General features: G+C 37.0%; 1 protein-coding gene and 1 long non-coding RNA gene across 6 annotated transcripts in view; both read left to right on the top strand.

The window, feature by feature from the left end:
• LOC106015158 (uncharacterized) overlaps positions 1-3,920 on the top strand; it is an 8,047-nt gene extending 4,127 nt beyond the window's left edge. The window contains exon 3 of one of the 2 annotated variants that reach the window (XR_005267292.2): positions 1,279-3,920. This is a non-coding gene — a long non-coding RNA (uncharacterized lncRNA). The remainder of the gene's footprint in view (positions 1-1,278) is intronic. The other variant, XR_002399327.4, reaches the window with a different exon arrangement.
• Positions 3,921-28,100: 24,180 nt separating this feature from the next.
• LNPK (lunapark, ER junction formation factor) lies at positions 28,101-66,954 on the top strand. 4 transcript variants are annotated; one of them, XM_027461234.3, is made up of 13 exons: positions 28,101-28,250; positions 32,020-32,098; positions 33,279-33,320; positions 34,506-34,693; positions 37,945-38,003; positions 41,133-41,173; positions 47,616-47,696; positions 47,778-47,829; positions 53,372-53,596; positions 57,971-58,076; positions 58,762-58,832; positions 60,128-60,298; positions 65,996-66,954. In XM_027461234.3, the coding sequence occupies exons 2-13, from the start codon at positions 32,072-32,074 to the stop codon at positions 66,190-66,192; spliced, it is 1,260 nt and encodes a 419-aa protein (XP_027317035.1). In that variant the 5' UTR covers positions 28,101-28,250; positions 32,020-32,071; the 3' UTR covers positions 66,193-66,954. The 4 variants fall into 4 exon arrangements, with proteins under 4 accessions (XP_027317035.1, XP_027317032.1, XP_027317036.1 ...); XM_027461231.3 differs by having other exon boundaries at positions 33,276-33,320; XM_027461235.3 differs by lacking the exon at positions 28,101-28,250 and adding an exon at positions 28,534-28,667.
• Positions 66,955-72,089: the final 5,135 nt, after the last annotated feature.

The following is a 72,089-nucleotide window of genomic DNA, read 5'->3' as shown; positions in this document are numbered from 1 at the left end:
AATGAAAGCTGGGAGAATTTTCAAGCTGTGTACTGCAAAAGGAAGGAGAAGGTTGCAAAAAAAAAAAAAAAAAAAAGAAAAAGAAAAAAGGCAGAAAATTATGAATCACCCACGCTGATGTTTGCATCATGAGCCGGTGACATTTGCTGTAGGCCTGTCTCACCCAGGCACAGGGGAGCTGGTGCTCACCCACTGGTCGGCTGTGTGAGGCTGTGTTGTGCTTGCCAGGGCAGAGCCACCAGCTGTATTTCTCATGCAGGATTTCAGCCCTCAGTTAACACAGATTTGTTATTTTTTTTGCTGGACTGTCTGTGATTCTCCTCATTCACATCGTAGTGTACCCCTCAAACATAAACAAATCAACTTTCAGAATGACTATAAAGTGAGGATTTAGCTCCATTGTATAACTGAGGCCCTAAAGTTCAGAGAGAAGTGAAATCTGCACTCATTTTGTTTGTCCCATGGATAATATTGAGCTGATAATTCTAGTATATTTAGCAACCTTATATTCTCATTGCTTTGCAAAACAAGATGTCGAAAGCGATTTGGAATCCTTAACATGGGAAATACAGTTTGTAGCCAATTATGACAAGCTGGATTTAAGTGATGTGCCTAGCATTTCATGGACGTTCTGTAGCAGGGCAGAGCTTGAATTATGCTATTGAAGGCAGTGTGCATCTATCCCATTAAACCATTCCTTCTCTTGTTTCACAAAGCATTTCCAGCGTAGTTTAACTTCTCCAGCAAATGGCTGGCTTTTATCAATATCAGATTTTCACTATGCAGTCCTGAGTCACTTTCAGATGAACTTGTATCAGCCTTTCACGCAGCAACAAAGATTAGGATTTTATCCTCCATGTCTGCATCACAGTACAACCATACCCGACAGAGGAAGGTGAGATAAAGTTGCGTAAAGTCACTCTGAAACTCCCAGTTCCCAAATTCTGAATGCTTGACTTTTCAAGCAGCTTTGGAAATAGCTATTTGCATCCAGTTTTCTAGATTAAATAATTAGTAAATGACTTCCCACGGAAACCTCAGGATCCGTCAGTACCTGGAACTATGCTGGGTGGACCTGTGAGGGATGCGCTGCAGCAGAAGGCTGCTTTTGTTTCCACACTTCTGCAAGCAGAAGGAAGTGGCTTATGTACTGCCATCAGCTTCGACTGCTATTTGCTAACAGGAGAAGAACTTGTTAGATCAAGAAGTGAGTCTGTTGAAAAGGAAAGTCTCAATGTTTCTGCCAACTTTGACCCCTTCTTTTCCTGTTTCCCCCAGTGCTATCACAGACTGCTGCTCTTCCCCAGGATTGTCAGAGCTTAGACCTTTCAGTTGTCCCAGGCAGTCACCGTGGGCTTGATCTTAAATTCAGTGAAGTCTCTGGAATTTGAATCAGACCTACAATGGGATTACATGATTTGATTGAAGAAGAAAGTCAAGTTGCTTTTTTGCTAGTTACTGCATGCCATTTACCAGAAATCTGGTTGTGCCTCAGAGAAGGTTAAAGAGAAGAAAGGACTTGGGGATGAGGGACCCGGGAGTGGGGAAAGAAGGGAAGACTGGGAGCAATACAACCCCTTCAAAAGCATGCAAGATACAGAGTTCATACTTTTGAGAGATCTGAGTGGTCTTGTTAATACAAATAAATAAGCAAAGCACAGACTAATATTTCACTTTGCCGTAGGCTTTCTTGTTGTCAGTATGGGTTTTTCACTAGGAACCTGGCAGCAGCAAGTCCTAACAAGTAACAAATTTACAAATACTTCATTTTGTACAAAATTAAGGCCATGCTGTTCATGACACAAGCTATTCAACTTGGGGAGCCCTCTTTGAAGATCTATTCTTCCATATGTGGAGCTCTGATAAAGGTGTTCAGGGAAGATGTAGGTTGTCACAACTCACATGGTATCAAAAGGCATGCTGAGACACTCAGCTCTTGCATGACATTGAGCAGTCCCATTTCTGATGACTTTGTTCATCTCTTTTCCCTATGTCGGGATACAGTGAATGTATAGTGGATTGATTTTTTCTGGGTTTTGGTCAGATGGGTTGCTTTTTATGTTCCACGAGTTTCATTTCACTGCCCAAACCAGGGAAACGTAAGCACCAGAAGAAAGCATGATTATCATTTGGGAAGAAACAAGACATTTTTAGAAGGAAGCATGAAGGCCCCAAAGCTCATGTGTGTATGAGAAGGGAATATGGTCAAAAGACTAACTGAAATCTGCGGCATAGCCTACACACAGATCAACAGGCACATTGCATTAGCTTCAGTGTCTCCCAGATTTACTTTTGGCTACACTGCAATGTTGATCAGTCCCCAGCCACACCACACAACTATTCCAAACATAACCCAGAGATCATTTCATCCGTTCAGATTTAAGATTTGGAAAGCAGAAATTGGTATGCATCAGAGGTGTCATTTCAACTCTTGGGGTTTGTCCAGCTCTTGGGGTTTGGGCAATTGCCATTAGAAAGACTGTAACACTTTCATTACTCTTATGAGTTTGCTGGTTAAAAAAATTCTGTCAAAGATGTGAAATTCACATTTCTGCCAGTTTGTCATTTCCTATACATGTATAGAAAATGCTTGAGAGAGGTAAATATTACCACTGAGTGAATTTTCAGCTTCAGGTAAAGCAAAGAAGGCAAGAGAATGGAGTCTTGTATTTTAGTACCTGATCTGACTACACTTCTCTGTGCTTATTTATATTAACTTTACAGAGTGGCCTATGACCCATTATCTAAACAGATGTATGGAATTATAAATATCTTAGGAATTCATACGAGATAATTTTAAGAAAAAGCAGAGAAAGGGTGGGAATGGAGAAGACTGTTTGGTTTGAAGGGCTTTGATGTTTTTGAGAAAAAAAAAAAATCTTTAATAGAAAGAGAGTCTTATTTTTTATCATCCTTCCTGTCCTTGTTGATCTTCATGGTCTGTTTCTCATGGCAGAGTCCTATACAATTTTGAATGGACTAATCCATTCAGAAACGTGAATGAGAAGGAAAAAGTAGGAGAAAGGATTCCTGAATCACATTTGCAGATACTGAACTTCACAGAGAGAATAGTAAAATTTCAGTAAGCTAGAAGTGAATAAAAGTTGTGTTTCTGACATGCACTGAATCATTTCTAGAGCTTTATAAAGCATTATTTGGTTGACAATGCCTCTTAAAATATCTGTTTACGAAATGCAGTGTTACTTCCTGAAATTTACCATATTTGCTCCATGAAAAATAGCTCTTTTTCTGTGGGGAAAAAAAAAAAAAGAAAAAAAAGAAAAAAAAAGAGGAAAAAGACAGAGTTAGCAGCAGAATCTTTAATGTCAAGAAATGGGCAAGATGTCAGTTTTATGCCACATCAGAAAGACAGATATATATATTTCACCATTTCTCCTATCCTATTTATGATTGTTGCAATCACAAATAATGTAGCCGAGATCTACTATCTACTTGACCTGTATGTATTGCTACATCTTGCTCCTAGGGTAACAGCACTTTGTCATGTCTATTTCTCTTCCTCGGGTGTATATCTAGTATTTAACTCTGTCTGTTCTTCAGCAGCACAGGAACATGACTCTGCAGTATCTAGTGCTTCACTTTCAGTAGGGTGAGTGCTGTGCAAAGGCCATATACAAAAAACACCTGAGGTTAACATACACGACACGCTTCTTATTAAAAAGATGGAAATCATACCTTTTTGTCTGTGCATGTTACAACTTGGATAGTACAATCTGGATGATAAAGCCAGAGTGTAATGGTTTTTATTCTGGTGATTGGCCGGCCATAAGCTACCATGTGTCGCAGTGCTTTCTCTTATTCTGTATAAGCACCTCCTGTATCAGGTCTTGAAACTGAACATGAGTTTAACTGAAATAAAGATCATTTTTAGTTAAAATTGCATTTAGATTTCACTATCTTAATCTCAGTTCACATACCAATTGATGGACTGCTATTTACATTTATGAAGAAAAAATACATCGTTGTGCAGATATATCTATGTAATTGGTCTGTAAATGAATAATTTCATTTAAGTTTTCATAAATCTTTGGTGAATCCATGAATGCTGGATGTCTTGCATGAATAGCTGAATACACATACAGGTTCCACAGCCCAGCTTTGGTCAGGTTATGACTTTTTGGGAGCCAGGTTTGGGTGAAAGCTTATCTCTATCTACATCTCTATTTGTCTCTATCTTTCCTTCTATATCATTTCCGAGTAGATTTCTCCTGATAGACCTTTGGATGATGTCCTCATAGACTTATCCTGGGCTGCTACAAGCAGTTACATTGATTCTGTTGTTTAACATTAGCTCCATGCATGATCATAGTTGAAATGAGATCAGAATTCTTTAATTAACCTCAGAAATAAGCTTCACAGATGCTGAGGAAGAAAGATGATGGTTTGTAGGAAAGGTTTAGCTTCAAAAGCCTGCAAATATTTATTGTGATCTTTATCCACTCCTACTAAAGAATGCTTGCAGACTTTTCATGCAACAGGAAATCCAGGTGATTACTAGGTGAAAAAAATTACTTCAATATCTTGGAAGATTCTTCTGTTTAATTGCAGATGGTTGTCACACATTGTCTTTGGTCAGGGATCTGACTTAAAACAGTGGTCAAAGCATGCTTCTTCCACATAGGCAAATGTGTTGGCAGATCCTAAACACACTCATAAGGTCAGTGGAGGAGCACCTTTTTATGTATTCTGCAATTAAATCTGTACTGTTCTCTACATCTACCTTGTAGTCCAACAGAGCTAAAAAGGGTAGAGGCTCCTGTGGCAGGGATTCAGGTCATGCACATATTCCACACCATTACACTGCATTCCCAGGAGAGCATGCTGTGTCTTTTCCATCTTGGCACTTCCTGGGGGCTGCCTGCTACTCCATTCAGGTATGTTATGTCTTTCCCTTTCTTCTGAAATTGTTGCTCCCTAACTACTTTGGAGAGCAGTGTTGACCTTCTCTCCTGCTCTCACCACTCTCAGCAGTGCCAATGTCCCTCAGCACTCAGGTAAAAGCCCTTCCTGCCCTATAGGAAATAAGGCATGCAAATACCCTTTTCATCAGCCTGTTCTCAACCTACCAAAGAATAAATTGTTCTTTTCTCTTGCAAAGCAGTGTGCAAATCTCAGCAGGATGCTTTTCCAAATTATGATCCTTATATTTCACCTGAATGCTGAATGCATTCAAGTGGTTACTTATAACAATCCATTTTAGGTAATAAAATGTTCAATGTATTCCCCCCCTATCTTTGAGAAATATCACAACATTTGTGTAGTCGTTTTGCTCTCACACAAATGTTATTGCACGTGTTTTCAGGAAGTTTCCCTATGGATTTGGAATGTCACTTCTCTTTTCTAAAAGACCTTCTATAACAGTTATCTCCTGTTTGGATTTTGGAAGGCAGGAACTAGACACAACTAGTAAAAGAGCCTCTGGAAAATTTCTATTCCATTACTGTACCCACCAGGAGAAGTGCCTTCGACCACAAGTTGAAAATACTTCTCAATTAGAGGAAAAGAATATAAATTGTTACTTTAGTTTGGTTTGATAGATGTTCTCCAGCTATCTGTGAACAGCTACTTTCAAAACTAGCCAGATATGATATTGCAGAAGAATGAATTTAGCAAGTGTGGCCATATGTTGGAGAAATAATGCAGGTGGGGTTTGCCACAGACTCCTTGTACAGCATTAAATGGGATGAAATTTTGCTCTGCTGGTTGTCCCACCACCTCTACCTCAGACCTGGGATCAAAATCAAGTGTGTTGTCAGCAAGTGCAATTTCTGAGATGCTGGAGAGGTTTTATGAAATTTATGACCCACTGCCTGACTGAGATGCTAAGTGCAGCACCTGGAGCAGTGGTGACAGCAGTAGTGAAGGAAACTGTGGAAGAAATGAATTACTCAGAATACTATGTACCTTTGTACAAAGCTTTGTTTAGACCATGTTCTGTGTTTGGGCCTGAACTCTGTTCCTTTCTTGCACCCCTTGTAACATTTTAATGCTCTCAGTGGTCAGACTAACAAGCTGAATAAAATTATTATTATTTACTTCTCAGTCTATTACAGCTGCCCTTCCACATATAAAGAAAAAAGGATTCACTGGAAAAACAGGTGACAGTTGCAGCCAACTTTTCATTATAGAAAAAATATTTAGATCTGTGCTTGACTTGCCAACAGCATCAGCACTTGACCTACAGAAAAATCTGCTGGAAAAAAATCACCCAGGTCCATTAGCAATCCTCTGATTATAGCCTTTTAAAGTCTCATTATAACTAGCCCTGTAATGAGCTGAGACAACATGTTGCAATGTGTCTCTCACTCTGGACAATCAGAGTGACTCATTAGAGCTGTATGGCATGAATACAAACACAAACAGCATCCTCCCACTCTTCACCCTCCTTGGAGCCAAGGCCCATAGCACTGCCCTGTCTGCAGCTCATACAGTCACACTCTAATGACCTTTAAATAAACTGGGGGTGTAGCTGGAACAGTGTGGTGCTGGGTGTGGATTACAGGAGCCATCCAAAAAACTTCAGTAAATATGCCATGGAGTGATGTTATGCCACACTCAGCACCCTGCTGCCCTGTTTATGCTGCCAACAACATCCAAGCCCAAGGATTTTAAAGCTAGCTCAAGAGTGCCTCCATTTGTTTGCATTTTAGACATTTCCCTGAAATTGATGGTAGTTTTAGGTCTTTGTTTTTCTCTGCCAGATGAAGTACTCTGCAGTGGTCCTCATTGTCTCCCTTGGACTTAGTTTACATAATATAATCAAGTTGCCATCTTGTCTGACATATTAGACAGGTCAATTCATTCTGTTTCCCAAGGTATGGTGTTTCTATTAGTTTTTGATTAATTTTTGGTCATCCCTGGTCTATGTTTTCCACACAGATTTTAGTGTGGATGCAGAGCACATCTGTTGGGAGTTGGCTGTATGAGTGCCAACCTCACTGATGCATTGAGCAGATGTAATAGCAAGTCCCTGAGTTGTCTCATTACACCTGAGAGAATAGGTAGAAGTGCCTCAGTATTACCTAAATATTGGATGAAACACACAAGCTGCTGCTGTGGATGGATAACCAAAAGTTTGGACACCAGCTGGCTCCAGAGTTCCTCTAGTGGCAGCCTGGGTACCTGACTACGGAGGTGAAGAATCTCCTTTGGGTGGCCAGCAGGCTACAGCTCAACAGTCATTATAGACCAGGTGGTGGACATGCATTGAGATTTGATGGAGGATAAAATTAGTTTGATTAATTATATGGGTGTGTCTGCTGTAGGGTTTTAGCTTAGCATGGTTCTGCAGAGAATATTCCAATTGCCTCCCTCTTTGTGCTTGGCTTCCTGTTGCAGACTAACATCAGAACACACCTGGATTCCTTCCAGATGAACTAACCTGGACAATACCTTCCTGCACACCACCTACAAACATGTTTTCAACCCATGGGACTGAACTAGAGCTAGCAGAAGCAGGAAGCTCCTATAACATATAAGGGGCAGCTGACAGATACTGGTACCACCTGTTTGTGATGCTTGCTGATGGAGGTGGCAGCTGATGGCATATGGGTGGGCAGGCAGGAGGAAAAGCTTTTAGGGATCCTTCAGAGCTGCAGTGACTTTTCTCTCCAGAAACTTTTTTTTTTTTTTCTCTTTTTATCAAAGTGAAATATTTTCTTAGAGAAATGAAGAGACTATATTATAGAGACGTCAGTACAGCATACTGTTCCCTGGGTGAGCATTCATCTTCTTGGAGAAGGAACTTTGATGTTCTGCTAGTCAAGTTGTTCAACTCAAAGTAAGTGAGGGATGGCCTCAAAATCAACACAGCTAAACCAATATTTAAATAATTCAGTGAAAAATAAATATTTTGTCAGTGGTACGTGCTATTGCTTGTTGTGGGGTTCAATCATGTGTTTTTCACTGCAGTTGATATTTTTCAGCCAAGTGCTAATGGTTGCCATCTTGCTGAAAAGTAAAGTCATCTGTGACACTGGCAGGTGGCAGGCCAATGCAGGAGTGTGAAAACATTTCTCAGTCATCTTTCATATGGCTTTAACAATCAGAAAAAATGTTTTATTATTTAAACAGAGCTTTAATATAAACTTTACATTAAACTTTGCCTAAATAATAAAGCTTTTTCTTCTGACTGTTAAACCAATATTATAGCAGGTTAGAAACTAGTTTACAGTTTCTTCCACCAGGTTCTCACCCTGCTAGTATACATTCATAACCGCTCCCCTACCTGTCCCTTTTGTGTTTTATAAACTTCTCTTATTTACTGTTTGGGTGATGCTGAGTACCCCATCTGAGAGTTCATGGGATTGCCTGTACAGTAAATGTGAGAAATTTATGATACTCAGAAGAGATATGCAGAGAAACCATTATAACTGTGTTTTAAGACTCCAGTGCATTTCCTGCTGGTGCTGTGTAGCTTGGTCACTCTTGCAAACATCGCATTCTCAAGATTTCCAGTCAGTGTAAAGAAAGCTGTGTTCCCAGTCCTGGGGCAAGCAGAAGAGAAGGGTTTCATCAGAACTGGTTTTGAAGAGAGCGATGTTGAAGAGAACAGGGAAAAACCTCAACTGCTTGACATGATAAGACTTTAAAAAAAATAGGTGCAACCTGACTGGTGTGTGTGCATGCAGGTGCTGTGGGATATTACAAATGCATTGCTTCCCTATGAGATGTTGTTTGTACCCTTAGATATAGAGACCTCAGGTATAGTTGAAAAATGTGGTAATAAAAAGTATTTTGTAGACTGAAATAGTACCCTCTCCTCGCTGAGGGGTGTCAAACGCATATTTGGCTCATGGCTAGCAGATGGTGCAAAACAATCTGGTTTATAGTTGCTGCAAGAGCCTTCACTTGCAAAATTTCTTTTGTGGAAAGATGTCTTAATAAGTAATATTTTATGTGTCTAGTAGTATAGGTCTTCTTTTGAGAATGAAATTATTTTGTATTTATTGTGATCTACGTATTGGCTTGTTTGTCTCAAATTTTATTGTTTAAGTCTGTCATTCTCTTGTTATTTAAAGCTTACACTGACCTTGTTTCAGTATCAAACTTTGTATTGTCGTAAAGACTGTTTTATTTTGACACCTTTTGATAAGGTATCTCTAGTTACTCTACTATCATATGTTTATGTTTTTCTGCCATTTCATTATTTCATCTCTCTAAAATCTGGCTGTTAAATTAAGTCCAAATGATACATTAGCATTCTGACTAGAATTTGCATTTCCTAAAATTTGTATTAAAATGCAACCTGTCGTTAAAAGGGTGGCCAATTTACACATTTTCAGCAGCCCTTGTTACTCAATCTGGAATCTGGAGATGTAGACAGAGCAGTGCTGCACTGCAAGGGACTGTGTAACCTTGTTTGCCTCTGCCCCCTTGCCCCTGAGGGCAGACTGGACTTCTCATTAGCTGCTATTTCTAGAGGCTAGATAAAACTGTCTTGCTGGCTGAATCAAGACCATTGGCTGCTATGCTTTGCCTTGACATGGTCTCAAAAAATGTAAAGGATACAGCCTAGTACTTTGAACTCCGCTTATTAGAATGATTTTACCTTAGCATCAAACAAGTAACTTTCCAAATTTCTGTATCAAAACCCCCTTTTCCATTAGTAGCCCCCAAAGACATATTTCTATACTGCCCCATTGAGCAGTATGGAAATAACAGATGCCAGTTGCCCTGACACGAGTTTGTGACTCCTAGATCAAGAAGCAAAGAGCCAGGTGTGTTGCTGAAGGTCTGACTGGGCTGCCTGTGGGGTTCAGGGCACTTCTGGCTTTCGGGGGACTGCTTCTTCTGTCAGTGGGACAGAACTACTCACTGGGGATTCACCGTTCTGAGGACACATTGCGCACCTACAGCACAAAGAATAATCACGCAGAATGGAAAAATCAAAACAGAGTAGAGTCCTTAAAGAATAGGAAACATTACTGTGAAATTCAGAACTTGGTTAGCCTGTGAGGCTGGCTAGGAGAATCATAATTCTTTTTGCTACACAGAATGTCAGCCCTTCCATGCAAATTAGTTGCTATGTCTATAACATGCTTCAGGATTTTTTTTTTCTTTTATTATACTTACTACTAAAGTAACTACTTCAGTTTACTATTATTATTGTATAAAAATGTGGTCTCTCCATTTCTTCCCATTTCTCTTCCCTCAGCTGAAATTATGCAATACATTACTTCATACAGTTTAATTGCAGTATCACACTTCTGAAGCTCCCTAAATTTCCTGTGATTACAGTGAAATAAGCAGGAAAAAAAAAAAATTTGAACAGAATCTATTCTTTCTTTATGCAACGCTTCAGCTGAAGATATATAACTAACTCTGGAAAATTATAAATTCTCAGAGTACCGTTGTGAAACAGATAAGTTGCATTACCCTTATCTGAAAAATGGGAATCTAGAGACAGGCATTGAGTGAATAGCCAAGGACATGGGTATTCCACAACCAAAACAGAAACCAAGCCCTAATCTTTTGAATCCCAAGGAGTCTGTACTTTTTCTTGTAAAATGTCCTAAACATTCTTTTTTCCAAATAATGGAAAAAATACAGTAAAAAGTAGGTGATAGGTTGTGTATATTGGTCAGAAAATAAACTTTTTTTTTTTTGTGCAAAATCTCCTTGAAGATTTTATTTGTTGATCCTACTATTTTGATAAGTCCTTTCAGCTCAAGGAAAAAAGAACTCTTAGTGTTTCCTAAAAAGCTGCATTCATACATTGGTTGCAAATATGATGAAATTGGAAATAAAATTATTTTCTAGCAAAATTGGCATTTTTTTTTTCTGTTCTTCTTTATTTTCTTCCCAGTGTACTTTACTGAAAGCAGCATTCACTGGGTTTTTATCTTTTAAAGGCTGGTATTTACAAGTGAATCTGCTGGCTGTCTAATTGCAACTTACAAAAACATCATACAATGTCATCTAATCTCCCTCGGTAGCTGTTATATTTAGTTTTCTGTGGCATAATTTACATTTACCTGAACTGAATTCTAACTCAGGCTGGAGGGGAAAAAAGAGAAGAAAAAGGCTGAAAAAATCACTCATGATTTATGTGTGATAATTCTCTACAAGAAAAGGTTAAACACCACCCTGTTCTGTGCAGATACAGAAACATCTATCCCTACAACACACAGAAGTCCGTCAAATCAGAGCCCCCAGTGTGAGCCACCTTGTGCCTTTGCTGTACCAGGACCTGGCTTCTCTCTGGTGCTGGCCGCATCCATGGATGCACACCACATTGGTGCAACAGCACATAGCTGCAGATGAAATTCTGCCTTGAATTTTTAACTGGGGAACAGTGGAATATTTAGTAACACACCTGTCTATCAGCAGTGCTGACAGGTGAGGGAGATATGGCGTGTTGGAGAAAGGGAGGGTGGTTTAATAAGTGTAGGGGGAGTCAGCACAAAGCCCAAACTCTGGTTATCCAGTGTGGAGAACCAAAGCTGGAAAAGAAAACTAACTGCTGGCAACAGCTGTATGCAAAGCAAGAAACAGTCCTCAGTGGGTAAATGGGGAACCAGTTCACCCCCTCTTGGGCACCAAGGAATTACTGTTCTTGAGCAAGGTTCCATCTTCATCTCCATCAATGAAAAAAGCCTTCTGAATGCGGATTTTTTTTTTTTTTTTTTTTTGTATGAATGGAAGAAGATGACTGTCCCTGACTGAAAAGTTTGCTCCTCCTTATAGTTCCTGTTAATTACCCTGGAAGTCTGGGGAAAGGCATACAGTGGGAGACGAGGGAAATGGAATAGGGGGGACAAGGAAGATGGTGGCATGTAAAGGGAATACAAGCCCTATGGCATTTTCCTGGGGGACAAATATTCCACCCCAGTAGGACACGCCTGTGTGTGGGAAAACTGTTGGAGAAGAGAATTTCAGCATCAAATTCCCCTGAGCAATTATAAGACATGAACAGAAATAGCAAGTGAAAACCAAGAATCTGACTTTCACCCAGTTTTGCAATAAAAGATTTTATAGTGGAATCAACTGAGATGTATGTCAGAATTAAGAATTGGGCTTTGAATATGTTTTGCTCTTAAAGAATCAAATGCAGATCATTAGTATTAATAATATTTTAAAACTGATTTTACTGGCTATCTCTTTTATGGAAGACGAACTCTTGGTTTCATTTGCGGAGTCAACATTTGCCAGCCATACATGTGGAATGGGTGTTTGAAGAAGTATTTTACAAAACAGCAGCAACGTGTGATTGCCTTTGCTTTTTGAATGTATGTTATCAGTTTGCTTCCTGGATTTGTGAGCAGTATTTTTAGATTTTCTAACTCTCCATTAAAATCTAGACAACCACTGGGTCCTTTTGTGTTTCAGCTGCTTATTGCTTCATTGTAATCTTCATTTGAGTGTTATTTATTCACTGTTATCCCTTTAACTGTAAATTCTGGTTTATAGGAGTCTACTTGCTAACTGAAATTAAGTGATGTACAGCTATGTGTGCTTTGGTACATAGCCACAATGGGATGGAAGATTAAATGTGCCACATCAAGAATTATCTCAGCATCCCTATTTCCTGTAAGTTTATCTTTGACCATTAGTGTGACTGTAATTCAAATTGCTAAAGATTCTGGCTTATCAATATTCTGTGCTGCCATAAGTCAGCATAAAAAAGTGAGCTTTGTATTATCTTCTCTAACAGTTGTGAGGCATTGATGACTCATTATGACAGTTATGAAAATTAATATTCTGCATGTCATCAACATTCTACTTCCCAGCACTTTAACATCTACCCATCTTCATTTTGTTGTCCTGCTCTTTCCCAGTAAGATGTCTCCCAGACTTCCAGCAGAAATTTCTGACCCTCTGAGTACTTTAACTTTCTTTTTCCCATAAACACCCAAAATCAACTCTTAGAACATTTTGTAGTGTCACACACTTTTCGTATGACAATACTCAAAACGGAAGCGGGAATGCAAAGAATGGAGACTCTTCCCAAAGTACTTCCCTGAGATAATAGTTCCCTTAGAGAACATTTTGTTTAATAACTGCATATAGAAATGATTTGGTATACTTTTTCAGGAAATGCAGAAGTCCTAGTGCAGCTTTATTGCATAGGAGTTCAGTCTGTTGACCATAATAGGAGTTCCAATTTATGAGCAAAAATGCTCTTAATGACACATATGATTTCAACGTACACATTTGCTTTTGATTAAACTCTGTAACACATTGGTACACCCATGTAGAACTGACATTTGTCTTTATGAATCTCATGTAAAATGACACTTTGAGTCATGCTTAAGGAATTTACAAGAAGAACATGACAAAACAATGTCCTTTTTGTGAATAGAGACCATATTGTAAGCTTTTATTGCTTTACCAGTAATACATAATTAAATATGTCTACAAGGTCTGGCTTTGATCCTGGGGCTTTCTTCCCTGGGTTTAAGCTAGATACAGTTCCTGTATCCATGATACAACTGCATAGTAGGTAAAGTTTATGTCCAGCCTGTACTTTTAAAATCCAATCTCTTGTGAATTCACTGTACTCCTAACATAATCGCAGAGAACAGTTTAAAGCTGCTATAACACTAAGATGTAAAGTCAAAAGGTCTAAGAAGAGATTAAGAGTGGAACGTGACCGTGGATGGACAGCAGCAGATGGGACACATCACTGAGAGCATTCCCAGTTGCTGGAAGGCAGTACGTCCTGTGAAGCACGTTCCTCCTGAGGCCAGGCGGAGCTCCCCATTCAGGACAAGAAAAGCAGCTTCACTCTGCAGGCTCCTCCACTGACACCGGAGATGAAGCTCATCCCAAATCCCTGCACAACAAGGTTATGGAGAAGCTGGAAAGGGGAGAGATAATCTGGAATTCTGTAGGAATAGAAGGGAGGATTCATTTAAAAAATCATTTGCTCATGAAATCCTTTCCACATCATTAGTTGGCCAAATCTTTCTTATACTGAAAAATTATTAACAGCTGACAGTTATTTTCTTTAGAGCTTGTCCTGGGCAATCTCTTTGCTGAGAAATGCTATGGGGTGAATCAGAAAAAAATGTGATTGAAGGCAACTAGCTCCATCTTTCCACAGTGAAAAGAGGTTTGGTTTTCAGAAGTATTCAGCATCTGGAGTTCCTTCATAAAACCTCTGAAGGTAATAAATATACATTTATTTTCTTGACAAAATGTAGTCTCCAGTGCCTCTATTATATCTTGCTTCATGATATTTACTTTCCAAGGCTGTTTTGTTATAACTTTTTGATTCAGAATTCTTCCACAATTTAAGTCCCTTAGAAAATTTTCAGGTGTCTACTTATGTGACCCTCACACAGACAGATTGCAGGCATTTTGCAATGTTTACTTCTAATTCCCTGTTTTGCAAACTTTCCTAGAAGGACAGTCAAGAGAGCAAACAGAAAGGAGGATATGACTGCTGCCAGGGAGAATTTGCCTAAGCACTGTAGCATCTGCAGAACTCCCCTCCTGCTCCATATTTTCAAGGCTGCAGTGTGTTACTGATGACTTGAGAGACAGCCAGGCTGTACATGGCAAGGTGGGGATCAGGAAAGATAGTGGCAGCATAACTGAGTAAGGAAGACATCTGTGCCATGTGTATGGACACAGATATTCCTGTATCATTATAGAGCTTGTTTTTCAAGTTTGGACACTGGGTGAGAAGAACCAGAGGCCAGGGAATTCAGTACTAGTGGCACTGAACATCCTGAGGGCTCACAGCCTGCTTTTCCTTCTGGGAAGATCTCTTAAGCAGGATCTCAGCCTCATCACAGCAGCAGCCTTCTTGCAAAGAGCCAGTACCAGTGCTGGCTCTTTGTACAGCAGGAAGTGCAGTGGTGTTTGGTGAAGTCAGTAAAACTTTCATTTGTTTTTACATTCAGGGTTCAATGTTCAGTTATATTCCATGTTCAGGGCTGGTTTCTAATTTCTTCTGGATAGACAGCCTACCGCATCAGAACTATTGGTCTAAGGTATAAACTGGAGCCTAAAATGGATCCGAAGGCTAAGCTTGCCAAGAACACAATGGCAGAAGAGCAAACACAAATGAACGGCTGAAAATTAATTCATGACTTGAGGAAAGCACCTGAATTTGCATAGTTACAACTATCAAGCAATCTGCACATCAGTTTCAATCTTCATTTTAAGTAGTGCAATAGTTCTCCTTACAGCTAAGGTTTCTCACACCTCCTAGGAGACCTGATTGTCCATTGTCTCTGATGCTCAGGCTTGCACTGTTCACATGCAATGACTGTGTATCTGCCTCTGACCAATGCCTGAAAATTTCAGCATCAAGCATTAAGCTATTAAATGAAATTACATTAATGAAAAATGGATTGTTTTTCCCAAAGTAAAAAAAATAAAAAATAAAAATCTTAAATCTTAAATCTTCTGGTTTCTGTGGACAAACAACTTTAACAGAGGATTTAGGGATTTCTTTTCTTTTTTTAATGGATTTTTCTTTCCATCTACATCAGATCTTCTAGATACAGCCAGAAGAACCTACTATTGCACATACTGCTTCCCCCTCACTGCTCTTCTAAGGCCTCTTTGTTGTATGCCCACCTTCTTATTTGTGCTTTATTTTATTGGTTTCACTGTGCTTTTAACTTTGTTAAATCCTCCAAACAGGGATCTCCTATTTATCATTGTTTTACTTACTGAACAAAGTCCTTTATGTTGCTGAAATAATGGGCAAACAGCAACAATTTACAAGCTTTTGACATTATAAGGGAAGAAGAACAAGCCATGTGATCATTCTATTTTTAATAAATCTCCTTTACATGGTTTCTTAATTCTATAGGAAGCTGCTCTTGGGGTGATTCCCTTTAATCTGCCGAGCAATCTGATTATTTGTGTGCTGCAATAACATTCTTTTTTTCAACATGTAGCTTTCTTTTTCAATGTTTTGCTTCAGTTTTAGTTGTCCTGGATGCAGAATGATCTTTGCTCATCTCCTTAAACCTTTCAGTCCCTATTACATCAACATTTCCAATTTACATAACTCCAGCAGGCTTCAAATGTGATACTTCTTTTGCTAGGTGAATACTTTCCAGGGTCCAAGCGATGCCCTGGAAACTTGCTCCTCTCCTTCACTTCATGCAGAGAGCTGTTTGCCCAGTGCTCACATCTCTCCTCTGTGGCTTAGTTGCCATTGACAGAAGGATTTTTTCTTTATGTTCTTCTGTACCAGAGCTATTGCAGCATTTTTCTCACTTTGTAGATTTCAGAGTTCCTCATAACTCGTGATTCTCAAGTTTTGTGGGAGGGAGGCTGGGTGCTGGAAACTATTGGTGAATTTAGGGCTGGCTTCTCATGTGTTTATATGTAGGTCATTTATTCCTATGACTTTTAATTAAAGATATGTTTCCTCTTCTTAATACCTTACCGTATCATGTACATACAGCAGCCATGAAAAATAAAGTGCAATAGACCTAAGTTTGCCTGGGAACAGGAAAAGCAATAAACTATTCAACTAAGACATATATTGTGTAGAGAAAAGTACAGGATTTAATACTAGCCGTGTAAAAGAAGCTGCATATGAAGTTGTCTCCTTCCTCATAGAAATATGTCTACAAAGCAGCCTGTGTGATATCTTAACATAAGCATCTGAAGTACACATACAAAGCATGAAGGCTAAATATGCTTCCAGAAAGATGAGTGCTTTCTTATAGGGCAGGACAATTTCATCGCATTAATAGCTGGCATTCAAAAATAAAGGGAATTTATGAAATATGAAGCAAAAATTGAACAATATATTTCTGTGGGAATATTTATTTTGAAAACTTATCCTAGAAAGCTCACATTGGAACTTACAGTTAAGTCTTGATCTGGTATTTTTTGTCAGGAGAAAAAAAAAAGAAAAAAAGAACACTTCAGCTTAATTTGAGTTTGGGCATTTCAAAGCAGATATTTGCTAACTCAGAAAAAAAGACCTTTTCATTAATCCATCATTTTGGAAACAGTCGCACTAACCCACAACCACATACAAATACAAAAATCCTAATGGGACTATTTTCTTACTAAGCCTGTAATAGTTTACATTCACCTAATGGCCTGGGGTTATAAGCAAACTACTCAATTAGAGAATTTAGGCTGGTTGCCCACATATTTTAGAGCAAATTATCCCTTCACAAATGCAGAACCCCCTATATAAAACGCCTAAACAGTATTTCCTGTTTAAAAAAAAAAAAAATATCTATTCCCTAAATTCCCACCTTAAGCCTACTAAGTATTTCTCTTTATGCTAGCCATTTAATGGAGAAATATTTGTTTTTACCTTGCATACCTCAATCTAGACCCTTTTGCTGGAATGTTTTTTAACCTTCCAAGCAGCTAAAAAATGCTAATGCAACTTTTTGCTTTCTTTTTGAGTAAGTTTTTTAGAAGTAGCTTCCCACTCTCGTTATTAGTGATACTGAAACACGGAGGTCTCCTGAAGGTCTGGCGTTCTGAAGCTTCGAGGATAACAGATCTTGCTCTTCAAAGGGCACTCTGAATTCTGAGTCATCTTTTAGCACTTACTATTTCTTCTACTGTTTCTTTTATTTAAAAGAGAAGCTGATGATTTCAACCTATAAACACCTATTAAAAGTTCCTCACCCTGTTATGCTGAGCTGCTGCTCTTAATTATGTGCAGCTGGGTGGGTCACTGAGTTCTCATTTCAAAGACAACGATTTTAATAATACAACAAACTAGTTATCAGCTCCTCATAACACACCCACCTCTGAAATCAAGACAAGTGTGACTTTACATACAGAGAATGCGCATCTCCCTCGTGGTATTTGGTCACAACAGGCAAGTCCAGCTCAGGCCCCACGTGGGCGATGGGTGCTGAGGGTATTGGTGTGGTTTTGGTGCTGTGCGTGGGGGGATTCCCACCTCTGATCCCCCTGTTGTGCGGTCTGCTGTTGTGGTTGCTTGGAGTAATGTTCCAGGAGCTGTGATAGGAGCTGAAGGAACTGCTGCTTGGAGGAGTTGCAACTAGACAAGATGCAGACTTTTTCACAAATTAAAATACTTGGAAATTGTGAGTGCTGTGACTGTCGTAAGCACCAGTGACGTGCCCTTTCTCCTGTCTGAGATCTGGCGTAAAGGATCAGGGTGCTGCTAGCTTTTGCCTTGCTGCTCTTTCTTGGAGCTTATGGAGCCTTTTTCCATGATGTCTAGACAGCAACTTTGTCCTCTAGCACAGAGCATGTAGATGTCCTTGCACAAAAGGCTGCTGAAGTCAGATCTGGTTGCATTCATCTGAAGACAGAATTTACCTCAAAATGTAAAACTGTATGTAATATGTTTTAAATAAATAACTGAAAAGCCTTTCAGTGTAGCAATGGGATAGTGAGGAAACATTTGAACACCCAAGCATGCCTTTAGAGCAGATGAGCCTACCTATTTAATGTGCTTTACATTTTCAGTTCTAACTGCCTCTCTTCAATCTTTATATAGTCTTACATAAAAGTCAGAATGTGTGGGATTTCTCCAGTGTGGCACCCAACACAAGCTGTCACATTTGAAGGCATAGGTGCTAAAAAATTAGATAAACAGAACAATCTCCTGGACCAATGCACAGCTCAGATAATACAGAAGAAATGACAAATAAATACATAAAAACCATATACTTTCTTGCAACCTGCTTGTCTGCAAAAATTGTGAAGAGCAAGAGCAGAAAGAAGAGATTAAAATTGCCAAGTAATCCATGAGATCTGTGTCACAGCAGCATGAGATAGAGTAGGCACAGAAAATATGTGGTTTGTGCTGTTGTATTTCCCCTTGAGAGACAGCTGCCAGGAGCAGGAGCACCCTGCAGATGGACTCTGAGCACCCTGAGGGACTGGGCCCACCGTTGGGGCTGCCGTGTCTCCAGCACTGTACCTCACTAAACATGGGAGTGAAGGTGAGTGGGGCTACTGAAGGCAGCAGAAATGTAGCCCCTGCACAGCACTGGAGAAACCAAATGGAAAGGCACAGTGAGGCCTATCCATCACCTTTTAATTGGCAGGATTAACTGGATGTTTCTGTCTTGATGGCACCCAGGATGTGCTTTACAACTGCTCTGGTAGGTAGAAGACGTATTACTGATGAAGGCATTTTACAGCCTCAGGTCTCAGCCCTGCATTATGCCTGGACACCCACAACCATGCAGAACCCCAATAATGTTTTGGGAAAGCACACAGACATCCCATTTAGTCTCTGATGAAGGATTAGGGTCTAATTCCACGCAGCAATCAAAGAATAGAGAAGCTGTAAATTCAAAATTAAGGGAAATACCTGTTGAAGAAAGAAAGATGATTGCAGTGTAATACAAGTAGTTGAGCACAGCATGAAAAAGCAAATAATTATTTTATATAGAAAATAATGAGTCAATATATGTCAATGTACATACTTTTGTAGGTAATGCTAAAGAAGTGTTTTCAGGAGAAACTTAAAGTCAGCAGACTGTAGATGGATATTCCACGTGAAAGATGGTCATGGTCTTAGGGGAATGGGTGGCAGTTCCTTCAGTGGGGAAAGGATAACACTCACAACTCTTAACTTCACCACAAAAACAAAAGGCAAACATTCATTGGTGTCCTTATATGTGCCCATTAAGCAGGGCTTCTTCTAGTGATATGGAATTTCCTTATTAAAAAAATACAGTAGATTACTTGAAAAGCTAAGAAAAATATCAAAGGAATATGCGAGCATTATAGGACTCACGATCAGACCAGAAATTGTGAAGCAAACTGGGTAAAAACAAAATGCCTAATCTCTCTGTGTGATAGAATTTGATTAAGGTTTATTGGCTTTTTACTACAATTTCCAATTTGACAGGCCCTACTAAAGCTAAAATTGAATTTCATATACAAAGCTTATGTGGTTATGTTTGTTATTAGCATTGTCTTCCCTAGAGATATTTGGATTTTGTTTAACTGAAAAATAAACAAGTTAAATGCCGAATTGCCTGGCTAAGACAGTTATATGATGTGGTCTTTTCCTTTCATTATAAAGATTGTGAGTTTTGGGATACATGTTTAGGAGTTTGTGGTTACTTTACTTTAAATCTAATACTATGGACTTATAATGTTTTTGTTCAATGTTCTGCTTTTTTCATATAAAGGTCTGTGTCCTGGCCAATTTATGGCCAGACTTATCCAATAAACAAGTTTGTAGGAATGCATTTATAGATTGTTAGAAATATGTGTGGTGCCTGCACTTTTCTCAGCAATAATGTAGTGCTTTATTTTTACTGTTAATTTTTAGTTATATTACAACAAAAAAGGAAAATAATTAGCATAGATCAGAAGTTACTTTCCTAAGCATATTGGAAAAAAACAGAAGATGCATAGGTCAAGATTAAAAAAAATGCATAATGAGTATGGATGGACTCCTCCACTCTTGGATGTGAAGCTGAAGACACTCCAGAGAGACTTGATTTCCAAAGGTTAGACACTCGGTACTTTCTGAAAATGAGATCTCTTGCAGTATCTACCTGAACCCACAAAACCTTTCTGACTTTTTTTTTTTTTTTGTAAATCATAGAGTAAGAAAGGCAAATAAGAAAGGACATGATCTGTAAAAAACATTTATCATATTGGTATAATTCAGCAAATTACTTTACAGGACAGGAGTCAGATAGTTGCACTATGGAAGTTTCCAGGACTCAATTTAGTAGACACGAGGCATCCAAGTGTAGAACAAAGACATCACCAAGCTGTTTACATCTTAAATATAGAAAACAAACAAAAGACGGGTGGGCAATCAATAACACAGTATTATTTTTTGCCAAGTATTTTTTTTTTTATATATTCTCAGTGCACTGTGTTGATAGATCTTCTGTTAAAATGAAGAGAAGTTGTGATGTTTTAAGGAATAAATTCCTAAGAGAGAGAGCTACTGAGAGGAGAATAAGTAAGTTTCCAATGTATGTTAAGATGTTGGAGATTAACATCTGTCTATCTGGAAGTGAAGATAATTAAATGAATATATAAAACAAGCCTATCCATCATAGAGAACTGAAGTCACTGACAAGCATAAAAAGAATTATAATGTGTTTTTTTTTGTGCTTTTCTGGCATGAAATAACTGATCTACTACTGATAAATGTATATTAATAAAATAACTCAGACCAAACAGAAATACATATTTTGCCCTAACACAAAACTAGACTTCACTACATACTATTTTCTATTTCCTCATAGCCTTCTTTATTCTCAGAAGGACTCAAATTGATGTGCTGCTTGTGCTGGAAAATGAGTCAGTTCCTTTTCTAATACATTTGATTCTGGTTTATTTTACTTAAGGAATGTAAGCTTTATTTCATATTTTTCTCTTCCCCAACTTCCCACCTGCATTCTACCTTTGAGTTTTTACAACTGTATCATTGCCCTTACTTTTCACTTTCCTGTCCATTGGTTGCTTATATGTTGTTTTATGATTGGAACATGAAGTGTACCCCAAAAATGTGCAATAGAAACCAAACTCAGTGCTCCAAAATGCATGTTTTGAAAACTCAAGACATATTAATTTAAGCACTTTTGGGTCATCAAAACAGGCTTGAAATGACCTTGAATCCTATCATTTGGAGTCACTGGACTGATTACAGTAGGATTTTTTTTTTTTCATCCTTTACATGTATTTAAAGAAATAGATTTATTTTAAGAAAGATAATGTTTTTGAGATCCTTTTAATATAATTCATTCAAGCTTTGTTTCAGACATTTACTAGTATGATATACTAAGAGAAAATCATGTTGATCACTGTGAGTTTTGCATGTGAAGGCACTATAAATTCAGGTATTTTGATATTTAAGACTTAGAGCTGTAATAATTTTGGTAAAGGATATTCAGTAGCTGAGATATGTTCTGAAATTCTGAATGTTTTCAAATTTCCCATTCTTTGAAAAGTTATTTAAAATTGTGCGTGTGAAAAGACCAACAGAGGTTATACCATTAAACAGGAACACAAAGCAATTGTTCTTCGTCCTTCAACTTGCAAGATATATATCTGCTTTCAAGGGGAGCTCTAATATTTGTCATCTTTAACTGAATGAAATCACAGATAGTTTTACATGTGGATTTTATTATATGAATTGGTTTATAAGCCTGCTATTTAACATGATTATACGAATTACGAACTGTGATTTTATTTCTTTTATAATCTTTGTAGAGCTTGCCATTACTTTTACATGTCTATGTCTGGCATTATACACCTTTGAAACTGTGCCAAAAATATTTATTGTCCTATTTCTGGCATTCTGGGATACACGGTTCCGTTTGGTTTCCAACCAGAACAAAGCCTATTAGCAGATCCAGTTCTCAGTACTTTGCTGAAAACAATTTTATATGCAAATTTAATACTTCATTAAAGTAAGTTATTGTAACAATCAGTAGTATGTATGAAATGCATTTAATATAGGTAATGTTCTATCTACCATTTTGAACAGTTATCAAAAGCAAAATATATGTACTAATTAGAACTTTCCTTCTCATTGCCTGTCTCCTCCAGCTTGACTAATCAGCAAGCACTAAAATGCAGTCAGGTTGAATAGAAATGGCACACTGTTCCTGCACTTGTCTGTGCTCTGTACATACACACAGTGCCCTGGGAGGGAGGATCACTGTGCAAAGAACAGCACATTCTCATTTCTCCCCTGAATCATATTCATTTGGTTCCAAATTCCATTATTCTTAATCAAGTAAAAATCATCTTAAGGTCAACAGGAGTTTCATTCAAATTACTTCATAATTTGGTCCTCATTTTGTTGGGTTTGTTCCCACTTTGCCCAGTAGGCATAGCCATATTAAAAAGGCTATTGGAGAGCATTCTTTATTTTATTTAGCTTCAAGGAAATAGATGTTAATAAAATTTAAGGATGTACTTATGTGTTTATTATAGAGGAGGAATCCTGTTGAATCAGAACCCTAATTTGTTTAAAGAGTAAACTGCTTCAGGAAGCAAAAATAATATAGCTGACTTAGGTATTAGTACAGCTCAAATACCTTCAGTGAGAATAATCAGGCTTTCACTTAGAGACTAGGGAAAATTGATTTAGTATGTTTTTTTTTTTACAGAACATTGAGTTATTGTTTATACAGTCATTTTTCTAACTATAAACATATATTACTCATTATAACCATTAAAGAGTCAGATGCTTCAAGTCATGCCCATCAGGGAAGGGTATGAACTTTATATGTGCATAATAACTGCTTCTAAAACTTCATACAAGATTTGAAGAACAACTTATCTCAAATGTAGGCAAAACCACCTTTCTGCTTCTCATGTGACAATTTCACACTAGGCTTCTTCTGTTTGTTGATGAGGTCTGAATGACAGAATTAACATATATATTTCAATGTTTTATGAATAATCATTTTCCTGAGTAATTGTGCTGCAAAAATAATCAAATTTTTAACCTATTCCCAAACATACTGTCAGAGATTTATAGTAATCAAATGAAGATGACAGTTGATAGCCTTTCAAGAATAGAAAAATTCATACTTGAGGGTACCAACCAAGAAGTTTAAGACACAAATAGTTTTTTTTTTATTTATTTCAAGCTTTTAAATGTTTCATTTTTTTTCGACAGAAAAATAAACAGCAAAATAATATTAATAATAACAATAGTAATAATTGAAACAATAATAGTAAGTAATAAGAGTAATAACAATTATAGTAATAGTAATAATAGAATTATTAGTAATAACAATTATTACAAATTGAAAGAAAAGGTCACAACAAGAATAATTTATGGAATGGAATTGCTGTTCTTAGCTTTTTAGATGATTGTATAGAATCATAGAATCATTTAGGTTGGAAAAGACTTTCAAGATCATCAGTTCTAACCATACAACTGTTCAAAGATTTTTAAATAAGCAATTCACTTGAAATATGTATTTGGACTTGATGGATTGTGGATTTCTTTTTCAAGTAATAATTATCAGGAAGAGTCAGATGCAAAGAATTTCATGAAAGTGCTGGAGCATTGAAACACTCTGCATGATAAAATACTAAAAAACTCGGGGAATAAGAGGCAAACATAAGAATACTGACATCTGACACTGCAAATACTACAGCTGGATGAGAATGTCAAACTAAGCATACACTATCACTTAAAAAAAATAAAAAAAATCACATCTATGACATATTCCTCAGTGCCAGTCCTTCAGAGCCCATTTTTAAAGCACATCATGACAAAATATGGCACTGAACTCACCCTACCTTGGGAGCACCACCTTTTCTGTATACTCTGAAATGAGTAAAATCTCACAAATTAAGCACAATTTATTTGGTTGATTCATTTTAAGCCTTTCTAGTGGCTTTCAATTTATATCTGTCTCATGGCTTCAAACCTCAACACTTTCTAGCTTACCCATTCCTTCTAAGGGGGGTTCTGCCAGTCCTTTGTAGTCTGAAAAAAAATCTTGAGATCTCTTTCCAGTTCCAGTTCTAACGGAAACTTGCAACAAAACAAGAAAAGAAAATAGTTTGGAGTCCTCTCAATCAGTTCTCAGTTTAGAGTAAAGTATAGGTTTAACTACCCGAGTTATTTCTATATGTGTTTTCCTGAGTTTCTAAAAAATAAAATATTCCTATGTAATTATATCAAATCTACTTTTAATTCTTTGTTTGTTTAACAAAGCTGGATTACAAAAGACATTCACAAATTCGTGTTAATTACTATGTATTTGTCATTTATGAAATAGCAGGATGCACTCTTTCAGCTCAAGATGCAGAAGAAGCAGAGTCCAGGCCTCAAGAAATGTGACCGACACGGGCATGATTGAGTTTTTTCTTCTGCCAACACAACTGGCTGGGGCATGTTCAGCTGGCGATGGCATATGAGGAAGCTGCAGCAACCCAGTGCTGACAGCAAGTCCATTTGATCAGCCTTGGTTGGGTAGCTTTGCAGGTGGAAAGCAGAGCTGCAGCGAGGAGTGCCTGGACAGTGTCCCTAACAGCTTGGGCTTGCTTTAATCTCTGAGGTGCCTACCGTGCACGAGGAAGTGGCCTGAAGCAACACTGTGCTCTTGAGGAAGCCCCTGTGGTGTACAGCAATGAGCACAGCACCAGCTACCCGAAGCAGAGGAACTGCGGCACAGTACTCCTCCAGCCTTGCTTGGAGCAATGCAGCATGCAATGGCACGTAATTCTCAAACTGTTCTGTCATCAGCTAACAGTGCTGTGAAAATACTGGTGAGATGGCAGCACATGCAGACTGTAGTCAGTGGTGCTAAGGGGAGTGGAGTTAGTGATTTCAAAGCTAGCAGGATTTGATGCCATGACATCTCCAATTGCAATGTAGACAATTGTTCTATTTCAACATTTAAATTTTCCCAGCATCTAAATGAGTTAAACTACATGGTCTCACTAGCCAGAAAAATCTGAAAGGGTCTCCTTTAAAGAATGCTGAATGTACTTGGGAAGCCTAATTAAAAACCCCAAGTAAACACAAATAAGCAATGTTGAGCTTTTTTTTTTTTTTTATCCAAATAGTATTTTCTGAAGGACTTGTACAACCATATATATATATTTAGAAAATTTATCAGGCTAGACTGTGCGTATATTGCTAAAATATAAATGTTAAAAATGTTACCATGGGAAAACACTTCCCAAAGGAAAAAAAGAGTCTCAGAGTACAAGAGCAAAACATTTAAAAAGAAGTTTATGACTGATTGTTCGGTGTTCTGGATAGGGAGAGACTAAAAGTACTATCTTTGATGCTGGGGAAAATTCTGGAGATGTTCTCTGCTGTTAGAGTCATTATGTACAATCACATTAAACACCAATCCTACTGATAATGAAGGATTCTGAAAGGAAAAGATTTAGAGTTTTAACTACTCTGTAGGGGGCAGTTTTGAACCAGATTAATGAAAATTTTACCCTGACTGATCTGAAATTATGGTTCTATATTCAGTTTTATTATGCTCACCAGCTACATGGGCATAATTTCTTCTTTTAGGTAGATCTAGGCTAGTTATGCTTTAGGGTAGCTGCATAGTATCACATAACTTCACATAGCTGAGAGATTCTTCAGTCTGAAAAGTTCAACAATGGTTGCTAACAATACCTTTTTAAACCTACCAATTAAATAGATTCATAATTGTATAGCAGTGATTAGAACTTCATGGAGGAGGACTGCAATCCTGGGAAAAAAAAAAAAAAAAAGAGAGAGGTTTCTTGGAGATGTTAGTATTGGTTGTAGCATTTCAAAACACACAAAGAAACAAAGAAACAAACAAAAACCAACAACAACCAAACCTTGAAACTTTAAACATGGTACTAGTATTATCTAAGTTTATTTTAAATTGATACTGTGGTAGAATATGGAAAAGGTATTAGTATGCATAAGGATGTTAGCTTAAAGATTTAAATTAGCTTCTGTCCAGGAGCACACCACATTGAAATATGAAAACCAGGAGTGGATTATACATGTAGCTGTATTTCATCTGAAAGCCAAAAGAAAGACATCCTGGCAACACGGGGACAGTCATTGCTACAAGGATTATAGTTCTGGATAACAAGCTGAAGTGAAGGAAAGGCTCAGTCACCAAGTCTTTTTCCACTTGGAAAGGAAGGAGCTTACAGATCTAGAGCTTACAGTTGTGACTTCTGCAGATGGTAGCAGAGAATCTCTAGTACAGTCAACGTCTCTGCACTGACTGTCATTACTTGGCTTTGAATGCACTTACTTAAGTCCATTCTAGAGTGTCACTCACAGCTAAAGCTGCTAGTTAGTTGATATTATAACCAGCTAATAATGTAGAGTAGTTGGATTCACTCTGAACACTGCAAGAAACTAAAACGATTTTCCAATGTCAATTTCCCAATATCAATGTCAATTTCCCAATGTCAAAACTGAAAATGAATGCCTGACAGATGACCAGACTCAGTAGCTCCACTACTTAAAGCTTGAAACTGACTGTGCTGCCTGAAATGTAGCTGGGATATCCTGTTTGTCTTTCCCAGGCCTAAAAGCTTTCCTTAGTCTTTTTGGGTACAATTCCTCTCTCCCCCCCGACCCTCCCCCCCACCCCGCAATGTTTATAATTGTTATACTGGGTCTCGCTGGGATGGAATTAGTTTTTGTCATAACAGCCCTATGTTGCTGTGTTTTGTGATTAAAACAGCATTGATAACGCACCAATGTTTTGACTACTGCTGAACAGCACCTGCTCAGCATCAAGGCTTTTGCTTTTCCCACTCTGCCCCCTCAGTGAGTCGGCTGGGGCAGGGAAGAAGTTAGAGGCAACAGAATTGGAGCAGCTGACCTGAACTGGCCAAAACATTGCTCTATACTGCATAACATCATGCTTGGCAATAAAACTGGGGTAGAAGAAGAAGGTTGGGAGGCTTTGTCTTCCAGGGTAGACATTGCTCAGAGACTGGCTGTACATCGGCCTACTTGTGGGAAGTGGAGAGAGATTTCCTTGTATTCCTTTTATTTCATTCCTTCACTTACAAAGCAACTGGACCCCTGAGCTTTCTTACTTTTGCTCTTCCTATTCTCTCCCCCATCCCTCTGTGGGAAAGTGAGCAAGAGGCTGTGCATGTGCCTATCTACCAGCCAAGGTCAACTCATGAAAATATGGAAAAAAGTCATGGGCTGTGTCAAGATATATTGTTTCCTACAGTGAATTCAACAATTTAGGGGGCAGTTGAAGGTATGCAGCTTCTGCGTATGAATTTTCACTTCAGGGCACCCTGAAGGCGGTACTGCCTTTCTCTCACATCTCTACTACTCCCACTAGTCATAAAACTTGTGCACAGGGGACCTAAGAAGTTGTGAACGCAAACGGAGCCGGTGCTCTCTGTTCCTCAGTGTTCTGTAGGGTGACTGACAGTGATGGAGGTGTTGGCCAGGAAAGGGGACCGCAGGGTAAGACTGCTGGGAGGGCGGCTAGGGACAGGCTGGTTCTTCACTGCGAGGCAGAACAGCGGAACATCAGCCCGCTCCGCACAACCTCCCGCACTGTTATTGCCGCAACGTGAACCGGAGCAGCACAACGGGCGCTGTTTCTCCCCGAAACGCCGGGACCCCCAGCCGCCTCCCCTCGCCCCCCTCGGGCCGCAGCGGCCGCAGGCCACCCCCGCCGCCCCCTGCCCGCCGCCCGCCAACGGCCGCCGGGCCGCGCGCCCCTCCCCGCGCCCTAGCGCGCCGCGCGGCGCTGGTTGGCTGCCGGGGCCGCGCGGGGCCTGATGGGAGCGCCGCCGGCCCGGCCCCTGCCCTCCTCCTGCGGCGGGCGGCGGCGGGGCGGGATGCGCGGCCCGGCCCGCGCCAGGTACGTGCCCGGGAAGGGGGGGGGGAGGGGTGCGGCCGAGGAGGAGGCGGCGGGACCCGCTGGCCCCGCCGGGGGGCGGCCGGCCGGCCCGTGCTTCCCGGGGCCCGGCCCCCGCCCTCGGCAGTTGACAGCCGGCGGCCCCCGGGAGCGGGGCGGCTCCGCGGGCTGCGAAGGGGGCGGTGGGGAGCGGGGAGCGGGGAGCGGGGCGCGGGGCTTCTCCCTCCCGCACCGCGCCGGGCCCAGCCCGGGCTCTGAGCAGCGCCCGGCCCTTCCTCGGGGCCCCCTGCGGAGGCGGGTGGCCCCCCGAGGGGGGGGGGCTGGCAGGGCGGGGGCAGGGGGAAGGCAGCCGCAAGGCCCCAGAGCCCCGCGGCGCGGTGTGACCGAGGGGTGCTGAGGCAGGAGAGCTGCGGGCAGCAGGTGATGCTCTGGGGTTTGGCCTGCGTGTTCGCCTGCCAGAGCCGCTCGGGGCTGGGGGAGCTTCTTATGGGGGCTGCGGGAGCTTCTGGGATCACTGAATTGTGGGAGAGGGACATTTTGGGGTGGGAACCTCGTGAACGCGAGTGGAGACTCGGTTTGGAGGTAGCCCTCCCATTCTTGGGTGAGAAGGTGAACACCTGATGAAACTTGTGCATAAAATAAAGCTGCTAGGCTTACAGGGTACATCACTTAAAGAGTGCGCCTCCCGCCCTTCAGGGGTAACGCCTCTGTAGCAAAAGCTTCTAGCGCTTTTTCTTTCAATGTGACTTGATTTGATGTTATTCAATCTTGAATTTCAACATTCTAACTCTTAAAAACTATTGTGGAGATTTTAATTTTTGAAAAGCTTTTAATTTTGGAACTTTGTTGAACCTAGATAGAAGAAATTTGCAAGTGACAGAGATTTCCTGCATGCTACTAGGCCTTTTCTAAGGAGAGCCTTTAGGGTACCTGATGTTGTTTGGACCCTATGTTAACTCTAAAACTGGCTGAAGCTCACGCTGTTAGTGAAGGAAAGCAGTCTGCCTGACTGCATGACTTGATAAAGGTTAATGAGATCAATCTATTTTCTCCATCTGGATGAATAGGTTGGTGGATGACTTCTGTATTCATGCATGATCCATCCCTCTTTTGAAAGATAAACACTTTCAATTTCAGTACCCTTTATATGGTACTTCTACTTTTGCTTTTTACTAATTAAGTCCCATATTTTTGGGGTGGAGAAGATGCTATTGTGAAGTCTAGATTATTTTTTTCTGAGACTCTGGTAATGAGAATTGATTACAGTGTTTTCTTAGGCTTCTACATTATTCTTCTACCACTTGTTGATTTTAAGTTTAGGGTTCAGCTATGTTATTTGTGCATTACATCAAAGGTAACATGTATGGAATTAAATCCATTCACAGCTGTGTTTAGTGAGGGGGGGAGGAAGAGTTTTGTGCTGAAGAGATGTACTCTTCCAGAGGAAAAAGTGCTGTGCAGTAACTTCTTGATGACTAGAGCATGGGAAGGAAGTATGCTTGTGGAAGAGGGGCTCTTACCATAAAAAGTAGGATATCAATAGTGGATATGTGGAGTGACAGATAAGGAGGAATGAGGGAAGTTTGAAGCAATTGAGGACAATTTGTGTTGTGGTCATGTCAAAAAAAAAAAAAGTGGAGGAAGGGATGGAAGAATGAAAACATCTGAACTACCCCATAGTTACCGTAGAAAATCCTTTATCTCATAGTAAAGGATTCAGTGACTAAACCATAAATGTGAATTTAGTGGCCCTAATCTGTTAATACCTCTTTGGGGAGGGGTTTTGGTAGGATTACTGACTTACAGGGTGGTTTGCATAAAGCCCGTCAGCATCGTGGTTCATGTAAAATTACGTGTGTGGTGACACTTGTCAGGCCTGTTTCCCTTCCAGGTACTTGCTGGATGTCTTGAAAAGCGTATGTGCAGATACTATGTGAATGTGTTACTGGGAAGGGTTAGTGTTGCTAATGGCTTCTGAATAACCTTTGCTCAAAGATCCTCTAACACTTTTACTGCAAAGGTTCTGTAACTGTGGCATGGAGGATATAGGCCATGTGAGCATCTACCTCTGTGTCTCTTTCTGTGCATCTAAATAAATAACAGCTACCCATGCTCCTAATAGTAGTGGCAACGTTGCTGAAGCAGACTAGATTTGGGAACAGTGTGCTAGATTTGCAGACTTCTTAATTGGCTAGGTGACATAGCTTTCGTATTGTTTTGGAAGAATGATGATATTTATCTCAGTGTAGAAATACTTGTGAAGAAGGCTTGGCTCAGATCAACTGTGATGCTTCTGTTCAAATGTGTGTGTCTGCAAAATGAGAATTACATAAAATTGTCAGCGTTAGAGAACAGCAGTATTGAATGTTGAAAAGTGAAAACATTGCTGGTGTTTTACCGTGGTGAGTTGTTGTAGTGGTAATTGTTTAGAGAATTTACTCGAGACCAAGGGGTAATTGTGCTTTTTCTGTAGCTCACCTCTCTGTGCTAGTAATTCAGCAACAGCAGAGCTAATGTGTCCATCTGTTCTAGCTTCATTTTGGCAGCATTTCAAATATGGATTTGCTTATCTTCAAGGATTGGTTTTCAAGACTGGAACCCAGAGCTATAGGCCCCATGAAGGCCTTGGCTTTCCTACAAGGTGAAGAGGTTACCGTAATACAGTAGAGTTAGCAAGCAATGTGTATCCTATATTATATTAATCTGTTCTGGCAGCTTCAGACAACTTGGGAACACCTTTGGATTGAGATAAGGTTTCTTTATCTTTCAATTCGCGGCCAAAGGTAACTTAACAAACACACTAATAATCACTAATTTCTGCCTAGCTGGGCAGTGCTTTTTGTTTTGTTTTGTTCTACTGTTTCATTGCAGAGTTAAAATTGCTTGAACACCAGTTGGGATTGAGCATTAGTTTCCTGTTAGGGTTGCTATGAACCAGTAACTTTTTCATTCAGTGGATAAAATCTTAAATGATTGGAAAGAACTTGTGCCATCCTGAGGTTCAAAGTCCATTTATTCCAACTACTTACTGATGGAAAGCTGCAACACTTATTTCAGGAGCCTGGACGCAGCTTATTAAACTAGGGCTGACCATGGGTTCCAGATTTGTGTGGAGTGAACTACTTTTGCACACTTGGAATTGCTTTTAGGGCTATTTGATATGCTGGTGACTGGACTATACATTATGTGCAGGGAACACTTGCTTTCCAAGAGCATGTGAAATCTCAGTAGCCCGCTGTGAAACTAACGATTTAACTTAAAACTGATCATACAAAGGGAGAATAGCAATGGTGTTCAGTAAGTTCTTGTTGATGAGAGCTTGAAAAGGAAGTAGATTTATGGAAGAAGAACTCTCATGAGTAGTAGGATGTTAATGAAGGGTGTCAGCTGAAAAGGGATGTTGAGAGTTGTGCTTATGAGCAGCTGAGGAATTGGAAATCAATTTATTCTTAATTCTGTTTAGTAATAAGTTTTAAAAATTATTTTTTGTCAGAGGATTTTGGCTTCTTTTTTTTGGTGGGTTATTTTGTTCTTCTGTTTTTGAGGACTCCTTTCTGTTTAAATACTTCCATAAAAAAGTTTGTCCACATCAAGGCTGATAGATGTACAAGAGACCTGCGAAACAAAGAATGGATTTTATAATAACATGTGGGCAGAAATAACTAGGCAATGATTTTATGCACTGTTTTGATTTCTTTAGATGTTGGAATAAATAATGACTTTTGTAGTGTGCTGTTAGATTGGTCTTATGTGCCTAATGCTTTACTTCTAGCTGTGAATTCTTGTAGAAGATTGATAGCTTTAACACTTCTCCACGATAGAAGATGGGTGGATTAATTTCAAGATGGAGGGTAAGTACAATCTTTTAACAATGTAATAATCTTTAGTTTAGCTGTACATCATCCATTGATGTATCACTTAAAAGTCCAATAGCAAAGTAGATGTGCAGAAATACAACATCAAAATCTCCAACCTGTATACCTGCATGACTGTGCATTATTTCCTTTGAGCTACCAGACCTGATGCTAGTTTAAGTTACAGAATTATGTTTTTAACTGTAAGTCTAAATGGTTTTGTGGTACTTCATCGCAGTAGGTACAGCAGTACTTGTGATTTTGAAGATTGGTGGCTGTTCTCAGTCAAAATGGATAGATTCAGAATATCATTGTCTGTTTTAAGAAATATTTTGGCAGCTACTTATACTTACACGGGTCTTTCCTTACTGTTTTTTTTTTTCAATTGGCTTATATGTTACTGAATGGTATACTGAGTTTGAGAAAGTCATGAGGCTTTTGACTCTGCTGTCAGGTGTGAGTTGTTGAGTCTAGGTCTGCAGTTTTTTTTTTTTTTTTTTTTTAGTCTTCCATATGAGACTCCTTTAAAGGTGAGAGTGTAGGTAAAATGTCAGTTTTGCATAACAGGGGAAAAAAAGGTTTCCACTTCCACAGTGATGTAGCATCACCTGTAGTCTTCAGATTTGTGGTCTGAAGGTTGGGTTAAAATAATTAGTGGTTTCATACTTCCTAGCAAGTTGGGGAAGATTCTTAAAGAGTGTGTTCCAGGTTATTCCTAAGGGGAATTTTACTGGAGATGAGTCCTTATTTACAGCTGCTTATAATTCATTTACAGCTTGTCTTTGTGCAGAATGAGTATTAGTAAAAAGCTTAAAAGTTATTAGATGAAGGCTTCCTGTCTATATTATCTTCACTTTACCTCCTCCTTCCTCTCATCAATTTTCTCCTTGTTCTATTTTCCACCTGCACATCCGTAATTACTGTACACACATTGTAGGCTTTCAACTTTTGTGGTGTAGGATTGGATCCTTCAGCCAATAGTAATGACAACTGTACAACAGTGATGCATTAGTGTCCTCTGTCACTGGTAAAGTAGGAGAAACTTATACTTTACATAAAATAGTTAGTATATTAATCTATTATGAGTGTCTTTTTGTTGAAAAACTGTTTACCTATGCTAATTCTCAAAATACTGTTTCAATCAGATTAACATCTTTGTTCTTTCCCTTGTAAGCAGGCGAAGCCTTCTACCGTAGAAGTATTAGAAAAAATTGATAAGGTATGTATTTGTTTCTTGACGATTTGATTTTTTTATTTAGAAATATGCATACTTTTTGCTGGCAATGCTTTTCTTTATCTTCAGATAAGATAGTGTCATGGAATTTAAATAACTTTGATTATTCCAGTTGGATGTAATAGACTGAACTTCAGATGGAGTGCTACCTTTATTTTTACCCTTAGTATTAATCATTTAAAAACCAGCAAACGCTGTATAGTAGATAGTGAGAAACTATAGTTTAAGTGCTTACTTAAAGAGCCTGGAATGGGAGTGGATGTGTCATTATTATATTTATGTTATTACATAATTATAATTAATGGTTAAACTCGTATATTATAGGAAATGTCACTAAAGGAAAGCTCCCTTCATCAGGTTCATTAGAATAGCTTCAATGTATGGCTTAAAGTGTAGCAATTGTAAATATAGTGGTAGTAAGTAAGGTTGGGGACAGAGTAACTGCTAGGTCAGTTTGTTAATCAACTGTGATTTTTAGTCAGAATTTGAGACAGATGTCTGCACTTCACAGGGATATTAACTGTTCTGAAATATGCTGTTGATACTTTCCATTTTATTAAGTGTAAGTACTCCTATCATCACTTGAAATGAAATCAAAATGGTAACACAGACTGTTGATTGATCATGTATTAATATGGTAAAACTGTCATTCAGATGTTTAGGATTTCACTCTAAATGTGAGAAAATACTGAAATGAATACATATGTGAAGTGAGTGATGTTTCAGCAATTCCCACTGTTTGCAGGAAAGTGTTAAATGCATTGGAAATCACACAGGTGCCTGTTGAAAGTTTTAGGATGCAAAGTATGCCAGTTAAGTTCTTATGTGTCATAAAGACAGTCATTCATAAGATACTAACGTTTTTCTCTTGTCCCAAACATATTAAATCATTAAAATAAGAAAAAGGGATAACTTGTGATAATTCTCCCCAGTAGTGTGATATGTTACTTCTAATACAATGCAAGTGGCCCATATAACAACTGTAGTACAGTGACGCATTTATGTTGTGAAAGTTATCTCTGGGTAGGCATTGTCATTTATCAAAAAGCCGCTTGACTTTTCTAATCTAGTATCAAGTTGATATGGCTAATTTTAGCAAACACTTGAAGGCAACCTAATAAAGAACACAGACTAATTTCATTAATAAGGTTGAACCCTATTTATTTACAGGAAATACAAACATTAGAAGAATTCCGAGAAAAAAATCAGAGGCTACAGAAACTATGTGTTGGAAGGCTACTCTTCTACTCTTCGGTTCTTTATCTCATCACCTTTTTCATTGTATATTTTTGTTGTCTTCCTGATGAATGGACAGCAAGGTTTATTATGACACTTCCGTTTTTTGCATTTCCATTGATGTAAGTAAATATGCTTTTTTTTCCTAACTGCTGTCTCCTTGATAAAAGGAGATGGAAGATATGTCTCAGCAGGGGTTTGGGTTTGTTTTTGACAATCCTTGAGTTGTCATAACTTGCAAAATTTTTTCTTCTAAAATAAATCGAAGTAGTTAGGCAGACACTTTCTTTGAGGGAAACGTCTCTCTTAGGTCTGCATTTAGTGTAGAACTAAGTCTGACCATCAAAAGATGTTAGCATCTGAAGTTACTTAGGTTATCAAAATTATACTAGGTCTAGAGATAGAGCTGTACCTGAAAAGCTGCAAGTTAGTGTTGTATAAACAGAAGGGCATTATCTTAAGTTTTATTTCTACTACCATTTTGGAAAAGTAACACTACTGTATAGAAGTAAGAAGAGGTATGTTGCCTGTACGTGAAATGCAGCATATAAAATTGGGCAAAATATACAAGAGTGAATGGAGAAACTTACTTTTATATGTTAGGTGAATGTTAATGCAGAAAGGTCATCAGCCTAAATATGCTGTGGATCAATTTTCAGCCTAAATATGCTGTGGATCAATTTTAGCTAAATAGCTGTTGTTCTGTAAGATCAAGGATCTGTTTTATTTAAACAGAAAATATCCTAATGTCTTTGGATTTGAATAAGGGAAAAAATTGCTTTTTTTCCCCTAGACCTGATTAGCTGTTCATTCTCATGTGTACCATGTTTTCTAAATGAATTTCTTTTCTTAAGAATAAAAATGTGAGTTCCCACCTCACCAAACATTTTCTTCCCTGCCTCCCACCTCGATCCAGCCATCAGTGAAGAGAAGCAGTCTGTTGACTGAGCAGCTTTCCAACCAATAACTTCAACAATGTATTTAGCAATTTGCTAGATGAATGTGGTAAATACTGTCTGTATTTGTACAGTATCTTTGTATGAAAACCTGACTTGTCAGTGCCCTAGCTCTAGACTTGAAGGGTAGTCAAACGTATATTTAAGGCTTTGCAAGTTTGATTAGATCAGTTTGTGGGTCACACAGTGTAACATGTTACAGAAAGTATCTTAAAGTATCCTTTATATTCTGTTATGCATAATGTAGTAATACATTGGTGTTACAGAATCGTGTGGAGAAGATGCATGGACAGTAATATCTTGTCTGGAAAGAACAAATCTGGAAATTAAAGCACAAATTAATCTTTGACAGTAATATTAATTGATTTTGTTCTTAAATGCAATGATTTGGAAGTATTTGTTAGCCTGCAGGGCTTGCTCATGCTAACAGGGAAGGCATGTAGAAAAGGAAGCTTCCCTTTTAGGTGTTTTAGGACGTGTCTAGAAATGAAAAACTTATTACTGAATGTGGTGGCTTTTAATGCTATGGTGTGAACTTTAACGTCGGATTTTCTCTACTTTTTCTTCCCAATTTTTGCTTCACTTTTTTAATGATAGGTTCCTATAAAGCTTTGAATTAGATATTAGCTTACTAACATCTAGAACTAGACTTGTTTTCTTGTGACTGTTTATCTGATTTTTCTATTAAGCTATTCTTCAGCCTTTTTTTCAGGTATGAATGGCAAGCAACTGCCAGGTTGTCTTTGCTCTTGGTCAAGAGGTGACTTCATGCTGAATGTCTGGTGCCACCCAGTAATTACTCTAGAGATTTTTTTTCCAGCCCTAATCAGACTGGAATATGTCTGCCTTTTCCAGCTTGTAGTCAGTCACCAACTTATTTCTGCCTTGGGTCATTCCCTCAGTGTCTCAGCATGTTACTAGTATAGAGTTAAGTTCTAGGAATATATAACATCATTAATTTCAATGTACATTGAAATGTCTGTAAAGTTGAGGAAATACTGTAGCATTTTAGAAGGGTGTTCTTGAAATACAATCTAATTCAAATAAACTATTTAATCTTGTCCTAATTCTCAGGTAAACGTGTTTAATATTAAACTTCCAAAATTTGTCTCAAACAGCCTGCTATTCAACTTGCACTTCAAAGTTCTAAACAAAGTCTTTTGTTTCATAAAATCTTGCCGTATGTATGTGCTTAGAATATGGATTCATTTTTGTATTAAGCACAGATGACACAAAGAAATCATGCCTGTATACCATGATCTTGTTGCTTTATGGAAAGATGCATCTTGCATTGTTGAAGTGGACAAAGCTATCCATCTGTATTCTTAAAATTGTTAATACAATGCACCTTTGAAAGTGGAGTAGAGTTAAACTCTGTGTTTCTGTCACCTTGTATAGGTTACTTTTACATTCTAGTAGTGTTGTTCAACTTAGTTCAGGTTTTGTTGTTAATACTTAAAAGCATTTTAAACTGGTTAGCCATTATATAAATGAAAAGTATGTTCGTATGAATTAGTCAAAACTATTTAAAATTTTGTATCACTTAGCTTAGTTTCTTTTATTAGCTGTTACTCAGAGAACCTTTTTAGCCTTTAGGATTTTTATACTGTTTTATATAGTACTTGCCACAAGGAAGGTTTTGAATAAGATCCTTGGAAGGGCTTGAAGTATGAGATTTGCTTCTTAGATTAGGCTGGGTGACTTGCCAGAGAGAGCGTCTACTTCATAATTATAAACATTTCTAAGTTAAAAAAAAAAAAAAAGCCTAAGGATTGTAAGGAGACTTTTCAAATGTAGAATGGATGTAGATAAGTAACTTTTTCTTAAGCATAAGCAAACTGCTACATAGATAGAGCTAAATCAGCTGAAACTGTATGGAAAGGGACTAAATTATTTGTAAAATCAATGGGAGTCAGGTCAGTTAACTTTAGGAAAGTATTTGTACAAAAGCTATATCTTGAGTTGTTCCTACGTGCCTGTTCTGTCCTAAATTCTAGGCTTTAGCTTCTAAGCTTGTTCTTTTGGATAACTTGCATTATAGATCTATCAAATAAGAAGCAGGGACTCAGTAATTTTCAGCTAACAACACATACCTTGAGTTTTAAAAAGTTCTCACTGAGCATTTTAGCAAGCAATGGTGTTACTGCTGCTGCTTCCTTAGTATTTATACTTATAGTTATATTTGATCGAATATTATGACAGTTGGATTTTATTTGGGTCGACATTCTTGTTTTGTTGACAAGTTACCAATTTCATTTGTAATTTTCTGCTTAAAGGTTTATTTTCTGTTTGAAGATTTATTCTTTGTAGAGTTAAATCATATGTGGTAACTCTTCTGTGTGAACTGTCTTGCCTGGTAAATGATTTCAGAAATGATTAATATTTTAATTAATGCTATTCTTCTTTCTCTTTTAAAGAATCTGGTTTATAAGAACACTGCTCATTTTTTTCTTCTCCAAAAGGACAGAAAGGAATAGTAAGTACATTTTCCTGTTTCTTTTTAAGTATGTGGAGCTAGTTGGGAATGATGCTTACTACAAAAATGTAAATACTTTTGATAATTCGACTTCCAGGAAAAGAAGAATAGCCTCTTGATGGATGCTGAAATGAGTAGCATTTAGCTAAAGAGTTGTGTGGTAGAAACAACAGTTTTAATTAACGTGAAGGAAACTGCTTCATCTCCCACTTTGCTTATGAAATTATGGAAACTTTCTTCCCTCTTTGGATTCTTCAAAGTGTAATGGGACAAAATAGAGTGGAGTGAGAGGAAGGGAATATAAGTGATAAGAGTGGTTTATTTGATACTTGCGTTTTGCAAGTATTTTAGCAATTCTCTTCTACATAAAGGCTATGTATTAGAATAGATAAAAAGCATGTGTTTAATTTAAGATGACGTTTTCCTCCCCAAATTCTCCAAAGTATGCTCATTTTATTATAAGTGGAAAAGGAATAAGCATGTTTTTTGTACAGTTTTGGGAACTAAGGGAAATGTTATGTCATGTGTTTAAAAAATAAAAGTTAATGGAGTTGTTGAAGTGTGTGTAATTGCTCAAGTACATGCTGATTTATTCTAATGTGAAATTTAAAAACTGCATCTGTGGCACTTGTTTGTGGTAGAGTTCATTTGAGATTTTCTTTGAAAGCAGTCCAGCCTGTAACAATATCTCATGGTGATGTGAGCAATAATACAGGAAAAACCTCAGTGTTTTATGACATGTAGAGCAACAAGATCGATTTAATTTGTGACAGCTTATGAGTTAAACATCACTTTTGGAATTTCTTAAATTTAATGTTTACGCTTGATATGCAAGCATAGGACATACATTTTTATGTACAAATAAAATTGTCCATATATTTTGTGGCACTGAATGATTCATTTCTAAGGATGAGTATATATTTGTATTTCATGGCCACATAAGAAAACTAGTATGTTTTTTCTAGTCTGCTTAAAGGTCTTTATTGTTATTTTTAGCATACAAGCAAGTCTACTGCCTTTGTTGGGCATGTGTAGAAAGGGTTTTAGTACATGTTAGAACATGCCAAAGGGAATTGTTTCTGCGCTGTTCCAGAGATTGAGCATAAGTGAAGTGTTTTACCTCAAAGTTACAAGTCCTGTATTTGGAAAATAAATAAAATACTACTGTAACTCTTGCACTGTGTAAAGCAAGAGAAAACACTTTGGAGAGCAAACTGGCAACTAAGTAGCTCAAATCTAGTCTTTTATTCTGGATTAAGTTAATATAATGTGTCAAGTCATTAGAAATAGTAATTTAATACCATAAAGGCATAAAGGTCTACACTGGATAACTACACCAGTTCTGGGAACCATGGTCTGAAGGAATAAAATAAGTAGTGAAACTCTGGGACAGGGGATGTACAAACTGAAGTTCCCTAGTCTCTAAGGCTGGTCAGGCAGGCAGCTGTAAAGGAAGGTTTACGCTGATCTGTCCCAAAGTATGGGAAAAATAAATGAGGTGTCTTGCGGGTGTTGACTTCTCTAGTATGAATCTTTTTAGTAGATTTAAGATGAGATGCATTGGTTTCTTGAGAGTGCTTTGCAATAACTGTCATTTGGCCACCTTTGATAGAAAGGTGTTCCATGAGATGCTCACTGAAAGCAGGATGTAAAGAAACAAATACCCTCACTATAAACTTACAGTGTTGCTTTGTGGGAGGCTATAGTTGAGGTGTTCTAGGCAGTTCTGTACCAAATACAACTTGTGTTTAACAAATTATTAATAACCAACCTTACAGTACTATTTGTCTGGCTGCATGATACCATACTACATTAAAGTGCAAGGTGTGACACTGGGCTACCTGAGAGGCTGTGTTCTAATGTAAATACAAATTTGGTGGAGGGAGGTGCCTTAGTTTATTAATTTAAAGATGCATAGTTTCTGGAATTGTGTATCTTTTGTGGTCTAGCCCAGTACTAACTAGGTCTTGTTCCATGTCCTATTCCTTTTAGTAATAAGGTATTGCTTTAGTTACCGTTTTGTAGCATAAACTTTCAAATTTTGTATGTGCCCCATTTTAGTATCTTCTATATTTCATAGAATGGCATGTTGTATCAGGATAGGTTCTGACATTCTGGAAAAGTTCAGCTTATGTATTCTTATAAATTATTTCCTGAAATAACTTAAAAAAAAAAATGTTTAATACACCTAATAAATATACAGAAATAGTTTTATGTGTATGCATATGTATGTATTTAACTTGGTGGATTTTTGGTCTTCTTTCTTGTCTTACGCTCATTTGGAAAACTGAAAAATGGGTAGCCTACTAGTAAACTACTAGGTCTAGTAGCACTAAGGAGGAAGAAAACCTGTAGACAGGTTTGTGTGTATGAAGGAGGCAGTAGAAGACTGATTTTATCAGAGTATCTACTATATTAGTCCGTGGTTTATTGCAGTAAATTTTCCATGGGTGCCAAGCTGTAAGCATTGACTTAAAGGAGAATCCCACATGCATTTGATCTTTTCTTTCTCTCTCCCTTTTAAGGGAGGTGCCGTACCTACTACTTGTAGAAAAGTCTCTTACAGAGAGAGATTCTTACAGACCTAGTAGCCTACAAAACTGTTTTTTTGGTTAGTTTGAAAAATTTGAAAGGGTAAAATAGATCCAGATTTGGAGCTTAGAATTCATTTGGCATTTGAAAATAGCATGTGTAAGATGCTTATGTGAAGTGTTGAAGCTGGTAAATCTGTACCCAGATAAATTAATACTTAGAGCTCAAGCTTTTTTTTTGTAGTTTGACTCCTGAGATTAAGTGTATTTGGTCCATTGTTGTAGCACTTTAATGTAGGTCAAAGCAGGGCACTAGCTAGAATTGGTTCCCTTAATGAGGAAATGGTACATAAAACTTTTTAATAGTTGTAACTGTAAAATGATAAGTGGGCTAAAATTTATGAGCAGTTTCAGGGTTTAAGATCATTCATTTTCACATAAAACTTCATTTGTTTTTCCACGAAGTTTACTGATGTAGATTTGATTGTGGTGGGTATGTAATTTTTCTTGATCTCAGAGGGCAAAGTCAATGTTCAGTGTGCTGCAATTATCTCTTCTTTATGTTTGAAAGCTAATGTATACAATGTTCTTCTTTTAGATGATGCGCTGGAAGATTTAAAATCTCAGAAGAAAAAAATAGTAAGTAAAACTTCAAGGAAACCTAGTTAACAGTTCACTAAGATATTCCTGCATCTCTGCAGGTTCAACTTGATTGTAATATATCAATGTAGAGTGGAGGGAGAGAGGAAAGGGGGGAAAACTGCTACCATTACTCTGTTTTCAGGTATTTTCTAGTACGGCAAAAGATTTTCCTGACCTTTTTGTGGTCAAAATCAGAAAGGGCTGTTTATGTATGAGAATAAACTATATCATTATGATTTAACTTAAAACTATTGTTTTACTGTTGGTAGATCTGTTAAGTGATTCTGTTTAGTCAGAAAATGTGTTATTTCAACTACTTCTTGTTGATTATCTTTTACTTTAGGATTATGAAGTGTAATATGTACCGATTCAAGAACAGTCTTAGTATTTTTAATAGTTACTCTATCATTTAATTATTGTAAATAGCAAAAAGGACTTCTGGATTCACTTTTTGATCAAGTAACAGATTGTTTATCCAATATGCTTCAGCATTTATTTTTCATCCTCCTTCATCTTATTTTTGTACTATATTTCTTCCATTACATTCTTTCCTCTTGAAAATGTATCTTGTCTTGGATCAGTTCGATTGGTTGTCTTGAGGTCATCTATTTTGTGAGCTGTGTGGATGAGCTGACAGTATGAAACTGGTATGTGCCAGGTCTGTATCAAGTGGATTGACACATGATCTCAAGACAAATTTTGCATAGAAAAGATTCTGAGTCTTGGATAACTTGCACAGTTTATATAACACTAAAAGCTGTTTCATCTCTAGCTGTTCACTCCATAAAGAAGTTCTTTATTTCCCTCCTGCCTCTCAGGCAGAACTTAAAAAACAAAAGCAAAAACAAACAAACAAAAAAACCCATACACAAGAAAACCCCATTGACAAGAAGTCCCTGCCCTCAAAGATATCCTTCTAAAGTTGCATTATATGGCTTTATTGTTAATGAATATCTCAGTGTTCACCTTATTCCTTCTGGACTGTTTGCTGTGGTAGCCAAATGAACTGAATTTATGACAAAACTACCAAAAATCTTTTGGTAAGAGTCTGATATTATATGGCTTTCACAAAAAAAAATAGACTTCACAGGTGTTCTACTCTGGTGTTTTTTCTTGGCACTTTGTAAATATAGATTTAAAAATGGTAACCTGTAACCTAATTATGTCATTGTCCTTTGGTAAAGAGGATTTGCTAATATTTATATCTACTAATCTTTATTTTAAGGAATCTATTAAATGGAAGTGTCCTTTGGCTGGAGAGGTGATAAAAAGGGATTGGAGAGGCTTACATTTTCTAAGAATGAAATAAATGAATGACAACTATGTTTTAATCTTATGAAAATAGGTTAACTGAAATTAGTTTATTTCCCATTTGTGCAGTTATTGAGTTGCTTTGGAGGAAAACTTTCAGAACAGAAAAGTACAACAGAATAAAACAGTTCTTGGAGTCTTTAGAGTAAATTCTCTATTTCAGTTAAATAAGGGTTTTTCTGTAATGATAATCTTCATATTCTAGAACTAGTCACGCTGAATATTTGTGTGTTGGTTTTGTGTGTGCATTTTTTTTTTGAGAATAAGGAGGAGGTAGATTAGTCAGAGAAGCTATAAAGGATTTTTTTACTCTAAAAATTCATGCTGTTAAAACGTGATGTAAATTTGTTATTTTTGCATATCTGTTATTTCAGATATGCAAAAGTCAAAATAATATCAGAAAAAGTAATAAAGTCAAACCAACAACAGGCAGCAGTTAAAAGTTAAATAGTTGCTTTGTGAACAAAAATGCATTGTGAACAATATAGAAGTTGTAGTGTAACTATGGGGAGTTTAAACCTGAAAATATAAATTGCTATTGGTTTATATGCATGTCAAGCTATAATAATTAAAGACAAACATCTTAGAACTAGTGAAACAGTTCTGAGAGGTCCAATAACCTTTAACTCAGCTATTTTTCAATCTGAAGAGAATAAAAAATCATGTTTATCTCCTGAGCTTGTGGGTGTCTGGTTCTTAGCAAGGAACCAGAAGCAGATGACTTTCTGCAACCTCTTGTGGTTTTGGTATTTTTGACTCAGTTGATTTCTTGGGAGTTTCATCATAATTTAAAGGTATTTAAGCATTAAAATTAGATCATTATACGTGAACCCTGGTGTGCTGAAATGAGGTGAAAATGGATGCAGGTAATGAGACTGGATGTGATTTGTATATTAGATAAAAACACTTAAAATTGCATTATATAATAATTTGTTTTTGATAATATTCAGATTTAGTTTTGTGTTAATTCCTGTAGTCCCATCTGTAGCAATACCTGTCTTTTATTTAAAAATGAACAAAAAATTTCAAGCAGAGTAATCAGAAGTGGGAGGGATCGGATTTTTTTTTTCCCTGTCGGATTCCAACTAGCTACTAAATTTGCAAATAGAAATAGTTACTGAGATACCTATAATTGTAATCCCCAAAATATGCAGAATAGGTAAAAATGTATTTCCTGATGATTTGCATTGCAGATTGTTGTCTAGGCACTGTCAGCCAGCCACCACAGCTATGGTTTTTGACTTCATGGAAGTGCAGCTACCTAATTGGTGTAGAAATTTTTAAAGGGAATTGGACTTATTGAAAAGTGTAACAGTACTTGCGTTTTACAGGCATGTGGCCCATCTTTTCCATAGTGACACTATTTAAATGCTGAAGGGTACCAACAACACAGTAAGATCCTCACCTACTAGGTATAAAGCCCTGGTGGTTGTGCAACGTGAGCTGCACGTAACCTTCAGTTCTGCTCAAAAGAGTAAAAGTTCAGTCTTTGGTAGTATAATCACATTGGTGTTAATGTGGGTGAAATATCTGACAAACACATACAGGTATTTCAACTTGAAATACTCAGTAATATTGGCTGTTTTGTACTTTGACTCAGTCTATGAAATATTTCTCTTGCACAAGGCTGAGTCTCAACAATTCTGTTTTCTTAGTGGTCTAAAAGTTGAGTGTCCCTTTGTGGAACGAGAAGGGGAAGGATTGAATGCATTAGCTGTAATTAAGGCACTACTTCAAGATGCAACTTCTACCCTCCTTGATCATAAGGGATACTCTGGTTGTGTTTGTAATACTGTAGGTGTCACTTTGGCCTTACTTCTCCACCAGTTAATGAGCCTGTCAGCCCTTTAGCCTGAATGTGTATAGATGAGCAAGTTCAGAGGGTTAAGCATATTAAAAGCAAGGGCACAGGACATGTATTAAGCTGCTACAAGTGGGAATTAGCAGAGACTTTACCTGCAATAGTAGTCTTAAAGATGGGATAATTCTTAGCTGAGGACAGATAGCATAGTAATTACTGAGTATTGTGTAAGCCCAGTCTTGTCTGCCCAGTATATGTTAGAGTACTGCAACAGGAAGCTCAAAATATGATTAAAATTTTTGACTGACGTATCAAGTGTACACATGTTAGCGTCACTTAAAAATTATTTTTATTTTAAGGAAGCTTTTGTGTGTGCTTGCATAACTTTTATGTGGAACTGAAATGAATTCTGTAGCATTGTGTGAACATAAAGAAATAACATCTCCACAGTGAAGCTTGACGTACTAAGTAATTAAATTTAAGAACTCGCATGTTGGTATGGTGGCTAGGTAGGTTGCACTGTGCCAATACTTCAAATTTCCAGTTGCTAAATCACATTTGCAAGACACTTAAAATATGTTACTCATATTACTTTTCAATATAGGCAACTGATGTAGCTTCTGCAGGAATTCTTTTGGTTGCCAGTTGGAAAGGAGGCCATCCATGCGATTATTCATAGGAGAGAATGTGGTAAATGACCACGCTTCTTTATTAATATGTGGTTAATTCTGTGAAATAGTTTGAAAATCCATGATCAGGGTGGTGTTAACCTTCATAGAGACTTTACTCGTGATTCTGGTTACTCAACATTTAAACTTAATAATAGACCATGAATATTCTTTTGGCAGAAGGTAGAAAATGTTTTTGTGGGAAAAGTTTTGGATCTTGGAGAAGTATAGTATGGGAAAAAGAGCAGGAGCAGAGCACTTCAGTGTGTTCCATTGCTCAGCACTAGGTTGAACTTACTTTTCTGAGGTTGTTTAAGAATGGTGAATGATCCAGGAATCAGTACTTAGAGTTGCATTTATAAATAAACTTGCAGTGTACAAGCAAGTTCATTCTATGCTTTGGGACTGCAGACTTAGCATTTAAAGCTTATACACACAAGCCCTTATTTGTTTCCATCAATTATACTAATTTGCTCAATCATTAAGGAAAACTTCATTTGCTTGATTCCTTTTCTGGTATTGTCAGCCAAATTTTAATGTGTTGTAGAAATGTATATTCCGGAAGTAAAACCACAGGATCTGTGTATGTGCTTATAGAAGTCCTGAGAACTTGTGAGTTTTCAAGAAACTTGTGGAGACTAAGTTAGGTTGTGAACCTGAATTCTTGTTTAGATTCAGCTTTATTAGATTTGTAAGTCTATAACTTCCAATATATGAAGAATAACTTGTTGAAATATCTAGTAATTCGATGATGTGAATGAGAATAACTTTGACATTGGAATCTAGTGATGAGAGCTAGATTTTTCTCTGTTAAAATACTGTATTACTGTTTTTGCAAAACTTATGTATCCACAAAAATACTACCACCCTATCAAATACTAGTATGTCAAAAAGTCTGCTTGGTAAGGCAAGTGTCAAGTGATGGTGGGACATTCTATTTTTACTTTTTCCTACAAGTCACTTTGTCCTGCTGAAGGTTTCTCACTTTCCAATGCTGCTATAAAGGCACATGCATGCATTATATGTTCATTGATGTAAAGTGACTTAGGGCTCTTTATTTTGATTTGGGGGCCGTATTGACAGTGATTGTTAACACTTACCCACTTTGCAGCTTCACCTCACTAACATCACCCCTTCCTATGAAGGGCTGCCTTATGGTTTGCACTTTTATAAGCAATAAATACTTTATTTTTCCTGTTAAACCCTTAATTCTGTTCTTACTGCACACTGTGTGGCATTTATTTTACGAAGTTAGTGGGTTAAGTCCAAAGTCCTGCAGAAATATAAGTTTAGGAAATTGGTTTCTACTTCCCTAGTCATTCCCTTTTGCTTTAACAGTCCTTAATTAACAGCCTGTGTAGTATTCCTTGTCTTAAACTTCTGTTTGTGTGTAGGAGTGGGCTGTTAAATGGATACTGTGTATCCATTAAATGGAGTGAATTTTATTTATCTTCTGAGGTCTATTTGTAATTCTGAGGTCTGCCTAAATATAAAACCAATACAAGGTCTGTATACACAGAATGGTTGAAATCTTAGTTTCTCACTTGCAAAATAATGGCCTAAAAGTCATGTTAATGTGCCCCATTTGTTATTTTAGCAGTGATAAATGAGTTTGAGGCAACTTAATTTTTTGACCACTGACCTTTTCAGTTTTGCAGTTTATGCCAACAGCAAACTTAACAAACAAACAAAACCACTTTTAGCTCAACGTGCCCATTAGTCAGCATATCTAGGAGAAAAGGTCTGCTTAAGATGCTGTAAAATGCATTATAATTTCTCTATACATTAGCTATTTGTCATAACTTCAACTATTTCCATTTTAAAGTTAAGCTTCTTCTGATGTTGGCTGTTAACCACTAAAATGATACTTCTCTAGTGATTACTTTTTTAATTAAGCCCATGTATTAGCTATAAAGCCACTTGAGTGCATTGTAAATAAAAAGCTGTAATAATGAAGTGCTTTAATTACACTGCCTGAAGTATGCATAGTTCTCAGTAAATTTTTTTATTTAAATTCTTAACATGTTCCCTTTTTTTCGGAAAAGCAGTTTGAATTGCTGTAAAGATGGAGATCTAGCCTTTAAAGTTATTTGAGCAAATTCCATGGCTGTTCTCTACTTAGTGAATTTTCACAGCATTTGCAGCAAGCTAATTGCTTCTGCTAATAAATAATCTAAAATCAATGCTGACAGCAGTTAATTGGCACAGAGACTTTATTCTGTAAAGCACTTGGCTAACGACCTTCCTTAAATTAATAGCATTAAGTGCTATGAGGAAATAAATCTAAGGAATTGCCTGTCATTCGCTTGTCATGTCTAATAACTTCCAATAATGATGGCTGATAGATTTTTGCACATTCCATTATTGAAGTTGGTGCATGTAATTATTCTCCTCATTATATGTAAACAATTAGCAATATTTGGTGTTTCCTTGCAATAAAGCTGTTAAATACAAGTAGCCTGTTAGAGTTGCTGAACTTTTTGAAAGCAAAATTTCATCTTTGAGGACACCAAATCTGCAGGTATCTGCATGCAGTACCGGCTCTTCGGGCAGAGAGCTTCACGTTTTGGTAACTTCTATATATTGTTTGTAGATGGGTGGGGGTGGAGAAAGTACTTCGAAGATTTCTGTCTTGACATGTGGAACCTTTTGTTTCCAGCTTGAGGAAGTGATGGAGAAGGAAACGTACAAGACTGCTAAATTAATTCTTGAAAGGTTTGATCCAGAATCAAATGCAAAGGTAAGAATCTTGATACTAGTACTGATTTGATATAAAAGGTACCATGGAACTGAACTTTCAAATGTTATTTTTAATTGGCAGGAAGCTGAACTGCCAACTGCTGGAACATCTGCAACCCCAAGACCTGGACAAGGTAATAACCCTGTAGAATGGTTGCTCTTTATCATAGATTCTCATCTTTCATAGCAATTTCCACTCTAGAAGTAGTCTGTAATAAGATTTGTAGATTGCCTGACCTATATTTAGGGTTAATAGACTGTTTATTAGACTATGCCTTTTACTGTACTGTATTTTTTCAAGTAGTGGATCTATTAATAAAGGCTGATGCTGAAGCAGAGATAAAATTAAGTTCTTGGGGCACACTTTTGGATTTTTTTGAATACTAAGTGGCTGTCAAATCTTTTATGATGCTCATTGACTTAGCTTTTTCAATTCTGCTACCATTTGTGTCTAGTTAGATCTTTCCTAATGCAACACTTATGCTATTTTTGTATGGCAGATGGGTATCTACCCCAAAGCTAGTGCAGAAATCATGTATCATCTAGATACTAAAAATGAACAATTCTTTACTAGTTTCTTCCATGTAAGGGTGGTATTATATAAAATAGAATAAGAAAAAAAAATTGCATTTCAATGTAGTCTTGTTTCTAGTTTGCACTCAGGTTTCTAGCTTGGAAAGTCCAAATAGTGTTTGTGCTGAAAATGTGTATTGTAAGTTTAAAAACAAACAACAAAAACTTATGCAAACAAAATATACTTAGGTTTTTCTTAAAGTTGAGTATAGCATGCTGTAGTTGTACTGCGTTAATAGTTGTCTTTTCAGTCTAAAGGCCACTTTCCATAATGATAATGAAGACAGATTACCTAGAAAAATCTGTCTCAAGAAAGTGTAAGAATTAATTTGATGTCTTAAACAGCTTAAACCTGTAGGGTTTCATGCTCAAATCAAACAATCTGATGTACATCACTTTCCATAAAAGAAACATTGCATATATTAAAACTATAAACTTCTGTGTCTATTTCTTGTCAGAAGGCTTTGAAGTAACTAAACTTTTATTTTTAATTTTTCTGTTCTTGAAATGCTTGTCTTGGTGGGTGCACAGCACTTCTATTTACAACCAGTGTTCTTCTGTAAGCTGCATGGTCAAATGCACTGTTTTGTTCTTCTTGTTTAGGTTTAAATTATCATGAAAAGACTTTCAGTCTATCCTTCCTTTCTGACTTTGGCAGTGAGTAGTTAAAATGTGGTATGTTAACAGGAAAGCTTTTTTCTCTTCTGGTGGCCTAGGCACAGCAACGTTTTCTCAGGTTTGCTCCTTGCCTGTCTTTCCCATGGTGAGTGGGGCGGGGGGGGGGGTGAAACTGCCTGGAGCCATGTGTTTCTACTTAGAGATCTAGAGATAACTAGCTATAAATGAAATAGACAGTAAGAAGTCTTTAGTCACCCAGGTGGTATCGAGAGTTCGATAGCATTTTTTGAAACTCTTAAATTGTTCATTTCCCTGCTGCCCCAGGCTATGTACGCAGCAATGGTGACAAGCAATTTGTACATTGTGTGATAGTTCACTATCCTTGTGTATGCTTTTTTTATCAAGCACAGTGCACATGCTTTTGATCCAGGGCTCAGAGTTACCAAACACAAGTGAGTTGGATCAAGCATGTGGTGCGTAGTTGACTTTGACGTGGTTTGTAATAGAAGGGGTCTGAAAGAAGTTTGAGAGAGTTGGAAGTATTTCCAAAAGCCTGGCATGGTAGATTTGTAGGGTGATAGTAGATTTGTAGGGTGAAACAGTTGTTGCTAGGGAGGCTGTCTACACTGTATTTATGGGGGTTTACTTAGTACCAGCTCTAGACTGGTACATGGAACTGATACACATTAGCTTGGAGGGCACCTTTCAGTTTCATTCCATCTGAGAGGAATGTAAATGCTGCTCCTGGACACTGTCATGGTATCAACAAGAGACTAAGTGAGGACAACTGAGAAAATTGAAACATAAACATGCAACTTCTCTGGGTGCATCCACATTAATGTAAACAATTTGCTTCATTCTGAACGAAAATACAGTTTAACTTTGGCAAGGATATTGGACAACAAACTTTGTAAGCTGTCATAAGCACGATTTTGCTCATGTACAATACAAATCCCTTTTTATTTTTTTTCCAGTCTGTTCTATCAACACATTGAATTTAGAGTTTCTTCTCTGTTGTCCATGTAAAGTTAATTATTCAGACTTGTATTTCAGGGAGACACTATTTGCCTTTAGCTTGTGAGAATGGGGAGACTTATCTAAATAACCTATTTTTGGTATGTATAGATATGGTATGTATAAATAGAAACTTACAAATTAACATTAACCCTTCCTTGGTCGTCTCGTCTCAGTTCAAAGACAATCTGGTTATGTAGCAGAACTAATTATCTTAAGCTCTGTAATGATGTCTTTATCTGAAAAGGGGGTAAATAATGACTAATATATAGTCAGATTGGATTTACTGTATATGAAGCAGTTGATAAGGAGTTGGTAAATTTTTGACTTACCAGTTGAAATGGAAATGTACATTAAATAAATTTAGTACAAAGATTTAATCAGTCAGCATTACAGAGTAGCTAATTTTCAGAAAAACAATCATACAGAAAAACAAAGCTTTGTGTGCTTTGATCTTTTTGCAGTTTTTGTGATTTTTGTCACAATTTTTTGTGACAAAAAAATTTGCTATTTTTTAAAAATTTGCTATTTTTTAAATTGCTATTTTTTAAAAATTTTAAATTGCTATTTTTTAAAAATTTTAATTGTTTTAACAGACAATTCATATGAATCTTGAGATTTGGCATAAGGAAACACCTGGAAATCCAGAAGGAACTATCTTAATAAATATTTGGAGGGTTAGAGTTAATGAGCATTCAGTACTCTGGCCACGTGAAGAAAATAGGTTAGGTGTATATATTGGCAGTGGAATAAATATAGAACAACAATATCCTATTGTTGATACCTGCTCCCTTAACTGTACTGATGCAACTGTTAGTGGGGCTATACTGTGATTGAGATTGCTGCATGATCTGAATTAAAAATAATGCAATAACAGATGGCTGTAAGCTGTGGATTGGGTAAAGGCACCAAAAGGAAGAAAAAATTTAGTTGATCTTTACCGCTAAAGCCAACAAGCTGTGTGAATTACATATTGGCTTGCATTGTGCTCTTGCTCTTCACACAAATGAAGTATAAAAATAAGTAAGTTTTGAAGTGAGGGATAAACAGAATACTTTTGCTTGTAAACGTGAAAGCTACAGTAGTCTCACCAGTAGCAATATCCTAATATTCCTTAAGAGATCGTACTGAATCATCAATTGTAAGTAGCCCTATTAATGTCCCCTATGTATTGGTATTGTTCAGTGCCAGAAAGTACAAAAGTTGGACTGCAACACTCTTGAAGAAAAAAAGGTCTATTTTTAAGCTATGCATACAGTTGGTTAGCAGATGCATGAAAATAATTCATGGAGGGGGAAAGCTTGGAAAACTGCAAAGCTTCATTCATATTACCTCAGCAGTAGCAATGTTGTGAGTAGAGAACCAGTAAGATGCTTTACTCAGTTAACTTGTGGGACTATAATTGTGGAAGCCTGAAAGTTTGCAAGAGGTTTGTTATTAATACAATGTATTTTTTGTAGATTAGTCATGATTGTTGGTCAGAATTACACAGAGTTGTGAATGAGTAAATGGAGAAGGTGTTGTAGTTATTTTAGTGTAGTTAGATTTGAAATGCTACTACTAACGTCTCTCATAAAAAGCTCTCAAATGTCAATAGTGAAGTCTATCATAGATGAATTCTCAGTTAAAATGCAGTCTTCAAAATTGAAACAAGTCTCCAAGGAAACCTTTAAGGAATTTCTGCGACCAGCTCACTAATTTATCCTGTTATTATACTGCTCACAATCCAGAGAACAAGGGGCCCAATTTTACATGCTAATATAAACTTAAAAATATACAAGATCTTCATACCCATTGGGTGATCTAAATTGGAAGATCAAGTTGCGTCAGATAATGCAGCAATGTCTATGAGGGTGTGGAAGGGGAAAGCTATTAATTTGTTCTGTTCAATATGAAACTGAGGTAGATGGGTTTTTAGTAAGACTTGTGTGGTTTTAATCTTCTCACTGAAACTGCTAGTCTTTCCTTTCTTCTGGTGTTTACTAATGCTATTCTTATGTACAGATCAGTAGGCAAGAACATAGCCTACATCTGTTGCAATTTCTTGGCGTTGGATGTTGGCAATCTTCCAACTGAACTTTTATGTTTGACCTAGTACTCCAGTGATAGCAGCTTTTCCTTAGGCAGTACAAGCTCATCACATGCTTACCGTCCCCCCAGTATATATGAGAGCATAGTGGAGTAGTGTTTTATTTTCCAGGGACAGAGATTGTTCCAAAAGACTTCAGCATACCTATCTCCCTGTGGCCACTTGTAAACTGCCTGCTAAGAACTGAAACTCTTCCAGCCTGTTGCAAAGTCAGCAGAAAAAGTATCTCTAATCTTGAAACTCAGGGAGATAAATTTGAAGTCCAATTCCAATATGAAATTCCATTTGTTGTAGAGTTAACTAAGCAAGTTCATACAAAATATTGTGGGTACTAGAAACTGCTTTTCTGGAGGGTACTGTAGCCTTCAGTGTAGACATTCTTGGGATATAGCTTTAGATAGACTGAGCCATCATGTGTTAACCACGTTTATATCCAGAGTCCTGAAATGAGGGTAAATTTCAATGTGATGTTGCAATAGTGTATTTCAAAGACTCTCTAGAGATATTAAGGTACAGGAAGGATGAGAAATAGATGATAGGGATGTCTGTTCCTAGGCACTTTTTTGGTAAATAAACTCATGTATAAATGTAATGGAACTTCAACTTTACGTGACTTGATATAATATCCAAACTGCAATGTGTTACTGGGATGATATTCCCATTGATGTTAATGAGAACTCTGGCTTCAGGTAAGAAGAGCTGAAGAAACCTTTCATGGTAGTGACATAGTGGTAACTCCATGATAGTGGACTGAGAAGAGGTAAAAGTAAGGGAACAATGCAGTAGAGCCTGTTCTTGCTTTGTGACAATGCAAGTACATGGTTTGTTGGTACTGTTCTTGAAAAGAGTGAACAAAACTATATAATCTGTATATGATGATCTGCATATGTTTTGTTATCATCTTAAACTTGTTTTTGTTTATCTGCAAACTTCCTAACAGCTCTGGGCACTTAGCCTGGATATTTTAGACATTGAATAGTTGTACTCCCATACTAAGTGCTTGGAAACATGTTTAAGCTGTAGCGTTAAAAAAAAGTAGTTAGTTTGATCTATACTTTGTGGTTTGAATCCTCCTGGTGGTATCTCCAACATTCTGCTTTAGAGTACAAAATTATTAGCTAGGCATCTGCTAATTGTCTTCTGTAAGGCTTTTACCCCAAATATACAGATACCAATCATTACTATTAAAACACTGCATTGTGTATTGGCTTTATTTCTATGGTGTGCTCAGCCAGGCACTGGGTGATCTTTAGTTATGGACATTACTGGTTTTGTTTCACTCGGTTATTTCTGGCTGATTGGAGTGGCTGTGTTAATATGCTTTTACCGTTTCTTGCTTATAATGCTAAATGTTAAATTCAGTATGCACATATTCTTGTCAGAAATTCGTCAGAGGACCACAGCTCAAAGAAATGCTTCTACACCCATGCCTGCAACTCCTAAACAAGGCTCTCCAAAATCACTTGCTCCAGTGACAGCATCTCCTAATCTGCAGAGGGATGCATCCGCTCTGAGTGGGCCACTGGAAAGAACTGCTGTGCCATCCTTGCAGTCAAACATTCCACCAAGGCACCCTGGATCCCCTGCTACTTCAGTGCCTGGAATGGGTAAACAGAACACTTAATGTTATTTACAGTTTATATTGTTTTCTCTGGTTACCAATAAAATAGGCCATTTTCAGACAGTATGGAAATGGCATTTCATTTGGAAATAGCAGAGCAGTTATCTGATTAAGCAGGAGTTCCATATTCAATTAGCCATAACTCTTTACAGCTGGCACCTTTTGATGCTGAAACCTATTGCCTGAGCTCATTTAACTGTTATGGCTTCTTTGTTTAAATGGCAATAAAACTTTGCAGTATTCTGTAGTCAACAATATAGCATACCTTTTTATGTTCTTAGTTTAGAAGAGCTCTACAGTTATATAAATCAGGTACAGAGGAGAACACTTTCCGAATACATTCATGTTTCTCACTAAACCCTGCACATATTTTTTAACATGCATCCTGACATTTATTTAAATTTTTACTCTAGGAGGTATACTCATGCAATCTATACTCATAGATTAAAGTGTAAAATAGCAAATGTGCCAGAAAAGTTGTCTGTGTTGTAGCTGAATTTTTCTAAAGTCGTATGTTAGTTTGGTACAATAGTCAAGGGTTTACTGACAGGTCAAAATCAGGATGTTCCTTAAAACTTGATTTCATGTCCTGAAAATGCTTTTCCCTTCATTTCTGGTTTGCTGTTCGGAAGGGGTGGACTTTATCAAATTTATCAAATATATTTATCAAATAGCATCCCTCTTATGCAACTTAGTTCATGTTCTAACATCTGAGAGATTTTGAGAGAGGGGCAGATGTTCTCATGCTGCTTGTTGAAGGTGAAGCAGGACAGGGTAGGGCCAGGACTTCCATTTGTTGCAAGGTGTCTGTCAAGTTGGATTACGAAGCAATGGAGGAGATAAAAATGTCATCTTGAAAGTAAAAGGGATGCAACTTGCCAAAATTCTTTTCAGCACCACTGTAATTTGGAATAGTTCTTTGCTCTGTATACAATGATCAAGAATATTTTCTGCTTCATTTCCCTGATTTTTTTTTTTTAACTTAGCTGAAGTCTTACTGTACTTCCTTGCTTACTAACCTCCATGGTACAATGTAAAAGTAGTACTGTACATTGGCACCCTGTCTCTTAATGGAAAATCTTGCGTAGCTGAATTTTAATATGCCTGTTCAAAATATTTGGTATAGTGGAATAAACTCGTCACAGAGAGTTGTGATCTCTTAGCTCTTCTCAAGATCCTTTAAGTCTTATTTTTGTTTGGTAATTGTTTACCTGTATTATGAAACTGCTATTTTTTTTTTTGCTTTTATTCCTGGAATGAACTGCAAAGGCAAACTATTAATACTTTCTGACTATCTTGAAGTACCACAAATTAGCTCCACACACAAAGAAACTGGTCATTTTGTTTCAAAAGGTGTTTACTGAAACCTGCTTATTGAAGATTCCTTATGGAGTTTAACATCACATGTTCCTTCTTGGTTGAGTCTGGCTATATGATAAAACAGTATTAGCTATATTCTTTTTTGCTTGGAAGAAGATTCAGGCACAATGAATAAGCTGGATGAATGTTAGCCTTTACTGCAGAAAATGCTTAGAGGGAAAAAAAAACACTATTAAAAGGACAGTTGCCAGTTGTATTAATTAAAATATTTAATGCTTTATAGGCACATTTTTTCACTGGAACGAACACATTTTTCTATTGTATGCAGCAGTGGAAGCAGCTGTAATTGTCAATGTGGAAGCCCTGTTTTCTGTTGAGTTTTCCCAAACCTTCCCATCGCATAAAACTTCCGTCATGTAACTGTAGTGACAAGTATGTAAATTCAGTATCTGTAACAGTAATATCATTGCATTTAAGTTTATGCATGGCTTGCAACAAATATGAATAGCCTTAATTATTTCTAAAGTGGAGAAGATTAATAATTCATTTTCATTATACTATATTTTGTAGAGGAGAATCAATTTAATGTGTATTACCATGGAGCTCCCATATGTTTGAAAATTAATAACCAGCAGGTAGTTGAGAGTTTGCCAAGCTTTGCAAAAATGACCAGTCTTTCTACGATGATTGCTTTTGATGTTTATATTAATTACTGGTGTCCATAACAGCATGAGAACTGAGATGATTGGTTTGAGTTATTAGTAGGCAGGTAAATGAAGGTTTTCTTGGAGCACGTTCTAGATACTTAATGTTTATGTTATTTTTTAACTACTAGAAACTTTCATATGTTGTGATATACAGGTCATATGAAAACAATTTCTTTTGAATATAATACTAAATCCATGTTTGAGTGTTAATCAGATATTGAGGACAATTATTTTAGAATTCTAATTTTTATTGTGGATTTTCAGATCTTTGCTTTCACACCTGTGTCAAACATTGACCATTCACTTTTTTAAAGGAAGCATTGGGCCTTTAAAGTCTTCTCTGGGTAGCTTCTTCCAAATCTATGAAATACAGAGTTCTGCCTAGCAAATGTTGGACTTTTTTTTTTTTTCCTGTGACTGCTTTGAGGATTTTCTTAGTCTTCAGTACTACTTGTTCCCAGAATACAAGAATAATTTGGGAATGTATTCCCTGACTTACATCTCTTGACTTCAGGTCCCCTGTTTATGAAAGCAAGAGTTAATTTTAAAAAGTATATTAAGCATGTAAATTGCAGTATTTTCTATTCAAATTTATTGTACTTGTTAAGATCAGGACAGTCTTCAGGTCAGTTTTCCAGAACTGACAGAAACATTGCAATGGAAAGGATGAAATTAATCTCATTCTGCGTGTAGGACTTGGAGAGGATGTTGCTCTAAATATTTGGGTCCTACTTCTTGAAACCGTGTTTCTGACATTTGTCCTAGGGTATCCAGGTAATCGTACATAGCTATTGAACTTCAGCTTTACAGCTGAATATAGCACATTCTGGTATAAGTAACTTTTTCTGTTGTTGCTCCCATCTGTGAGAGATAAAAGGTATCAGGTTTGAGATGGTAATTACTGCCTGTTATATCCAATGCCGTGTTTTAAACTGAAAGCTTATCTTGGATCAGTATACTAAATGGCGAGACTTGCTGTGTTGTCTTTGCCTTTATACTTATGGCACACATGCTATTTTCATGCATATATGCACAAAAATATAAATTGTATTGCTGGGAGCCATGATTTTAGCTGGGAGCAGCACCAGGGCATGCATAAAGTGCTACAGGAAAGATAAATCTATCATCTGAGAAGCTTGAAAGTCTGAAAGTCACTTTTTTCCCTTGGTATCTTTCAGTTAAATGCCATTTTGAATTAGTTCAATTGATTAACAAAAACTACTCTTTTAGTAGTCTGGTTTTTTAAGTTGTTTATAGGAGATTCTGTAAAACACATCTTCCCAAGAAAAATACTAGACAGATAGTAAATTGAAAAAAAGAGTCAAAAGCTGAATGTCATCAATAAAAGTCCACCTAAGCTGTTGACTTGTATAAAATGCCTTTTGGCCAGGAATGTGTCCTTGGGAAGTGATTTTAGCTATTTAGTTATTTGAATGGTGATGTTTCTTACCAAATTTTGTTGCTCATTATGCCTAGCTTCTATGTCGAGGCTAGAAGGGAAGGTAGAAGTAAGAACTGAAAGCTACATAAATGGCAATTGGCAGTTCATAATGGTCTTGTAGTAGAGCAGAAGTTTTAGAACTTTGTGTGTGGAAAGACAAATGTGTGCCATTCATCTGCTCTAATTGCCCTATGTGAATAGAGATGAAGGTGGTAGCAACTATTGTTGTTACTTGTTTTTAAAGGAGTTTTATTTTGATAGTAGTTAAATACATGGAATTTAAAAATATTTAAAAATATCTATATCAATAGTGGTGGTCTGGCTTTTTAGACTAAGCGTAACTGAAAATATCCAACTTTAAAATAAATGTGGAGATGCAAACATATCAAGTGGCTAGATGGTTTAATATGTAGATTGATTACACTGGGCATGTTTCCAGTTAGACACCTGCCATCTAGAAACCAGTGGGGGCTTCTTTGATAACTTTTTTAGTTCTTTTAGTGTTGTAATTGATTTCTATCATATATAGGTGTAAACTTGAAAAATTGAATATACAGAATTCAGAGTGTATAAAGAAAACTCAATTCTAAGGTGCTTGTTTAAAAAACATATAATTGTGAGTAATCATTAAATGCTATTAATGCATTAAGTACATCATTAAATTAATTTCTAAAGAACTTAATGCGTGGAAGTAAAATGATTTAATATAGGATGGAGCAGTAGAACTTTCTACTGTTGTGGGTTGAAAAAACTTGCACCTTTCCTAGTAGATTAAGAAATATGGTCATTCACATTAAGCAGGCAGAATTTCTATTGCACTAACATGCACAGCGAAATATTATATACAGTAGTATAGGTGAAAATCAATTTGACGTAGTTCATGTTTTCCTAGGTCTTCATCCTCCAGGTCCTCCTCTGGCAAGACCTATTCTTCCTCGAGAAAGAGGTGTTGTGGACAGAGTTATTGAATATTTGGTTGGTGATGGTCCTCAGAACAGGTAAAATACTGCTAAAGGGAATACATAAATATGTGGGAGATACAGAGCTTCTTAATTTTTTTTTAAAAAGCAGAAGGTTCAAGGTTAAAAGTATTGTAAATTGTCAGAAGCTTATGATATGGCTGTTTCTTAGTGTTTCATAGGAAATCTGTAGGGAAAATGTTAACCATTTTGACAAGATTAGCTTCTACTTTGAACAGTATTACCAATCTGATACAAAAAAAATCTTTGATACTCAAGTAGGTAAATACATTATATTTAACAAAAAACCTCACAACTTATTTGATTATCACTTTAGCTTTATTACCTTTATAAATGCTTTCAGATTGCATTCAGAACTCTCCAGGTGTATCTGAATTTCCATGTTAAACATGATCACTTTTCATACTGACTGTATTCTAATGAAGTACAAACTTGTAAGTAGTTTGGATATTATTTTCTGACATTGCTGATATTAAAAATCTGTTCAGCTGTGAGAGTCTTTCACTGTTTCTAAACCAACTTTAAAAATTACTTTTAAATATGTGGTTATTGTGTAGGGCCAACTAAATCCATTTGACTGTGGAAATTACCTCTTAAGAGTAAATGCCTAAGTTGTTAGTCAGTATCTATAGCAAAATGCATCTCCTAATTTAGTGTGTTACTGCTTAAAGGTATGTAATTATATAGTGTTCATGTTTTCTAGGTACGCCCTAATATGTCAGCAGTGTTTTTCTCACAATGGTATGGCTTTGAAGGAGGAGTTTGAATACATAGGTAAGAACTAATGTGTAGCAGGCTTGAATACATAGGTGAGAACTAATCTGTAGCAGACTGCAGCAGTTCGTTTGTGTTTCATGACTAAAATGCATCATGCTTCATTTTGGTTGCAGTTAAATACTTAACTGACACTGAAATGTCACTTCATATGGGAACAGTTTTATGGTAACTTACTGCTCTGTATCTTAAGATTGGCTTTTAAATTTAAAGAAATACGTTATTGCAACCTTCAGGCCAAGGATTTCATGTGTAGAAAGCTCTTCTGTAGAAAAAGGCTTCCGCCAGTACATGCCTTAAAATTGCTACTGGCTTAAAATGGTTCTCAGAAGGGTTTTATATTGAGAAACTATCTGACATTAAAGTATTCCTGTTTTACCAGAACTTAAACAAAATTTTTCTTTGGCAAGAAGATCTTGGGGAGTTATCAGAAAAGGAGTGGGAACAAGCCCAGGGGGGCTATATGTGAATTTATGGCTGACGATAACTTAAGACAGACACAGCTCTTTATTGAACACAGATGTTTTATTTTGCCTCCTTTCTGCCACAAGTGTAAGCCTGATGTTTAAAAAACTAGGGAATGTTAGATAAGTCTTCTAATTCATTTTGTTTCTCTTAATTTTGCGAGGAAAATAGACAACACGGTAAAAGTATAGGCTGAAAGTTTCCTATGCATCTGAATGTATTTAGTCTGTGTATCATGTTAGCTGAGGTGTGTTCACAGTTCAAATGTGCAGGAAATAATCATCCCCACCCCCAGTGTCTTAGTGAAAATATTCACTTAACTGTTATGTGGGATACTGTACTTCAGAACAAAATTTTTTTCTTAAGTATCACTGGAGCAGAATGCTCCTAAAGGAGCAAATAATGAGGGAAATATGAAGCATCCATAGCATCCACTTAATCAAAGGGTGAGCATAGTGATATCTTAACAAAAAAAAAAGTTATCTTCTAATTTAAGTCTTTGTAGCAAAGAACAAAAGAACATTGTGTGGCAACATCTTGTAGTACTGAATTGCATTATTTTGTTCTTTGTGGTCAAATACTTTACAATGATGGACAAAAGTACAACTGCAGCAGAGGTGATAGCAAACAGATATTTAAGAAGCAAATGTATGCAGAAGATGAAAAGGGAACTGTATGGAACGATTTCTTTAAACTTGATGGACATACTCTCAGGCATTATTATTAATTTAATTCTTTTTAGTGTTTCAGACAGTCAGGGTATCATGGAGGAATAAGGTGAAATATTAAATTGGTTAGTGAGACTGCTTACTGTGTGTGCTTTTGTGTAGCTTTTAGGTGTGCCTACTGCTTTTTCCTGAATCCTGCAAGAAAAACGAGACCTCAGGCTCCAAGACTACCAGATTTCAGTTTTGAAAAAAAACAACCTACAAAATTGCAATCAGAAACTGAGCACCCAGAGTCAAGAGAGAGAAAACTGCAGGAGAATCAACAGACAGAAGGTATGTGCTAATCTCACAAAGTCTGCTTTTATTTAAAGTCCAATGAAATCTCCCTGTCCCATGCATGCTGGTTTTGAATGTGCCAGCTTTCATTGATAGGTTTAAATGTTACGTATATATGATGTATATTGAGTGAGTTTTTTTATAAGAACAACTTCCTAGTAGGTACAGTTCATATTTTTTCAAGTCTTGTCCCTGCTTCTAGCTTAGCTTGTTGATGCTGTTGTCTTCTCTTGAACTCTAACGTTTCATTATATTAAGCAGAATGTCTCATGCAAATGATGGCGTAACAAAATTCTTCATTCTAGTGGTACTGATAAACAGATTGAAAACAGTGCTGTAAATTAGTTAAGAAGAGAATATGTCCTGAAGTGGTTAACTTCCACTGCGTTCAGCAGGTCATTTGATTAAGGTGTGTTGGAATTTCTGCCTTTGTTCATTTTGCTGTTTTCCTCGGGGCAGGAAAATCTAGTAAAACTGCCTTGTTTAAAATCAGGGAGTTCAAAGACAAATTGTCAATTTTAATTTAGCATAGTTCCTTTTGAGACATTTTATAGTCTACAGATACAGTAGGCATCTGGTATACAGCCAACAGGAAGATGCAGTGTTTTAAAAGACTTCAGAAATTATAATTTCAAACCAAAGAATCTCCAGTTGGCTGTGCTGTTGAATACCTAATGGAATTTTACTTTACTTTAAAACATGGGAGCATGTGGGGAAAGTTACTGAAGAAGGTACAGCCCTGATATTCAGTCTGTAAAGGCGTTGTCTATAGGAAACTGTTGGAATGTAACAGAGTACTTCTGTTTGATCTTTAATACTGAGTACAAAATGGCATCTGCTTTAATTCCTGGCATGGAAAGGCTGAGTGAGACTGATAGGCAAGACTTATCTAACAGTACCCATCTCTGGGTGCGGTCTGATGAAGGGTGCATTGTAGGGAAAACTTGTTTGGTTTCTTTTCTTGTGTTGTAGTGTTCTCTTAACTGCTTTTCAGTGAAGAAGTGGCCTCAGCCACTTTCAATTTAGTTCCCTGACTCATTGCAGGGCCACCTAAAAGGGGACAGTGTCTTGTTTTGTAGGATGGAACAAAATACAGGAGGGAAGAAATTAATTTTAACATATCACTCGGTGTAGTTGAAAAACTTCATATTCAAGTACTGTGGATTAAGTACATTTTCTTTCCTTGCGTTTGTCCCTGTGCTACAGGTTACAGTCTGCCTTAAATAAGTTCATATACCTGATTCTAACAATTATATTAGCACAGCTGAGGAGAGGGAGAATTACAGTAGAATGGCAACAGATAGCAGTGAATGTAACTACTTAAATGTTCTTTCATGATAAAAGAAGTGAAGCAAGACCTAAATCAGATCCGTGAAGCTGGCTAAGAAAATGCAAATTTCACCTTTGCTCTCAAATGGTCTTATTCTCTTTTCAGTGAGTAGAGTATGGATTGGAGCTTCTTGGCTACTTTTTTAAAAAAAAACAGGTTGTAGAAAAAGACATGGTTTGTTACTGGGGTCTTCAAAACTCAGGGTATTTTCCTTTGTGTGAATCAAATGGAAAAGCCCTTAAAGACTTCAGCTTTTGGAGGTGTGTGCCTTGAGGGTTTCTAAGTGTTGTTCAACTGCAGGTTCATAGAGGTTTTGAGAGAGGGGGGTGCTAATTAAGCTGGTATTATCATTGAAGGAAATGTTTATCAGACTATGCTTTTAATTGATCTGAGCTGCTGAGCGAATTTATAGATGTTTAAAAAACTAAGTAAAGCCTTTTAGAATTAGTGCAAGATTTTCCTTAGGTACTTGAGATGTGGGAGTGAAAATTCTACAAAATACTTGTTACTTCTTATGAAAGCAGACTTTTCAGGATAAAACGTAAACTGTTTTTATTGCAGCATATGTGAAATTTTCAGCTTACCTTTAACACTGAAAATTACTTTTTTTTTTTGTGTGGTCTTGTATTCTGCTGTGCTCCATTAATTACAAATAATAAATGAAAAACAACAAAAGAAAGCACTGTGGGGATTATTTGCCAGTTCTTTTACTGCTAAGAAGTTATATTGAAAGTCTTGAAGAGGCATAAGAAATAAGTAACTGGTATGCTGATTTGTCCTTTTAGGTAGTTTAAATATCCTGATCTTTTCTGAATACTTCATCTACAAGATGATATGAACCATTCTGTTTTGGTAATTAGTAAGCAGCCGGAAATAGAGCATGTGTTAATATTTAACATAACTAATATCTGAGATGCAACATAGGCCAGTGCTACCGGGTCCATTTGTCATTGTGCATTATCTGTCTGTGTCTTGCCACAAAGTAATGTCTTACGAATGAGAATATCATTTTCAGTAAATCACTTTTTCCATCAGAACCCTAATTTGAAACATAACTTGGCTTCCTTGATTGTAATTTTAAGCTATGAAGGGATAGCTCTGGGGAAAGCCTTTGTTCACTGTAGTAATATAAATGCTGTCATAACAAGAATAGAGTATCTTTGCTTAGATGTAAACAAACACTAACATCAAGAAACCATACTCACCACAGTGTTGACAACAGGGATATCCAAACCTTCTATGTAACTCATTTAAACTATAGCTATATAGTTTGAAAAAATTGCAAGCTAATGTGATGCAGAAGTGCTATAAATATTTTTTCACTAGTCAGCTACTTTACTAATGAGTAGAGCATGAAGCTGAATCTTTTTTTCAGTTGTGTGCTCATGCAGTGACAAGCATGCTACGTGCTACTCCTATAGATATGAGAACTGAAGAATGGTTATGTGGAGTGCTGTTGGCACTGAACCTTGGATTTTGTAATCCTCTGGAAACATGGAGTCATCAGCTGTCAGTCTGATGCAGATTACTGGCACAGACGTCATGGTTCACTATTCAGCAGTGTAACTTGGGAAATTTTAATACCAGAACGAAGCAATCTACCTCACTTCTTTTTTTTTTAAGTGGCTTGTTTTTTTTCTATCAAAGGCTAGTCTCTGAGCATTTAGAAGTATTATTTTCTGTATAAAAGCCAAACATTATAACACCAGGAACTACTTCTAACTCTGTGGTTGATTTTGCTTTCCTTATGTTTGGTATTATTGCACTGTCCTTGATATAGGCTTATCATTTAGCAATGTTTTGAAAGATGAAACAAGAAAATTTGTCAGCTTGAGTATTTTGTGTTGAATATCTAGTGCTGATGTTCAAAGGTCTTCATTAGATTACTTTGAACTTCTGATCACCATGATGAAATCTGGACTTTATGAAGACAACTTCCCTTGCTGCCTCCAGATTTTATGGAGTTCTTTGACCGTCTGATGAAATATTTTGATAATTTAATGCTTTTAGCGCATCTGAAGATTTTTGACATACAGCAACTGTTAGTATGTTTGAAAAGATTTCTGTTTAAAAGGCAGATGCAGAAATCTGGTTTGCACTTTAACAGAAGTGTTCACAGTAATGCTGTCCTTCAAAAATAACACTCCAAGTTGTTCCACGTATGTGCTTATTTGTCAGTTCTACCAAAAGTGGCATGGCCTTGGGCAAATGTTACAGGTGGAGTAGAAACTTTAGGAATTAAACTGGTCAGGGACAAAGTACTAAGGAATAAGCTTCTGGTCAAAATGGTCTCAGTTGACTGTTGAAAAAACCAAACCAACAAACAAAAACATAACCAACCAAAAAACAACAGCAAAAAACAATCAAACAAAAAGATCTGATTGCTTCTTTTGCTTCTTCAACAAATCTGCACTACTTCTGCAGGACAGCATGAGTATGCTATATCTTTTTAAGCCATTATTTCTTTGAAAAGATCCAGGTATCTGCTGTGCCTTTTCTTAGTTCAGCTAGTATGGCTAGAATTGATTTCTCAGTAGATCTTTGTCAGCTTAACTCAAGTTTAATGACTTCTTAACAACTTTTTTTTTTTTTTTTTTTTTAAGAAATGGTTACATTTTTTTTCTGGCTTTGTGAATACCTGCATAGTATGTACCTAGTAGTGATACAGTATTGTAATACCACTGGTTATGCAGTGAAATACTCTACAACAAAAAGAGGGGTAGCTGACCTCTCAGTGTGAAGTACATACAAGTAAATACTATGCTTTAAGCAGAAGTGCTAGGAACAGAACTTGTGTAGCCGGAAGCAGGGCTTTTAAGATTGCATTGATACAGTTCTTAAACTTGCCTTAAGCTGTTTGCTGTTGAGATTATATATGCGTAGCTGCATTCAGTTAAATCATGTATTAATAACTGATCCTCAAGGGTACTACCTTTCTTTTGTCATCTTTAAGCTTACTTTTAGAGCTTTATCATTCAGCTACTGCACTTAAAGCAGTAATTTAAATAACTTAGTATTAAGATCCAGTGGACTCTCCACTAGTCAGTGTATTTAAAATGAAATCACTGTATATATTTAATACAGGTTGATCATGTTTGCAGTTGGAGCAAACAAGTAGCATTGCTTGCTGTGACTGCCACAGCTTCCTATTTTAAAGTATCTGTTCTTTAGTTCCTTAATTTTGTCAGACCTTTAATAATTAATTTTCCATCTAAGTTGTTTTTTAACTGTGTATTCTGCAGAGTTTCAGCTGTTTTACTAAGTTCATTAAAGTGAAGGGAAAGGCCATGTGAAATAAATACCTGACTTGTTTTCTTTAGGAAAACAGTGTCTCCATGCTTTTCAGTAGAATATAACAGTGAGAGCAGCATCCCTTTCCTGTTCCTTTGAATACAGATGGTTGGAACATGCAGTCTATCAGGCTTTTTGCTTTTCAACTAGCAGAAGTTTCTGCTAGTGGCTAATTGTCCTTGGGGCTGTCCTCAAGCCCATTGTAGATGCTCAGCATCTTCCTAATCACACTGAATGCATGGTTCCCTCAATCCCTACATTGACCAGGCTAAGAACAAGTCACTTCTACAGGTTGCTGGATCATAATTCTGAGGAATAAAGGACTGAACCTGAGTAGATAAATAATGTTTGCACTATACTACACATGAGTTGAAGGCATGGAGTTCTTTTCCTCCCATCCTATGCTTTCTTTGTGACTAAAGCTTCAACAGCAGCAATAAAGAAGGAATGTAACTTAGGTGTGGAGGGGCTAGAGCAGGAGAAGGCACAAACTCATAGAATTGGAGGCTGAAGAAAATAAGCAGAGTTCAGATGAGGAGGAAGAAAACTGACAGTAGGAAGATTAAGAATACTCAATAACTTTTGCTGGCAGTTTTGAGATATTGGGAACTGGATTTTTCTGTCTTTTTTTCTAACTACCTGGCTCTTTAAATGTAGTTTCCACCAAATAGAGTGTTTAGGCTCTGTGTGGTGGTTGAACTTATGCAGAAAAACCTGTACAGTTGCTAACACTTTCATTACCAAGTACAAGCTGAATTAAGATAATGTCTTAATTCTGGCATTCTGTCTTGTTAAACAAACAAGCCTAGAAAGATTCTGAGTGTGAACAGACACACATGCAATATTTTCAGTGGGGTCTGGTGAACTCTTTTCCCACAGTATTTTCTTTTTTCTTCAATTTTATAGTTTTTACCTGTGACTTCCTTTTTAGAAAAATAATTTTTGGCCTTTCAGAACTTCGTGGTGACTAGCTGAAATCTGTGTGATTGCAAAATATTTTCACAGGCCCTCTAGAAATATTAGCTACATCTTCATTTCTGAAGATGGTTATTTTATCATTTCTCTTCTCACAGAATCTGAAGAACCGTCCCAGAGCATTGAGACAAATGAGACAGATGATAAAGCACTAAGTGCTGAGCAGCTGGATGATGGGCTAGCTGAAGAAGTTGAAAAAGAAGTACCAGAAAATGTTTCAACAACTGAAGACTCTGTTTCAGATTCTGCTATTTCAACTGAACAAAGTGAAGAATCTTTAGTGAAAGCTGAATAAAGTACTTCAAGTGCCTTCAGTAGCTAGTTTTTAGCTTTGTTCATGCCTGTTGTTACTATTCAGGTGAGCTTTTTTTAAATGGTACAACTTAAAAATCTCGCTTGAGCTTAAACTGCCTCAACTGCCACAGTGTGTCAAAGCTATGTGTGAAAGTGAGTATTGTAAATTAAGCATGTGTCTTTAAATAAGTTAACTCACAGAATGTATAGCTCGTTGAAGTCTAACAGTCATAGCCATTGCTCAATTTGCATATTTAAAAACCTAAAAGTAAGTTTTATTAAAGGTGACCTAAAATTTGACCTCTCTAGCTGTCAAATAAGAACCACAAACTCGCCACAACACAACTGACCTAGTTAAGTTTGGTCTAGTGAACTTAAAGATACTTTTTAATTCTTCCCTGTTAAATTGAATACATCTTAAATACAGCTGTTTACAAGCTGAGGAGTCATCCGACATTTGACTTGAGCATATAGAAAGTGTCATAACAGTGGTGTTAATGTTATTCATTGTCTAACTTTTTGACGGAATTAAGTTAAATGACACTCACAAAAATTGCATCTCCTTTGGTGTTTGCATTGCAGATGAACCAAAGGCACGTACATACAGAACTGTTTTGTGTTTACATAAAATATAGAAAGTCTCTGCACTTGATTGTACTTGAATTCAAAGCACTATTTATACCTGTACAATAATGACAAGATAAGTGAATTTTGTGCCTTTGTGTATTTTGTTAAAGAAAAATAAAGACATCTAGCAGCAAGATTCGCTTTGTGATTCCTAGAACTAAATAGAACTTCTGTTTGATGCAGCAATTCTACAGTTTCTTTGTAGAAGTTCCTTGTAACATACTATATTCCTCCTGAACATGTATGTATATTGCTAAGATGGCTTCCTTGCAATAGAAATAGTAGTGGAAGCTTACATGTGATTACCAAAAGATTTTCCAACTATGCTTAAAGTCTGTTGATCGTATTTATGGTTAAAATTGCAGTGAACATTTGCTGCTGGATTACTGAAGCTGTATGTGTTCATGTACCTTTTGAAGCTAATGACTCGTGTGCATTTCCTGTTATTTTTAACAACTGGGAACCTGGACTAGCATGTTTCTGGTGCCTAGAAATGAGACGTCTAAATCAAACTGATTTTTTTTTTTTTTTTAAACACATGCTGAGCCTGTGTAGTTTGACTCTGTGAGTAGTTTTATAATGTGTGTGATGTCTTCCATGTACTTTACAATATGGAAGGAAGGGGAAACTTCAAACTTTTTTTTTTTTTATCATCTTGGTCCTAAAGTGAAATGGTTTTACTTTGTAAAGGCAGCAAAAGGGTCAATCTTAGTAAATCAAAAGCTCTATACAAGTAAAACATTTCTAAATGTGACCATCTTTTAATAAGAGACATAATTCTTACCTGAACAGCAATGATTTATTTTCCAAATAATTGTTTTGACTCTCTAGGGTTAGTTTAAAAGCTCAACCGTTTCATCAAGATAGAAGTTTAGGAGAAAGTCTCTATTTAGATAAATGAGGAAATCTTTTTTTCTGGTTCACTAACTAAATTGCAATTCATATTTTAATTAGTAGAATTCTAAACAGAATGTAGGCAAGTGATTAAGGAAGTGCTTGTAGATGCTTGGCTATATTTATATAAACAACAATTAGTAAAAACAAGTAACTGTCTTGTGTGTAACTATCTTAGTTGTAAATAAAAAAGAAAACAGGCTCTTTTTCCTTCAAATATTCTATTAGGATATGAGAAAGGTACAGGGTACAAAGGGGAATACATTCTTTAAGAGAATGTATTTTACATTCCAAAATGTCTTTAGAAATAGAAATAATTTTGCCTGAAAGTTGAAATATTTGTATTATTCTGTAAGACTTCCAGATCTTAATATCTTCTTTGTATTTTGTACATCACTAGTTTATCTGTTCAGAGGTTGATTGTTCTGTTGGAACGGAAACCATAAGGTACTTCAGTAGTTTAGACTAGTTAGTTGTTGGATGTACTGACAAGCACTAGAAATAAGCAAAATTTGACACACAATCCTGTGTATGATGTTTAATGCTTGAATTACTTACTGTCCCTTCAGAATCTGAGATTACTCTAGGTGTGTGTTATTTCCTTTGAAAAATCTTATCTGTTTTTTCTAGAGTAATTTTATTTCTTTCCCTTAACAAGCAATCATTGAGCTGTAATACATAATATCTATTGAATTGACTGAGAAAACAATCTGTTGATATTAGAGCTATTTATTTTTTCATTAGCCTGGAAGATGTCTGTCAGCTATTCTGCTTTTTTCAAGGAAACTGATGCTTTTGGCTGGGTAAGGTTGGGAATCTGAATTTCTTTGGAAAGAGGAGAATCAGGTGTGGAGAGGAAGCAGGGAAGCATTATTCCTCCAAATGTTCTTAAATGTGATATTAGCAGCTTGCAAAAGGAATGCTTGATGCTATTGATTTAGTAAAAGGATCAAGTAAAGACAGTTAACCTCACATGAAAATAAATACTTGTTAAAGAGCAAAAACCCTAGACTTGAGACCAGGAGCTACGTAGAATTTTGGGGGAGAGAACAAGTGAGTTTTAAGCACACTTTTTCCTGAAAGGCTTTTTTGATTTAGGGGAGAACAGAAGAGGAAAAAAAAAAAAAGGCAATATGGACAGTGTATCCAAGCAAATTGTTCCCATTTTCATTCCTTCCTGATTGCCTGAGAAGGTTTGCAAAAGATGCTGAAGATATCCAGGTATTTTGGTAAAGAGATATATTTTTAACTTCCTAATTTTTCAATGTTTTAAAGGTATGATAAATGAGGGTAGAAGGTGAAATAATCTGCAAGTAAATTCAAACTCAGGAGGTATATGTGATAGACTCCAGGCTTTCCTCAATTTATAGTAAGCGCTCACTGAACTCCTGCCAAGTATGTGTGCCTCAGTCCTGACACATGAGAGAAGAGGATTCTGTTTCTGCAGCAGGTGCTTCTTGGCTTCTGCCTACCGCAAGAGTCAATAGCAAGAAAGATACTCTGTCCTAGAGGAACTAGATCAAAATCTAAAAATACATGCCAAGAAAACAAAGCTTAGATTTTGAATAACCACACTTAGTCACGTCTGTGACCCTGAAAAACTTAAAGTAGGATTATGCAGAGCAAACTTGCTAATTGCTGGTGATATTCAATCTAGTTGCAGATTGCATTATGAATGATTGGGGGTAGGGGAAGGAAGAAAGCACAGGAAAAATACTACGGTTCCATGTTTTGGCTGTATTCTGACTTCCTAGTATGTACTTGAATCACATTTTATTTCAAAAATATTAGAAAACTGGGTCCATAGAAAATCACACTTACAAGAAATTTTATACAAGCTTCCTTTCTTCCCGTGGCCTGGATGGAGAACAAAATCTTGAAGTGAAGTAGTGAAACTTGGGAAACTTGTTGGTGCTAGGTTTTTATTACTTCTGAAATATTGTGAGTAATTGCAGAGGTTTCCTTTTATCCAAATAGTTGTATTACAGAGGAATTACCCTGTTTGAGTACAATTTGCCATTAAAGACAAATGAATGCTCTAGTTCAAAATAAATTGAAGTGAGTCAGTTGGTCAAATTTAAGTGTTGCTAAGAACACTTCAGAACAGGGAAATAAGGGAATGCTACTTTTTACAGTAATACCTACTCTGAAGGAGAACATGATTGATTGCCTTTAGACATTTCGACAGAAATAGATCATTTAGTGGAATTCTATTATGAAAGTGGTTTGTCTCAAGAGAGCTGTTCAGTCTACAAGGAGGAAAAGTAGAAGCTTGAAAGGAAAAGCAAACAAAACTTATGTGGAGGCTGCCTTCATTTACAGTCTGGTCTAGAAGTTATCAAAAGCATGTAACTAGGGGTGTATTTGCTTGCCTTGAGATCAAGATCAAGAAGGCTGTGGTACAAGAGTACTGCAGCAGTACTGAGTACCACAGCTGATGGAAGGATTTAAAGAACAGTGGGGCAAACCCAATTGGGGCACCAGGTGGGAGGGGATTGGGAAGTGTTGTCTGACAGGGCAAGGCCTTAAAGCACTTCTAGAAAATGTAGCAGGGTTTGGCTATTATTGCATGGCAGTACATACTCCAGATCAATACATTCTTATGTCAGAAACAGTATGTCTTTGCAATTAACAACAAAAAACAAAAAGCTTGTTTGCTTTTTAGAATTAATCCCAAAATCAGTGGCTGACTGATAATTTGGTAGAGTAAGACTGTCTAGCCACTACTTGAGGACAACAGCAGAAAGTTGCTCCTCCTCTCAATTAAACTAGAACTTAAAACTTTTTTCAACTAATAGTAATTACTACTTAAAACACAATAAGAGGCTAAAGAGGCTTGGGGAAAAAAATAGTTCTCCCTCTTGTCTGTGGTTCCATACTGTATTTTCTTAGCAATACTTGTGCACTTGTGAATCTGTGGTAATGGGTGAGTAGCTTAGAGGAAGCTGTTAATTATTCAATAATTGTTGAAAATTCGTCTTCAAGTCTTCAGTGCAAGAGTTGTGAAATACTTTTTCATCTTATAAATAAAACCTCACTCCAGAGAAAGCTTGTCAGGACTTCCACAATCCACAGGGGTGTGGCCCTTCTCTGACTGTTTCAATAGAAAATAACCCTGATGGATATGATTTAGCAATGTTGTTGGCAAACATCATTTGATCAGTATGTTGAAGCAAAATCTTTACTCTCACTTCCTTCCATGTGTTGCTGATTGTTTTTTTTTTTTTAATAGTATCTCTGAGACGTTTTTTCCTGTTCAGTCTCATGTCCAGTCATGTGGTTAAAAGTTAGCATCTCAGCATCTTGTGTTTAGATTACTTTCTGGAACTAGTAAGTGCAAACCTGTCTAGATTCTTGTCACAGTGAGCTGCTGAAGTTTCACATAAATAATCTCTACACTGCAAACACCATTTTTAAAAAAAGCTACAAGCATAATATACTAAAACTTATAGGAGAGTGAGTCGACTGTTCCTAGTTATTTGGCTGACCAGCCTTGCGGAGGGCAAGAGGTTTAAAATGGAGTTTGAGAATTAGAGGTCAATAGGAGACTATTTGATTATCAGTGGATTCTTTTTCATGTTGTTTGCCTCTCCTGTCTTTTTTTACTTAACGTATTAAATGATGGGACCTGGGTAATACTTCATAGAAGAGTTTTTGCCAGAAAGTTTTGATACATTTAAAATGCTTGTGAAAACCAAATTAGAAAACTGGTAATTAGTAATCAGTGGCAGTGATCTCCTCTGTTAACTCCATCAAAGACCATGAACTGGAAGTTTTTGAGTTTGTGGAGGATGATGAGAAGAGCTGGTGATAATTCCTCACCTTGATTATGCCCCTACTGGGCTGACTGGCACAGGGCATTGTATTCAAGGTCGGTCGTGGTGTGTTCACACACCATGCTTCACAACTGTCAGAGGAGAACCTAAACTTCCATTGGAAGAGTTCAATGCTTGAGATGGTCTGGTAGTCTGAAGTTAAGTACTTCATGCTCTGAAAACCGTCTCTTCAGAGGAAAAAGATGGCATCCTGAGTAGGCTGGAATTGCTTTGCACTTGATCTCTATTGGTAGTTTGTGTATGCAACAAGGTGGCTGTAGCTCTTAACAATAACTGCTGCCCTCCAGCATTTAAAAAACAAACAAACAAAAAAAAAAAACAAAAACCCTGTCCCTTCTGATCATGAGTCTCAAGGAATTTGACTTCTCTTCACCATTGCTTTTGATTTGTGATCCTCTCTGGGGTCCTGCCAGGTCACATTCAATCTTTCCTCTGCAAGAATAAGACCTACAGAGGTGTATGATGGGCAGGATAGAGAGAAGGGTTTTAAAATGAGACATATTGATTATACAATAATTTGCTCCCAAACCTTGGGGTTTTG

This window comes from Anas platyrhynchos, chromosome 7, assembly GCF_047663525.1.
Source record: "Anas platyrhynchos isolate ZD024472 breed Pekin duck chromosome 7, IASCAAS_PekinDuck_T2T, whole genome shotgun sequence".
Taxonomy (NCBI): Eukaryota; Metazoa; Chordata; class Aves; order Anseriformes; family Anatidae; genus Anas; species Anas platyrhynchos.
The sequence above is the reverse complement of the archived record's forward strand: the minus strand, read 5'-3'. Positions and strand labels throughout refer to the sequence as shown.

Coding starts and splice junctions, on each gene's coding strand:
- LNPK (XM_027461231.3), top strand. CDS start 32,072: ATGGGTGGATTAATTTCAAGATGGAGG. Junction 33,321..34,505: donor TATTAGAAAAAATTGATAAG/GTATGTATTTGT, acceptor ATTTATTTACAG/GAAATACAAACATTAGAAGA. Junction 47,697..47,777: donor ATCCAGAATCAAATGCAAAG/GTAAGAATCTTG, acceptor TTTAATTGGCAG/GAAGCTGAACTGCCAACTGC.